This window comes from Petromyzon marinus, chromosome 26 (assembly GCF_048934315.1).
Source record: "Petromyzon marinus isolate PM22_M1 ecotype Great Lakes invasive population chromosome 26, UKy_Petmar_22M1.pri1.0, whole genome shotgun sequence".
Classification (NCBI taxonomy): Eukaryota; Metazoa; Chordata; class Hyperoartia; order Petromyzontiformes; family Petromyzontidae; genus Petromyzon; species Petromyzon marinus.
Genome location: NC_133692.1, coordinates 9,667,520 through 9,739,608, shown reverse-complemented (window position 1 = coordinate 9,739,608; position 72,089 = coordinate 9,667,520). Strand labels below are relative to the sequence as shown.

The 72,089-nt window shown below is 49.0% G+C and overlaps 1 long non-coding RNA gene across 1 annotated transcript; it reads left to right on the top strand.

Moving 5' to 3' along the window:
* Positions 1–14,485: 14,485 nt before the first annotated feature.
* On the top strand, positions 14,486–45,973 carry LOC142929194 (uncharacterized). Its single transcript, XR_012945413.1, has 2 exons — positions 14,486–14,603; positions 44,594–45,973. It is a non-coding gene; the product is annotated as an uncharacterized LOC142929194 (long non-coding RNA).
* The last annotated feature ends 26,116 nt before the right edge of the window (positions 45,974–72,089 follow it).

Genomic DNA, 72,089 nt, shown 5'->3' with positions numbered 1-72,089 from the left:
AACCCAGCCCAGGAAGATGACGTCACAGAACCACTGACGTCACTTCAATACACGCGTATTTTTAGAATCTACATTAGTGGCACACCTGCTCACGTCCTATACGCAGATTTATTTTTTGCCCCATATTAATCAAACCAAAATTATGAACTTAAAGCTGGACTTTGTGCCCAATAAGTGAAAAATTCTAATTCGAGAAACCGGATTAGCCATGGGTTTCACACCCACGATGTAGCATAGATGCACACTTGCACCGCGTGGGCCAGCGAACACAAGCATAGCTCCGTAGCAGCAGCGTCAAACATCTGTTGTGCATCGTGGTCACGTATCCGGACCCAATCCCGGCTCAACCCTGTATGTATCAACCCAGGATGCATTTATGTATGAACCCAGAGTACCAAAGATACATCACATCCTGGGTGTCTCCGCTCCCTGAGTCACCTGGCCACCGCGTATGAGTCAACATGGAAATGCCTTGAATAACTAATCATGAATCGCACGACCATTCTACCCACATATTTGTCCGTTTCTGCTTCCGTTATGGTTACTTTTAACACATCATGTGCATCCTGGTGGTTACAAGTTGAAATAACTGGGCCAGAATACAGAACCATGTTATAACGTCGTAACGATGTCTTAAGTTCAGTTTACGAAACGATTTCTCGTCGTAGAAGTTTATTTAGAGGTGCCCTGTGAGCCAAGAAGCCCTTCAATCGGGTTTCATCAACAAACACAACACCGCCGCTTCCCCGACACACGCAACAAGTCAGAGTAAAAATAAATAATAAACACTAACAACATTTTTAAAAAAAAAAATTTCAAGAAAGAATAAGTTAAATATAGGTTATTATCAAATAGCACGCTGTATCTCTAAAAAAAAGTACTCATTTAAATCGACCACATTAATTGTAAATGCAGATACGACCTCAAAACACGACGACATTGAATGTAGGAATACAAAGCGCAGCAACCATTACAAAAAAAAGTAACGTAAGGAAACGCAAATACAGTGGTCGCTTGCAAGCAACTGATGTGTATATGTTGCCTAACTCTTTATGCATTGACAGCTCGGCCTAAATGTATTGAAATCGGTGATTTGAAGTGAGTGGTGTACGTCAACGACTGCAGACGCAGGTTTTGTGGCAATTGTGCCACAGTCGATAGGCAGCGACCGGAAGCGCTCGTTCACCAAAACTTGTCACACGCTTTCATTTAACTCACTCTGTCTGTTGTCGTTGTTGTCGTTGTTGTTGTATCCCCAAATCTTGTAACTCAATTTTAACCCACTTCCCAATGTGGTATCGACTGCAAACTTGGTATGCTTATGGCATACTAATGACAATACTATATTATATCATACAAAATAAATAAATCTATATTTTCAAACATTATTTTTTATATGTTATGTTTCGGCTTGGGTCGAATTGTCCACGCTCAACTGACGTTGGCTGTAACTGGCCACGGTCCCCTTACGTTGTGGCAAGCTTCGGGGCCACTTCCTGGAGTCGTGGAGTTCTTCCATTACTATTACATTTCATAAAAGCGTGTTTTTTAAAAAAAGTTCTTTTAAACATTGCTTATTTTATATCTGGGGACGTTCAACGTCAGGGATTATTGAACTCCCAGGGTGAGCTCTGTCCTCCCGTCGTGTGTCAACAGGTTCAATAAATATTCAGAAGAATCACCGCCAAGGATATTGTAGATAAACAAAGCCTGGTGAATCGTTCTGCGATGTAAGGGGGCAATCCAGAGCACATCTCAGAGCGCGATGATGAGTGTGAATGAGCTTATTCAGCGTTGTATTGGAGGCGGTTTTAGCACACAACGTCACGGCAATCAAATAACGGTAACAAGGTGGCCCCAACTCGTTACTGTGAGTACATGCGGGAGATACGACGTTGAGTATGCGCAACGTGGTCAAGATTGGTTCAGATAATCGTGACCGGTCTTGACCGTGAGCGGGAATCTAACTCGGATGGCCTGGCTTGCAGTGCAGTGCGCTAACTACTGCGCCACCGCTCCCCCCCCATGCATTGTGCACGCGCGCGTCACGTGCGCGCGTACCATTAGCGACATCTCGTGGTGGAATTTAAAAGTGATCAACTTTGTATATTACATTACTTATGGCTTGACTTAAAGCTTTCGTGACTTGCAAGAATTAATTTTCTTTGGGTCTTTCGGTAAAGTTACGTAGATGGGTTCAAATAAGATTACAAATTGTTATTTAATAACAAATTGTTTGTTTTTTATCTTCTTTGAACCTATCTACCTGACTTGACCGAAAGACCCAAATAATATTACTTATCGTTGTTTCCAGAAGCCTCCTGTGCTGAATCCAGGGCATTATCATCAAGGCGGTGGTTGTTTGTTGAGCATACGATTTATTTGAGTCATAGTTCTTATTCGATCACAACCTGTGCAACTACACCCAAGCGGATTGCATGGAGTGATTCTCTGAGCCCAGCCGGCGGCCAACAACTACTTCCCACAACAGGCAACCACCAACCTTGTTGCCGCCACTGTGTCGACTGCATCCGTCTCGTGCACACACTTGATGACTCCATCTTCCCATGGTCCACCAACCCCGCTTCCACCAGACGTACTAGAAGAGGTGGGAGTAGCCACACTTTCCCCCACTTATAATGGAGCCGTTTGAACTGCTGGGTGGACGGGGGCGGATGGATTTTTAGACGCTCGCTATCTGTTTCAACTGCCGCGTCTGGAGATCGAACGACGTCATTATCTTACGGTACGAGTCGAGGTTAGATGAGTGCCCAGCTCGCAATCGGAAGGTCGTGGGTTCAAGTTCCAGTCAGGGCTGGGGGTGTGTCACCTCAGCCCATTCGGATCAATAAACTAATCAGCGCATCGCGATAAGTCAACAGTTGTTGACAACTATGGACAGACTGGCTCCTGCCATGATAACGTGCCATTTCCATCACTGGCTTAACGCTTCCAGTGGAGGTGAGCGGTGCCAAGCTACGCGCAAGAAGAGGCGCTTTGGCAGCGGCGTTTCAACCGTAGCAAAGAAGCACCCAAGGGCGACTGATTCCACGTACTCGATACTTTCCAAGGACGTCGTGTGATCTGTTTGCACGTGCACCTTTTTAACGATTAAGCAGCCGAGGCAAAGCATCCGATCTGGTCAAATGGGCACAGAGAGGCGGTTCCCACCACGAACGGTGACCTCCGCCCGGGACGGGCTGTGGTAATTCTACATCCCTATGGCGGCACCGAGTCCATCCATTGGACAACCACAGCGAGGCACTGGATCTGCTGTTGTTGGTTGCTGGGCCGCACTGTGAGTCATATTTATACAAGTGAGACCTTTCGTCTGAATAAGCGTAGCGCGTGACTATGTATTATTATTAATAAATCTGGCTCTTCTTCATTCGTTCCATGCCCTGCCACTCGTGGCAAAAAAAAACATTTGAAAAAATATCGGGGCAAAGCTGTTTAGCTGGTTTACGAAGGTCGCCGATTTTTCTCTCACCAATAAATGTGACAAATACTCGCGAAGCAAGCCCCCGGGGTTTTATGTAGCTTTTGAATGACACATTGATTAAATTTTAGCAAGTGCGGTGCATAAACTCGGTTTTTAAAAAATATATATCCCGGAGTTAATATCTCCCGTAGCTTTGATGTGGCATCATGTTGGGGGGGGGGGGGGGGTTAAACCCAAACACACGTGACACCGAGCGTCTGTATATTTCATTGAGTATGGACATTGACAGATGAATTAAAGCTTCGGCGTGTATCCTACACCGATAGTAATACACCCGCAGAAATGTTACCTTGATATGAAATCTAACCTCATGTATAAAAAAGTAATGTTTAGAGTTGCGCAGCGTATGATTAAAATTATTGGTACGTCTTTTGGAAGTTGTAGGTGTGGCAAAGGCGAGAGATGAAAGGTGCAGTCTTGAGCCGACAACACTGCTGGTGGAAAGGAGTCCACTAGAGGCCACTATTCAGCGCCCCCTCTCAGAGGATATTTGGCCTACTCATTCACACTGGCCAAACGCCTTGGAAGAGTTTAGAGCACCCACACTTTAGCCCCGCCACACGTAACCTGTCGATTGACTAACTGCGGTGCACCCATTCATGTTGCTGGGTGGATAGAAGTGGCCAGGTTGAAATTTTGATTTAAAGCTTTCGTGACTGCAGGGATTCATATTCTTGGTTCTTTCGGTAAAGTCACGGAGAAGGCCAGGTTGAATTAACGTGATTTAACGTCTCACCTGCCACGCCCGGAGAACGAACCAGTGACCTATGGCGTAGCTGGAGGCATGACACCCATATCATTTAGGGCTGAAAATTAACAGCTGATGAACTTAAACATTGATTATTAGTAACACATGTGTAACATAGTATGTCATTTCAGCCATTGACAATCCACTGCTGGATGAAGGCCTTCCCCGCCGTGCCAGTCATGGGGGTTTGTTTGACCATACTTCACCACGCCGGCTATTGTGGTGCTGGGTATTAAACCTGGGTGGCTGCGTTGAAAGTGCAGTGCCACAATCCACTGGGTCACTCTCCACCCAAGCAGCAACAGCGACAACAGCGGCCTTGGTTTACCCAGGGAAGCCTCACTCAGTCTCCACATCATTTCAGAACAACCCTACGTTCGGATATTTGGACAGTAATTTATAATTTAAACGCAACTGTCTGATTAGGACCTTGTCTTCTTACTTATTCATTCCATGTGTATTATTTATATTATTTGACAGGCGCTGCATAATACATTTTGTACCACGCCGTTGTCACGTGCTCAATGCGTCCACTGGTGACGTGCTCTTGGCTGTTAACGTCAGGCGAGCGTTTGAACAACAGGCCTGACGATGCCGACGAGACTCGAAGCAGTCACAGCCGACATGCTCAAACACACACCGATGTAAACTTCGCTCCAGAAGACCCATCGGCGGATGGACCTCAGCTATTTAGTTTTTGCTACTGAATAGATAATCCCCGTTGTTGTGTGTTTTTTTTCTTTCAGAACGAACATCTATTAGCACTTCGATAGTGCTGTTTGTTGCTGGCCGCTTGACGATCTTGAGCCGTTGGGCCCCTGTGCTCAGCACCTGTGTTTAAAAAAAATAACAATGTGTACGAGAGTAAGGCACCACGGTGGCGAGATGTTAACGATCTCGCCTGGTATGCAGGAAGTCTTGGATTCGACCCCGACCCTGACGCCTGTTATGTATTTGGAGTTTGCCTGGCTATCTTTCTGCTCTGGGGTTTGCCTCCACATTTAGGAAGGTGCGTTTAGAGTATTTGGCTGCTATGCATTTCCACGTGATGAGCCACTTCGTTGAGCTATAATTTGTGGCCAGGTCGCTTCTGAAAAAGAGCGAAATAGCTCAATGGGCCTTAACTGGTCAAATAAACATAGTTTATGAGAATAGGTTTTCCCCTTTTTTCTGGCAACAAAACAGGTGTTAAGATATATATTCTTAGCTCTTTCGGTAAAGTCACGTTGAAGGGAAACAATAAAATAATAAAATATATATAAAACAATAAAAATTCTCACGACGTTTCGACCATAACACAAACGGTCGTCATCAGGTGTGTGGGTTTGCATAAATTTATTTATTTTTAAACGGTGTATTTATTTATTTATAAAAACGTCAGCGCCACGCGCAGCGATTTGGCAGTTTATTTAGAAGGACGAGTCCATCTATGTTCTGAAAAGAGGAGGGGGGAGACGAAAAATTAATGTATGCTGTCTGAAAGCCACTGTAAGCGTGAACAATCAATTAAGACCTGAAATGGTTTATCAAATCTTTCCAATGATTACTAAGCCAGAATCCATCTTCTCGGTTGAAATTGTCTCTGTGCTTGTATATGTGGATAGCCTCATGAACGAATCTCTCATGGTAGCAAACCGACACACCTGATGACGACCGTTTGTGTTGTGGTCGAAACGTCGTGAGAATTTTTATTGTTTTATATATATTTTATTATTTTATTGTTTCCCTTCAACGTGACTTTACCGAAAGAGCTAAGAATATGAATTACTGCAGTCACGAAAGCTTTAAATCAGGTGTTAAGATTTTTAAACACCATACTGAAACCTTTTACAAGGAATCATATCTGCAATAACCACAATACTTGTGGTCAGAATGCAAGCAAAAAACAAACTTTGATAACATATGATGCATTGTCTTTGAAACTCATTGGTCCACACCAGAGATAGCTTTCTTTTGAGCCTAGTCTAAGACGGTGTTAGACCAGAGGACGCCAAAAGGCGTCAATGATGAAGTTTATAGTTTAGTTTAAGCTGTCAGAGAGTGGACCGCCCATCGGCCATACAGCTTTCCTCAAGATCTTATATTTTTCATATCTCATCTCTTGTCTTCATCCCCACGAAGCTCGGGTTAAGTTTGCACGAGGCTGATTGTAAACTTTGGAGTGGGGAGCCCCTCCCTCCCCCCCCAATATAGAGTAGTGAGCGAGCTTTCTACCCCCCCCCCCCCTAAATTTTGCCTCACGTGAACCTCATTTCTACTGCAGAGGTATAACGGGAAGGAGGGGGAAGTGAATGAGAATGTAAGGACGTGTGGAGATGAAGGGAGTGGTGAAGGTCAAGGGTCAGGGTCAGGTCAAATGAAGCTCGGGAGGACGAATCCCGAATCAACATTGCCCGCCCCCCCCCCCCCCCATCATTGAGTGTATTTGTAAAAATGAACAACTAAACGACTTCTACATTTTTTTATTTTACCAGGTTGAGGCCGACTGAGCTATACAGCTTGTTTTCAGCAGCTACCTGGTCACGAATGAGAGCTCAACGATGTGGCTCATCGTGTGGATAATTATAGCAGAAGCCAAATACTCGAAACGCGTGGTGATGTCGATTCGAAATGTGGAGGGGGAAACCCTTGACCCGGAGATAAGTTCACGCGACCACGGGGAGAGAGACACGCAAACTCCAAATATACAGCAGAAGGCGTCAGGGTCGGGATCTAACCCACGACCTCCTGTACACCGGGCGAGGTAGTTAACATCTCACCACGGAGAGAGAGAGAGAGAGACACGCAAACTCCAAATATACAGCAGAAGGCGTCAGGGTCGGGATCTAACCCACGACCTCCTGTACACCGGGCGAGGTAGTTAACATCTCACCACGGAGAGAGAGAGAGAGACACGCAAACTCCAAATATACAGCAGAAGGCGTCAGGGTCGGGATCGAACCCACGAACTCCTGTACACCAGGCGAGGTAGTTAACATCTCCTAGCCACCGGTGTGTCCGAGACAGCATCGCAACAAACGTGACGACGGTGAGTACAATTATGTTATTATTTTATCATTATTTGTGAAATCAATATCATTTGTGCGTATTGCTCTTCATTTATTTATTTTTCTTTCACATAAATCACTTGCGGGTAATTTGAAAAAATGTGGCACATTTTTTGGGCCATTCCCCGCCGGCACACACAGTGGCTTCACTCGACTTCGAGAACGGAAATTTTAACGTCAAACGCCGTGGTCGCGACTTTGCCGGCTAACGCACCAGCGGTATTGCCCATCAAAAAGGCTTTGCCCACCACCACCGCATCGGCCTGGGTCTTCTTTGACCTCGTCGTGTCAAATTTATCTCATTGAGACGAGCACACAAAGGTCGCAGATCACGTTACCGCGATCGCTGTTGGCAAGCACCTGTAAAGGTCAGCGTGGCTCGTGTGTCAGCGGGTGATGTGACCAGCATCACAAAGACAAAGACCCCCCCCCCCCCCACCGTGTAGCTTTTAACAGACTGTTGGGGCAAGGGCTGCGAACGAGCAATACACGACGACGGGCTGGCACGGCGCACGAGACGGGTGGGTGAGCAGCTCCACGCCCGGCCGCCTTTGTGTCCCTCCTCGTGGCGATGAGTACACATCGCACCGGGTACTCATTTGAGGTTGAGTCGACCTAGGGGAGGCCCAGGACTGCTTGATATAATCATCACCGGTGTTGGCCGTGAGCGGGAATCGAACTCCGACCGCCGGGTTCGTAGCTGGTGACAACACAGCGGGGAGCGGCCAACTGCAGAATTTGAATCTGAGTCGACCCCGAGTCCAGATGATCCCATATGTTCACTTCCCACTCGCGGTTATGTGAGTGGTGACCCAGGAATCGAACCTAAGCTACAGGGGGTATATAGCGCGACGAGGGATTAGGGTTACCGCGATTTAAATTTCCACGATTTAAATTGTCCCGATATGGCGATTATCGCTATGTCAGTTTCCCATTGAATTGCCATTAGTATTGAGCGTGTTTGTCGAAATGTGTTTATGCTTTACTGTGCTTCCAAGTAAGAGTCTAGGTGAGTGCAGATCGCTCAACTTAAGCTGTCGTGTCTTATTCTTTGGGTCTTTCGGTAAAGTCACGTCGAGAGGTTCAAAGAAAATCACAAAAACTACGACGTTTCTGCCGAGTCTTCTCATCATTGACTCCGCCTCTCTGGCCTGCCATTATGAGTGCTATGCAAAAGAACCATTTCCCGAAACGTCGCCTGTTATAGGTTTCCTTTAAAGCCATTGTTATTGACGAACGCGTTGAATGCGTTCACGTAAGTCTGATGAGTTAACATATCCAGTAGGGGGCGGTAGTGAAACGTCTATCTTAATTCATTAATAACAGCCCTTTTGTCAATCAATCCACTGCTGGATGATAGCCTCCCCACGCCGTGGGGGGGAGGGAGGTGTTTAACCATACTTCACCACGCGGGGTCAATATAGGTTTGCAAAGATGTAAACGTCCGGGCCCGCCGATCAAGTGACCACTCGCCATTGATGTAAGCCGTGTCCGGGAATCAAACTCCGGTAGCTGGGTTCGGAGCGCAGCGCTGTAACAATCTGCACCAATGCCTGCTGCCGCTGCTGCTGTTTCTGCATCAGTCGATGACGATTCGTCGATTCATACATATAGCTGTGCATAAGAATACCACTGATAAAATTGGGTGTATGGGAATACTGTATGTGTCATTTATTTAGTTATTTATCGGTGGTGGCTCTGGCACGTGGCAGTCTGCAATCCAGCACTGTGGAGGCGGCGAGGATTGGTGGATCACACAAACATAATAATAGGGTCCATGCTCTTTGGTTCTATTCGGTAAAGTCACGTAGGTAAAAAATAAAATAACAAAAAATCACGACGTTTCGGCCACAACACAAGTGGCCTTCATCAGGTGAAGGGACTGGACTGTCCAGAGCACAGCGTTGGAGTGAAGACAGCAAGCCCAGGTCGCGTCCTTTAAGCTTGTTGTCGAGGAATCTTTTGAGGAAGGTCAGCGCGTCTCGATGAGCTTTGACTTCTTGTCCCGTTGTCTGTTGAAAGCTCTAACAGATAGGTGAAAGCCCTCCCCGTAGAGGTTATCAATTCTAGATTTGAAGCTTTCGTGACTGCAAGGATCCATACTCTTTGGTTCTATTCGGTAAAGTCACGTAGGTAAAAAATAAAATAACAAAAATCACGACGTTTCGGCCACAACACAAGGCCGAAACGTCGTGATTTTTTTGTTATTTTATTTTTTACCTACGTGACTTTACCGAATAGAACCAAAGAGTATGGATCCTTGCAGTCACGAAAGCTTCAAATCTGGAAATAATAATAGGGTTTTCCCCCTTTTTTTCTGGCAACAAAACTGAAACCTTTTAACAAGGAATCATGTGTGCATTAACCACAATACTTTGATAGTGCATTGAGCTGTACGCCTTTTGGCGTCCTCTGGTCTAGCACCAATTGAGACGAGGCTCAAAAGAAAGCCGTCTCTGGTGTGGACCAATCAGTTTCAAGGACAATGCATATAGTATCATAATGCGTTTTTTGTTTGCATTTTGACCACAAGTATTGTGGTTAATGCACACATGATTCCTTGTTAAAAGGTTTCAGTTTTGTTGCCAGATAAAAAAAAGGGGGAAAATCCTATTATTATATTTTGGTACTGGCAAAGGAGGTCTAATGATGGATCACACAAACGTTGCTGAACTCCTTTTAACTGGCACAAAAACTGACACCTTTATTCAAGGCATCATGTTTGCAATAACCACAACACAAGCAGTCAAAATGCAAACAAAAAAGACAACTCTGAGTTGTCTTTTTGCAAACATGATGCCTTGAATAAAGGTGTCAGTTTTTGTGCCAGTTAAAAGGGTAAAGCCTATTCCTATATCTTGCTTCTGGCAAAGGAGGTCTCATAATGTTTGCTGAACTCCCTTCCCGTGTACGTCGATGAGGTGTCGTGCCCTGGCTCGCCAGGAGAACAGTGCTCCAGCAATATTCCCAACTGAAAACTCGTTTCTTTAGAACTGCTGCTGCTGTTGTTGTGTGTTTAGTTTGTTGTCCCCCCCCCCCGCACCTCCGACGAGCACGGTTGTCCACGTGCGGTGCGAAAGATGCTCAACATCCGGTACATACGTGTGGACTCATTTCCATTTGCTCCGTCTGCATTGCAGAGAGTCTAGAAAGTGAGACCTGATGCTGCTGCCTAGGTTTTTCAACGTAATGTTGAGCCTGCCAGATATGACTTGGCTGGTTGGTGTGAGGTATGGTGTGGTGTGATCAGGTGGACCCCTAGCACAGGGGAAGACTGCATTGCTGTTACGTCACTTTGCTTGCCACCTCGGGGTTTGTTACCGGAGGCTCAACATCAACCGCAGCTGTCCAAGGTTGAGCTCCGGAAAATTATGTAGATACTTATTCTCTGGGTCTTTCGGTAAAGCCACGTAGATATATATATTTTTTTCTGTAGTCACGAAAGCTTTAAGTCAAGATTTAATGTGGATACAGTATATGAATTTGTGAATTATAGCGAATCGGGGTCATGCTTAGATTCATTAGGTTGGGGTCATTTGAAGCATCAATCAACATTTGACCAAAGCACCCAAAAATGCACCTGGTTTATTGAGAGCGCGCGAATGTCAGCCGCGTCAAGTTGTGGACCGTGCACCACCAGCAGGTCGCCCTCGTGCCGGCGGAGTCACGTGGTGGGCATCAGAGGGCAGTGCAGCAAATCCCATCGCTTGTGCTCACCTTCATGCAATTCCATGCCTCCTATTCGATGGCCGGCGTGGTGAGGTATGGTCAAATAACCAAGAACATCAATCCAGTAATTTGATTTGCTAAGAAAATGTTTTTTGTACGTTACCATTATATTCACGAATCGATGTTGTTTTTTGTTTATTTGCTTTTGTAGCCGTTAGCGGTTGCGGGGCTCACTTGAAACTCTTACGTGCGACATATGCGAATCGCAAAGATTTGACTCTTACGCAATTCGAGGCGCCTGTCGTGACGCTCAATGATAAAGGAGTCCCAATCGTCCCAACGCCGAATTGTCACAAACCCAGTGGGGCCGGAACGACGCCACAGAGTCACGCACCACGAACGGGGTGCAGACATCGCACCGCACCGACGCGAGTTGGAGCCGGGAATCCAACTCGGCTTTGCCGGGCACGGTGGCGTCGTGCGGCGCTAGCCCGCCCGTGCACGTGACTTGTTTCTTGGATGATCGACACCACGAGTTTGTAACGACATCGACAAGGTGGGGAGAGGGTGGGTGGGGGTGGCGAGAGTCGGGGTGGTGGTGGTGGTGGTGATGATGACATTATTCTCCCTTGTTTAGCCCAAAGGCTTGCCATCGCTGGAGCCACATTAGCACGCACCATTAACAAAGTGGATCTTAATTGATGACAGCTTAACTCTCGCTAAGTGGGGCCGAAGGAATGCGATTCATTAATTAATATTACATGCATTGGCTTCGGGTGGTTAGAGGGGTTAAGGCAAGCGAGCGGTTGCGTTGCCGTTAGCGAGCTGCGCTCTCGACCCAACGAACCGAGCTTGATTCTCCGCCACAGGCAGCGAGAATGGAATGATCTTGCAAGTGACTTCTTAGAGGCATATCGTTAAAGATCGATTTGTGATCGTGGGCCACTATGGACATTTGCATCAGCTCGTCGAGTTGTAGGCTGTGACCACCACGCATCCTCCCTGGAGCACTGCTCATTACTTATTTAGGAATTACGTGGCAACGTGGCCTCCTATTTGGCAGATTGATTCCCGCATGCGGGCAAGGCAGTGCTGGTGATTACAAGCCCATGGGCGGCACAGAAATCTCGCAGCCTCCTACCAAATTATTATCTGGCCCACGCCTTGGAATCACCCTTGCCCAAGTGCTTCGGCACTAACGTCACATTCAAAAGATGCCGCTCTAGAAGGGCCACTTTAGCCAACACTTGGGTAATCAGGCAACTCACTCATCAGCCTTTTGTCCATCCCTACGTAGACGTTCATCTATAGTAGAGGCATCGACAGCCACCACCAACAACGCAATTCCATGCCTCCTATTGATGGATCGGTTAGCAATAGCCTAGCAAACAGCCTTCCACACCGCACTGCTATGCTCCCCCCTCCCCCCAACCCATTTCGTAATTTGATTCATAAAACATTTGATGTTATCCTACCTCGAGTCGAGGACTAGTAATGACAGGAGCACCTATGAAGGCCGGCACTGTGGCACACGCGGGGGTGGGTGGACCAGCACCACGCCCGGTCGCCTTTCTCTCCCCAGTGGCGATGTTGTTACACATCGCACCAGGTACTCATTTGAGGCTGAGTGGACCTAGGGGAGACCCTGGACCGAATCAGATAACCGCCACTTGTGTTGGCCGTGAGCAGGAATCATACTCGGGTCGCCAGGTTCAGAGAGCAGCGCGCTAACCACTCTTCCTTCCGATATGAGGAAGCAACTGGAGCTCGGCACTTTTAAATACAGATTGAAAACTCGTTTCTCTCGAACTGTTTTTTTTGTGTGTGTTTAGTTTGTTGCCATTCCCCCGCAATTTCGATTAGCACGGTTGGCTCTAAAGGAAGTTGAACACACGTACATATTACCGCTCCCCACACCAGACGAAACACACAAGCACACACGTACAGCTGTCGGCAAACACCTCTACCCCTCAGACACATTCCGTCTTACGTAGCTAATTGTCCTAAAATAATCCATCCGCAGCCACCACTTTTCATCACCTAATTCGCACTAACAATAGCCACTCTTCCCTAACAAATTGCTGATTATTAATCGTCATGCAATTACCTGATGGCACTTTCCATCCACACCTCTAATTGCGTTAATTACAAGAGCACCATTATTAATTGCGCTCTATTCACGTAGAGATTCCGTGCAAGTTCCGGAGTGTCGTCGTGTCCGTGTCGCATGTTGACGCACGAAGAACAAATGAGAAATCCGGGCAGTCCCTGTGTGGTGTGAAAGCGGAGGGGGCTGCGGTGCTGACCGGGCAACGCTTGTGATGGTCACCGAATGCTTGGCAGCTTCCGAGAGTTTCTAACGCAGTGCGTGACGTGCGGTGACCCCGTGTTAAAAAATGATCACAACAGGCTGCATCTCATCAGTGGAGATTGTATCATGCTGCGCGTATAATGAATGCACTAATGCGTGTGTGGGCGTGTGTGTGTAGTAGGTCGACTCAGCCTCAAATTTGTATCTGGTGCGGTGTGAAAAACGTCGCCGCTCGGGAGACAAAGGTGGTTCGGGCGTGGTGCTGGCCACCTACCCCCTCGTGTGCCGTGCCGGCCTTCATAGGTGCTCGCTAACAGCACTTGCCCCAACAGTCTGTTAAGGCTATACGGGGGATCTGTGTCTTTGTGTATTTACGGGGAGCGGCGGTGCATTGGTTAGAACACTGCGTTACGAACCCGGTGACCTCGGTTCGATTCCCGGCCATGGATGACATCGGTCGTGAGTTATCTATCTGAACCGGTCCTGGGCCTCCCCTAAGTCGACCCATTATTGAATGAGTACCTGGGCCGTGATGTGAAACATCAGCACTGGGAAAACAAAGGCAGCCAGACATGGCTTTGGCCCCACAACCAACCTCATGCACTATGTCAACCTTAATATAGTTGAGCAAACTAAACAGGAATATGATTCTTAAAGTTCGGCAGTGACGTAGCGATCTGGAGGCAAGGGCTTGTAGATAGCGTGGATAAATGTCAACTCCCGGACCCACTGACTTGAACATTATTAGTTTCCAGATGACATTCCCCATTAAACTGGAGAATCAAACCGTTAACTAAATCACCTCGAAGACTCCCGGTGCCATCATACCTCGGAAGCTCAGCCGAGTTGAGCCTTGACGGCGCTGGGTTGGGCGACCACCAAGAACGTCATCGGATGTAGTGGGCAGCGGAGTGCAGTGCAACAAAATCTGTTTTTGTTCTACACCCTCCAACCTTCACCAGCCTGCACTGAGCAGCGTGGTGAAGTATCGCCAAATAGCCCTGCACAGCGGCGGGGATGGGGGCTATCATCCAAATCAAGGAGCGTGAGGGTTCGGTAGGCACGCTGGGCTGGGCGCTGAGCTGGGCGCTGAGCGGGGCGCTGGGCGCTGAGCTGGGCGCTGAGCGGGGCGCTGGGCTGGGCGCTGGGCGGGGCGCTGAGCGGGGAACTGAGCGGGGCGCTGGGCTGGGCCCGCCCTTCGACACGAACGGTCGCATTGCTCCGCGAGAGTTTAAAATGAAGCGGCATCGTCCCCGCTTGTGTCGTGCCCACGGCCGATACAAATCGGGACGAAACTGGGAGTGAGACGAAAACAAAAACACAAAGGTGAGAGACGAATTAAAGCCAACGACGTGGGAGAAACCTCCCCAGGCAGCCTATAAGGCTACTTTGTTACGGACGTCGCATTAGACTTGCAGAGCGATTGCCTCGTGCGGTGAAGCTCATTCATGGGCAATGCCCCTGTTGCCTTGCGGTGAGCGGAAGCATACACATTAGCAGGATCGGTGGCACGCGCTCGATCCACACGCGGCGCCTCCTCTCGCCCCGTTCAACCGGCCGGTGGATCACGCACGGATGGGAGATGAGCGGTTTTTAATGATGACGCGCTCGAGCTGGTTATATCCGATGATTTCAGTGGTTGATTACCGTACCGATCATCGGGTTTCAATCACGTGACCCATCGGAACGTCGTTTTGTGAGCGGCTGTGATGGGAGGTTATGGGTCGGGTGCCTCTTGTCGGGTGGTGGAGGTTTATCGGTGAGATGTCTTGCCGCAAAACTCCTGCCACGTTTGGTAGATACGAAGGAAAGTAATCCGGTGACCTGTTTACGATGCAGAACTCAAGTCAAAGTGTTTCCCAGCTCACAAGAGCAATGGGGCGAAGCGCCTTGAGCCAGTGGTAGAAATTGCCCATCCCATGACGACGGCAGGTCTATCCACAACACAAACACTTGTCCAGTTCTCAGACAGAGGTTCTCCTTTTAACTACTCCTCCGACAACATCGCCCGACATGCATCCGATCTCGTTAGAGCTCGGAGGATAAGCAGGAGGGCGCCTGGTTCGTAGCTCCGCTGGTTCGTCAATGGGTGACCACCGGTCCTCGTTCGGTGTTGGTGAGCAGGAGATGTGGGGAGCGGTGGTGTAGCGGTTAGCGCTACGCTGCGCTATGAGCCCGGCGACCCTAATTCGCTTCCCGCTCACGGCCAACATCGGTGACGAATATCTGAACCGGTTCTGGGCCTCCCGTAGGTCGACTCAGCCTCAAATGAGTACCTGGTGCAGTGTGTAAACATCGCCACTGGGGAGCCGAAAGCGGTCGGGCGTGGTGCTGGCCACCCACCCCCTGATGTGTCGTATCGGCCTTCATAGGTGCTCGCTAACAGCACTTGCCCCTACAGTCTAAGGTCACACGGGGGATCTTTGTCTTTGTTAGGTGTTGTGGCCAGGAGATGGCAGTGCCGAGTGTCGGCCCGTCGTATGCGTGGTGGGTTTTCCCCGGCTTCTCCCACCTCCAAACACAAAGAGCCCCCGCATAGCCTTAACAGATTGTTTTTGGGGCAAGTGCTGTCAGCAAGCACCCATGAAGGTACACGAGGGAGTGGGTGGCCAGCATCACCACCTGACGCTTTTGGCTCCTCAGTGGCGATGTTAACACTGCACCAGGTACTCGTTTGAGGATGAGTCGACCTAGGGGAGGCCCAGAACCGGTTCAGATATTCGTCACCGATGTTGCCCGTGAGCTGGAAGCGACACAGGGTCGCCGGGTTCATAGCACAGTGCGCTAACCACTGCGCCATCGCTCTCCCATTTGCTCCCTTATAAACACAAAGCATTCTTCAACGGAATTGGCCAATCATTCCAACGTAGTAAGACCCTGTTGAAACTGAGTCTTGAGACATAAAGTGAAGCTTTTCTCAATAAATCAAACGGCAAAATATGTCCACTCCCATCCTCAATGGCAGTCCTTAGGCAAGTGATAGAAATTCCACATTATCGTGGCAGGGCCTATTTTAAGACTCAGCGATTACTGAATGTGTGGAATACAAGCGATGCATAGGTGGTGGGGTTGGAGCCATTTCAGCCAGGAGGGAGGAGGGAATCCTTTTCCTTTCATATGACGGGGAGTTGATTAGCAACGTGAATATTATAAACTATGTTTTTTCATTTACCAGGTAAGGCCCACTGAGCTATATAGCTCTTTTTCAGAAGAGACCTGGCCACAAATGTGGAAATGTATACCAGCCAATTACTCTCAACGCGTGTTTCTAAATGTGGAGGGGAAACCCGGATAAAAAAAACCCCACACGACTACGGGGAGAGAGAACATGCCAACTGCAAATATACAGCCGACGTCAGGGTCGGGATCGATCCCAGGACCCCTGTATACCAGGCGAGGTAGTTAACATCTAGCCACCGCGGCGCCCCTATAATATAATGTTCGTATGCGGTCTCGTGGCAGGCAAGCGGGATTCTGATGCAGATCTGGGGCACGGGGAGCGGGGCAGGGCACGGAGCCGCGGATCAATGTGGCAATCTCACCCAGAGGCGAGACCACGCGGTTGTCGATAAAGCGGAACTGAAGCCTCGCCCGAAACCCCCAGCACCCACCCTGCCAACCCCTTCCCCCAACCCACAGCCTAGCTCATTACATGCAGGCGGCGTCAATTATCAAAAATTAATCACGCTGATGAATATTTCTCGAACGACTTGGAGCAAGGCTAACAGCGGTCGATTTTGGGTTGGGGTTTTGTTTTTGCTCGGCCTTGCATTTATGACCCCCCCCCCTCCCCCCCGCCAGCAGCCTTATTTTTGTTGTTGTCTGGGTCGATCAGCAATGCCCTGTGCCTCGGTCGGCAACAGCCACCGGCCGAGAGCATCACTTAACCCTCCTCTTCCTCCACCCCCCCCCCCACCACCACCACCACCATCGCTTTAGCGTCGCGCGTCTCTCAGCTGAACATCGCCGGCGGCGTTCGATAGCCGACGACCCCGAGAGCCTCCGGTGAATGCGGTCCGAGCTCGTCCGGATGTTACCGCGGCAGCGAAAATCTGTGCAATGTTGAGGCTGGTTCCTTGCCCAGCCAGAATTCGTGCGCTCGTGTTGATGAAGCAATTACTGCTGGATATAATAATAATAATAACAACAACGATAATACGCACTCCCGTAAATGTGTGCGGCCGATGGGATGTGCACAAAATAAACAAATGCTTGTATTACATTTTTATTTAAAGCTTTCGTGACTGCAGTAATTCATATTCTTGGTTCTTTCGGTAAAGTCACGTTGAAGGGAAACAACAAAATAATAATATATATATATATAACAATTAAATTCTCACGGCGTTTCGACTGTACCACAAACAGTCGAAACGTTGTGAGATTTTAGTGGTGGTCGCTCTACACCTTGCATGGGTAACCGCCACCAATGCAGGAATGAGGCTGCTGCATGGCTACGTTGTCAAAAGAGCGCAGCGCAGCGAATCTCCCCCGCCGCGCAGTGACGCTGCTCCGACACCTCCGCTCCCCGCACCTCGCCACCCCGCGCCGAGCAGGGCGGCGAGGTGCTGGGCGGCGTGGGGAGGTCCTCATCCGGCAGTCGATCGCGGAAAGGACCGTGCAGCTGCGTGCGGTGTTTGCCGAGTTCCTTCGCGTCATCTTCGTGTCGCTGGTGTGATTTCGTAAATGTTGTTGTTGTTGTTGCTTTAGTTCAGCTTTTGTTTTAGGCCTTTGCTCAGAGCTTAGTTGACTGCGTCAATTCCCGCTGTTTCTGGTACCGCAAGCCTAGTCAATGGCATTTGATTTGAGTGTTCTGCGGGATCTGATTAATCGTGAGTAAGGAACGTTTTCTAAACCCGAATTGCGCATGTGGTCGGTTGTCCTCTAAATATTTCCGTATTCTGTTCACAGTGAGCTGCGCGAGTGATGTATGTGCTTTAATTGCGATGAGGCGAATGCTTGTCATTATTCAAATGAGCTATATCGCCATTTTATGGAATAGAGGAATTTATCGAGGCATCATTACACGATCGAGGTATTTTTATTTACGGTTAAATATCCGAGTAAATAGTTCCACTAACTTTGGTCAATCACGTCGTCAAATGTATTTGATGCTGTCCACAGTTATACTTTCTGGGCTAGCAGCTTCCCTGTTTTCATATTGTGAAGATCAGTGTTCACTTCTGAACCTTTCTCCGCTTCATCTGACAATTATTTAATTCCCTGGATATATTGCTAATCGACAGTTCACCATCATTGATGCAAACAGGCCTGACTGCTGATGAGACACTGCATGTCGAAACCGGTCCAGAGATTGAGTCAATGCTGCTTAGGTTATGCACTTCCAGAGAGCCATGCGGCTGATGGTTTGTTTGAAACATACTTAAAAAATATATATATATATCTGAACCAAGCTTACACCCCCAAAGACAAAGATCCCTCTAATAGCCTTAACAGACAGTTGGGGCTGTTAGCGACCACTTATGAACGTCGGCACAGCATACTAGGGGGTGGGTGGGTGGGTGTCCAGCACCACGGCCGGTCGACCCTTCCCCCCCACGACGCCTCCCACCACCACTTCACCAACGTGCTGTGAAGTATGGTCAAGCAACCCCCATGACAGACTCAGCCTCGGGAGTCATTCGACCAGCAGTGGATTGACAAAGGCTGTAAATTATTCTTATTGAATCAACTCGCTCCCTTATTAAACACGCATAAGTGGCTTCATCAATGCCTGCTCTGATGGACGTGCAGACAGACAAATAGCCCGACGGAGTCGATGGAGTCAGTGATGTATTGGGCTTCTTCATATTCAATGCTCTGTCAGTGCAGCTGGAAGGGGGAGGGGTGGAGTGTTCAGAAATACTTTATATTGATCCAAACCGATCAACAGATCCTTCTCCCGCTGACTGCCGACTCCAGCATCCACACGACTGCGTTCTAGCGGGTAAAGGTGCAGTCCTGCAATAGCTTGCTCATGTCCCTGCTGCCGGGAAGGGTCTCCACTAGAGGTAGCTCTAAAGATCCCTTCTAGATCTCCTATCTAGAGTTCTAGAGATTCCCTCTAGATCTCTTCTCTAGAGCTGTAGAGATCCCCCAAACATCTCCTATCTAGAGTTCTAGAGATCCCCTCTAGATCTCCTAACTAGAGCTCTAGAGATCCTCTCTACATCTCCTATTTAGAGCTCTAGAGATCCCCTCTACATCTCCTATCTAGAGTTCTAGAGATCCGCTCTACATCTCCTATCTAGAGTTCTAGAGATCCCCTCTACATCTCCTATCTAGAGTTCTAGAGATCCCTTCTAGATCTCATATCTAGAGTTCTAGAGATCCCCTCTACATCTCCTATCTAGAATTCTGGAGATCCCCTCTACATCTCCTATCTAGAGCTCTAGAGATCCCCTCTAGATCTCCTATCTAGAGCTATAGAGATCCCCTCTACATCTCCTATCTAGAGTTCTAGAGATCCCCTCTAGATCTCCTATCTAGAGTTCTAGAGATCCCCTCTACATCTCCTATCTAGGGTTCTAGAGATCCACTCTAGATCTCCTATCTAGAGTTCTAGAGATCCCCTCTACATCTCCTTTTAGAGCTCTAGAGATCCCCTCTACATCTCCTATCTAGAGTTCTAGAGATCCCCTCTACATCTCCTATCTAGAGTTCTAGAGATCCCCTCTAGATCTCCTATCTAGAGTTCTAGAGATCCCCTCTACATCTCCTATCTAGAGTTCTAGAGATCCCCTCTACATCTCCTATCTAGAGTTCTAGAGATCCGCTCTACATCTCCTATCTAGAGTTCTAGAGATCCCCTCTACATCTCCTATCTAGAGTTCTAGAGATCCCCTCTACATCTCCTATCTAGAGTTCTAGAGATCCCCTCCTGATCTCCTATCTAGAGTTCTAGAGAGCCCCTCTACATCTCCTATCTAGAGTTCTAGAGATCCCCTCTACATCTCATATCTAGAGTTATAGAGATCCCCTCTAGTTCTCCTATCTAGAGTTCTAGAGTTCCCCTCTATATTTCCTATCTAGAGCTCTAGAGATCCCCTCTACATCTATCTAGAGTTCTAGAGATCCCCTCCTGATCTCCTATCTAGAGTTCTAAAGATCCCCTCTACATCTCCTATATAGAGCTCTAGAGATCCCCTCTACATCTCCTATCTAGAGTTCTAGAGATCCCCTCTAGATCTCCTATCTAGAGTTCTAGAGATCCCCTTTAGATCTCCTATCTAGAGTTCTAGAGATCCCCTCTAGATCTCCTAACTAGAGCTCTAGAGATCCCCTCTACATCTCCTATTTAGAGCTCTAGAGATCCCCTCTACATCTCCTATCTAGAGTTCTAGAGATCCCCTCTAGATCTCCTATCTAGAGTTCTAGAGATCCCCTCTACATCTCCTATCTAGAATTCTGGAGATCCCCTCTACATCTCCTATCTAGAGCTCTAGAGATCCCCTCTAGATCTCCTATCTAGAGCTATAGAGATCCCCTCTACATATCCTATATAGAGTTCTAGAGATCCCCTCTACATCTCCTATCTAGAGTTCTAGAGATCCCCTCTACATCTCCTATCTAGGGTTCTAGAGATCCCCTTTAGATCTCCTATCTAGAGCTCTAGAGATCCCCTCTACATCTCCTATCTAGAGTTCTAGAGATCCCCTCTACATCTCCTATCTAGAGCTCTAGAGATCCCCTCTACATCTCCTATCTAGAGTTCTAGAGATCCCCTCTAGTTCTCATATCTAGAGTTCTAGAGATCCCCTCTACGTCTCCTATATAAAGCTCTAGAGATCCCCTCTACATCTCCTATCTAGAGTTCTAGAGATCCCCTCTAGATCTCCTATCTAGAGTTCTAGAGATCCCCTTTAGATCTCCTATCTAGAGCTCTAGAGATCCCCTCTACATCTCCTATCTAGAGTTCTAGAGATCCCCTCTACATCTCCTATCTAGAGTTCTAGAGATCCCCTCTACATCTCATATCTAGAGTTATAGAGATCCCCTCAAATTCTCCTATCTAGAGTTCTAGAGTTCCCCTCTACATTTCCTATCTAGAGCTCTAGAGATCCCCTCTACATCTATCTAGAGTTCTAGAGATCCCCTCCTGATCTCCTATCTAGAGTTCTAGAGATCCCCTCTACATCTCCTATATAGAGCTCTAGAGATCCCCTCTACATCTCCTATCTAGAGTTCTAGAGATCCCCTCTAGATCTCCTATCTAGAGTTCTAGAGATCCCCTTTAGATCTCCTATCTAGAGCTCTAGAGATCCCCTCTACATCTCCTATCTAGAGTTCTAGAGATCCCCTCTACATCTCCTATCTAGAGCTCTAGAGATCCCCTCTACATCTCCTATCTAGAGTTCTAGAGATCCCCTCTAGTTCTCATATCTAGAGTTCTAGAGATCCCCTCTACGTCTCCTATATAAAGCTCTAGAGATCCCCTCTACATCTCCTATCTAGAGTTCTAGAGATCCCCTCTAGATCTCCTATCTAGAGTTCTAGAGATCCCCTTTAGATCTCCTATCTAGAGCTCTAGAGATCCCCTCTACATCTCCTATCTAGAGTTCTAGAGATCCCCTCTACATCTCCTATCTAGAGCTCTAGAGATCCTCTCTACATCTCCTATCTAGATTTCTAGAGATCCCCTCTAGTTCTCCTATCTAGAGTTCTAGAGATCCCCTCTACATCTCCTATCTAGAGCTCTAGAGATCCCCTCTACATCTATCTAGAGTTCTAGAGATCCCCTCCTGATCTCCTATCTAGAGTTCTAGAGATCCCCTCTACATATCCTATATAGAGCTCTCGAGATCCCCTCTACATCTCCTATCTAGAGTTCTAGAGATCCCCTCTAGATCTCCTATCTAGAGTTCTAGAGATCCCCTTTAGATCTCCTATCTAGAGTTCTAGAGATCCCCTCTAGATCTCCTATCTAGAGCTCTAGAGATCCCCTCTAGATCTCCTATCTAGAGCTTTAGAGATCCCCTCTAGATCTCCTATCTAGAGTTCTAGAGATCCCCTTTAGATCTCCTATCTAGAGCTCTAGAGATCCCCTCTACATCTCCTGTCTAGAGCCCCCTCTGGCCAGACATCTGGGACGAGGTGGGAGTATCCCGCACGTTACCCCACCACACGTAAACGTGCCGTTCGACGAACTATGGCGAACCCGTTTACTGCACACTGCAGAGTGGACCGAGGCGGGAGTATTAAAAATTTAAAAAAATAAACTTGCCCTATTGTTTCAACTGCCACGCAGAGAGCTCGAACCGGCGACCTCTGGATTGCAAGCCCCGATGTGAATGTCCACACCACGCCAGCACCTCGCTCTGCTGGGTGCTATCCCCTCGTCCGTCATGTGGGGTGTTCTACGGGTGCTCTGTCATTGATGGAATTGGCCAAACATCTGAATGCGCATGGCTCTTGTGAAAGAAGAGCCTTGAGACTCAATGAGGCTTTACTGGATAAAGGCTAATGACCATTATGAAGATAATTAATTTTGATTGATTGCAATGGGACTGGATACACCCTGACCGATTTAAACTAATGATCGGGAGCTTTGCTGATCTATGTAGGGATAATGATCTCTGTCTATTGATCATACGCAACAGTACCGTATCTTATATCAACTGAGGGATCATCGGCATCATCATCATTAACAAATAACTCAGTCACTGTCTTTGTATCCCTCCTGAGCAGTCTGTGGCCTGTGAATCTGTATCGCTCCTTGACCGCTTGCCTACTCCGTTGTGTCGCTCCTTCTCGACTCATCCGCCCGTGTCTCGCTCTTCTTGCCTGTCCATCTCGAGGTGCATCTCGTCACCTGCTTTTGTCTCTGCCTTGTCACATCTGCCTGGAGGTGTTTCTCTTTCCCCGTCTGTCTCTCCGTGTACATCTCCCACGTGACTGTGTTTCTCCTTCAGTGCCTTTCGCCACCCTGTCTCTCTGTATGTCTCTCTTATCGTCTCTTTGTCTCCCTGTGTCTGCGTTCCTCCTATTATCTTTCTATCCTCTGCACTCCCTGTCCACCCTTGCCTATACCCACATATCCTCATATGCCTCTGTCTGCATGTGCATCTCCTTGTCTCTATCCCCTATATCTGAGTCTGCCCGTGCTCCTACTCGTATAAGTTCCATCTCCATCGATATTCTTCTCGTCGCGTCCCTCCTTCGCTGTCCACCCGAGCCGTGGTGTGGACTCGCCTCTATTTGCAGTGCTCGATGCTAGACACAAGGCGGCGAAGCACCGCTCACGGGATCAGTGCAGCCACTGCAGTCACGGAAACCAGACCGAGGGAACCGATTGACCGAACACTCGCGTTTGTGAGATAATAACCGCCAAACCGGTAACCGTTTAAAGAGTCGATTACCGAACGGCACAACGGCCTACGGCACCCACCGCGTTCTACATCTTTGCAGCAATGCAATTTCTCGCTCACGCCACTGCTGGTGGAAGGGCCATAAAGAGGCCCCCCGCTGAAGGCAAGTTTAGCCTGCTCCTCGATGTTGGCGAGATGCCTGGGATAGGCGACGAAGCTACGGTCCGAGCGCCGGTCACGACCCACGACCTCAAACTATAAGCGACTTCATGGGACCTCCAGTACCAAAATGTGATAATAGGTTTTTCCCCTTTTTTCTGGCAACAAAGCAGGTGTTAAGATGTTAAAACACCAAACTGAAACCTTTTACAAGGTATCATGTCTGCATTAACCACAATGCTTGTGGTCAGAACGCAAACGGAAAACATACTCTTGCCTTTTGGCGTCCTCTGGTCTAACGCCGTTTGAGACGAGGCTCAAAAGAAAGCTGTCTCTGGAGTGGACCAATCAGTTTCAAGGACAATGCATCATATATTATCAAAGTATGCTTTTTTCTTTGCATTCTGACCACAAGTATTGTGGTTAATGCAGACATGATTCCTTGTTAAAGGTTTCAGTTTGGCGTTTTAACATCTTAACACCTGTTTTGTTGCCAGAAAAAAGGGAGAAAACCCTATTATCATTTTAAACTATTTATTTTCATTTTACCAGGTAAGGCCACACTGAGCTGCATATCACTTTTTCACGATCGACCTGGCCACAAATGATAGCCCAACGAAGTGGCGAATCGCGTGGAAATGTACAGCAGCCAAATACTCTGAACGCGTGGCGTTGTTTGTAAATGTGGAGGGAACAACCGGAGGACACAGAGAAACAAAATCCACGCGACCACGGGAAGAGAGAGACACGCAAACTCCAAATATACAGCAGCATGCGTCAGGGTCGCCATCGGACCCACGACCTCCTGTACACCAGGAGAGGTAGCTAACATCGCTCACCAACAACCACACGAGTCCTACCGCTTGAGACATCTCGTCCATGCCATCGGCCTCCCCCCCTCCCCCCGCCAGCATCTTAGCCGCACTGATCAGGCACTGTGCGTGCCAAGCGATTTGCTGAAACCGGGACACAACGTTGTGGGGGCGAAGGCTGCGGGGTGCGTCAATAGTGCACACGCAGTTACTTTATTTCGCAGCGCGCTCCTTCCAATCCTGAAAAGAAGAAAAAAAACCCCTTCCTCTGAAACGTAACCACCTCCCCCCACTACCCGCACCGCGTCCTTCCAAGTTGGTCAAACTTCTATGGCGCCGTGCGTTGCCCGGCGCTCGCGTGATGGAATCGAATGAGACAATTTGCCTCTCGCCGAGGGGCTGATTTCAAGTCGCTGCGCCAATCGTCATTAACCGACGCTCGCGTCCAGTGACCGCCCGACTGTTTTACCCGGTCAAGTCAAATAACAAATTGCGTTGTCGATGCCATGGCCCCATGCAGATCAGCGTTCTGAACACAGATCGCTGCCTATAATTATGATGCGCATGGACATCACGCGTGTTAGGTCAATCCACCGCTGGACGATTGACCACCCCCGCCCCCTCGTGGGGGTGTGGGGTTGTTTGACCATACTTCACCATGCTAGGTTAGTGCGGGCTGGTGAAGAGGGGAAAACCTAGGACAATTGTAGGTGTCACTCGCTCGCCGCGACAGAATGTAGCTCGTCGCAACCAACTGTGAAGCAAATTGCGGGATTACGTTCCAGTAAGTCCTCGTTTAATGCGGTAGATGCTTTCCTGAAACGTTGTAATGATGAAGTTCAATCTAGATTTGAAGTTTGCGGGAATTCTTCTGCTACTAGACCACCCAGATTATATGGTCTTCCTAAGATACGTAAAAAAGGTACTCCACTTTGGCCCATCGTTTCCACTATCAACTCACCTACCTACTAGCTGGCCCCTTTTCTGTCTGACACCTTGCTTCCATTCACGGGCAAGACTACCTCAGCAGTACGTAACTCAGCTCACTTGGTCTCTCTAATCAAGGGCATTTCACTGTCCCCAGATGATTTTATCGTCAGCTTTGATGTAGTTTATCTGTTCACCAAGGTTCCTGTGCCTGACACCTTAGCAATAATTGAAGGTTTAGTCCAACATGGACTGAATCCTGATGGTCCTACTCTGGTTAAGCACTGCCTTACCAACACTTACTTCACCTGGAATGGTACTTTCTACAAACAAAATGAAGGTACCCCCATGGGTTCCCCCTTATCATCAGTGATAGTGAATGTTTTCATGGAGAAATTTGAAACAAATGCCATCCAGACATCCACCCTACGTCCTTCCTTGTGGAAGAGATATGTAGATGACACTTTCATCATTTGGCCACATGGCCTGCCAGCAATGAACCAATTTCTCAACCACATTAATTCCATACACCCATCCATCAAATTCACCATGGAAGTGGAGAAGGATGGTGAGCTCCCATTCCTGGATGTCTTGTTTGAGAAGAGACCTGACGGCTCGTTGGGACACTGTCTACAGGAAACCTACCCACACAGATTCCTATCTGAAACCTGATTCCCACCACCATCCGGCACAGAAGAATTCCCTCATCAAAACACTACACCATAGGGCCCACTGCATTTCTGACCAACACCACCTAGCCAGTGAACTGGAACACGTACACCAGGCCCTCAAGATGAATGGGTACTCGGATCGCATTATTCGCAAAGCTGTTTCTCCAACCATAGAGAAACAACCCCCCGAGGTGCTGATCAAAACGATCACCTTGCCATACATAGCAGGTGTTACCAAAAAGATTTCCAAAATCTTAAACAAACACAAGATCCAGGTCCGATTCAATACAGTACACAAAATCCGTAATCTAATCCCATCTGTGAAGGATGTCATTCCTGGCATGCAATACCCTGGAGTCTACAAACTGAGCTGTACCTGCGGTAGCAGTTACATTGGGGAAACGAAACGATATATCTCGGTCCGTGTTCACGAACACAAGGCAGATCAGAAACACGGCAGAACCAATTCCTCAGCCGTAGATGACCATTGTTATAACGCTGTGGGCTCGCATGATATTGTTTTTTTCCGAGACCAAGGTACTCTGCAAACTATCGGGCTACTATCAAAGGTTTGTTCATTAAGCCATCCAGATATATAAACATAGACATAACTTCAACCGAGAAGATGGATACAAATTGAGCAATCATTGGAAGGATGCTATTATCCAGGTTAAACCTTAACTGCTTTATGGTGTTGCCTTCATATCCGCATCTCCAGTTTCTTCAGCCTCCCACTCCCAGCCACCCCCCCCTCCCCGGCATTTTGTCTGCTCGTCCTCTAAACGCTCTGGCAGCGCTCCCCTCTCCCTACCCCACACCCCCCCCCCCCTCTCTATCTCTCCCCCCTCGCTCCTCCCCCCTCTCTTACCTATACGGCCTATTGTCACGCCAGCCGTTTTGCCCACTTCAGCAATTGTTTCTTGCTGTGGTTGTCCCACCTGATAACGGACGCTTGCGTTGCGCCCGACACGTCGTGATTTATTTTATTTTATACTTACGTGACTTTACCGAAATAACCAAAGAGTGACGATGAAGTTGCATGCAAAATACAGTGGGATGGCAGGACTAACATCTGAGGGTACACCGGCGCGTTAGCGACTCATACCGCATACCGTATCATGCAGTGCAGCTCAAGAAAGTAGTTCGCAGTCGACCGCTCAAAAAACCGCGTTATCACTGGACGCGTTCCACATTATAATGATGAGCGTTATCACTGGGCGAGTTCCACATTATAATGATGAGCGTTATAACTGGGCGCGTTCCACATTATAATGATGAGCGTTGTAACTGGGCATGTTCCACATTATAATGATGAGCGTTATAACTGGGCGCGTTCCACATTATAATGATGAGCGTTATAACTGGGCATGTTCCACATTATAATGATGAGCGTTATAACTGGGCATGTTCCACATTATAATGATGAGCGTTATAACTGGGCATGTTCCACATTATAATGATGAGCGTTATAACTGGGCGCGTTCCACATTATAATGATGAGCGTTGTAACTGGGCATGTTCCACATTATAATGATGAGCGTTATCACTGGGCACGTTACACATTATAATGATGAGCGTTATAACTGGGCATGTTCCACATTATAATGATGAGCGTTGTAACTGGGCGCGTTCCACATTATAATGATGAGCGTTATCACTGGGCACGTTACACATTATAATGATGAGCGTTATCACTGGGCATGTTACACATTATAATGATGAGCGTTATCACTGGGCATGTTCCACATTATAATGATGTGCGTTATAACTGGGCATGTTCCACATTATAATGATGAGCGTTATAACTGGGCATGTTACACATTATAATGATGAGCGTTATCACTGGGCATGTTACACATTATAATGATGAGCGTTATCACTGGGCATGTTCCACATTATAATGATGTGCGTTATCACTGGGCATGTTCCACATTATAATGATGAGCGTTATAACCGGGCACGTTCCACATTATAATGATGAGCGTTATCACTGGGCACGTTACACATTATAATGATGAGCGTTGTAACTGGGCATGTTCCACATTATAATGATGAGCGTTATCACTGGGCATGTTACACATTATAATGATGAGCGTTATAACTGGGCATGTTCCACATTATAATGATGAGCGTTATAACTGGGCATGTTCCACATTATAATGATGAGCGTTATAACTGGGCATGTTCCACATTATAATGATGAGCGTTATAACTGGGCGCGTTCCACATTATAATGATGAGCGTTGTAACTGGGCATGTTCCACATTATAATGATGAGCGTTATCACTGGGCACGTTACACATTATAATCATGAGCGTTATAACTGGGCATGTTCCACATTATAATGATGAGCGTTGTAACTGGGCGCGTTCCACATTATAATGATGAGCGTTATCACTGGGCACGTTACACATTATAATGATGAGCGTTATCACTGGGCATGTTCCACATTATAATGATGAGCGTTATAACTGGGCATGTTCCACATTATAATGATGAGCGTTGTAACTGGGCGCGTTCCACATTATAATGATGAGCGTTATAACTGGGCGCGTTCCACATTATAATGATGAGCGTTGTAACTGGGCATGTTCCACATTATAATGATGAGCGTTATAACTGGGCATGTTCCACATTATAATGATGAGCGTTATCACTGGGCATGTTCCACATTATAATGATGAGCGTTGTAACTGGGCATGTTCCACATTATAATGATGAGCGTTGTAACTGGGCGCGTTCCACATTATAATGATGAGCGTTATAACTGGGCATGTTCCACATTATAATGATGAGCGTTATCACTGGGCATGTTCCACATTATAATGATGAGCGTTATAACTGGGCATGTTCCACATTATAATGATGAGCGTTATAACTGGGCATGTTCCACATTATAATGATGAGCGTTATCACTGAGCGCGTTCCACATTATAATGATGTGTGTTATCACTGGGCATGTTCCACATTATAATGATGAGCGTTATAACTGGGCATGTTCCACATTATAATGATGAGCATTGTAACTGGGCGCGTTCCACATTATAATGATGAGCGTTATCACTGGGCACGTTCCACATTATAATGATGAGCGTTATCACTGGGCGCGTTCCACATTATAATGATGAGCGTTATCACTGGGCGCGTTCCACATTATAATGATGAGCGTTATCACTGGGCGCGTTCCACATTATAATGATGAGCATTATAACTGGGCGCGTTCCACATAATGATGAGCGTTATCACTGGGCATGTTCCACATTATAATGATGAGCGTTGTAACTGGGCATGTTCCACATTATAATGATGAGCGTTATAACTGGGCACGTTCCGCATTATAATAATGTGCGTTATAACTGGGCATGTTCCACATTATAATGATGAGCGTTATCACTGGGCGCGTTCCACATTATAATGATGGGCGTTATAACTGGGCACGTTCCACATTATAATGATGTGCGTTATCACTGGGCGCGTTCCACATTATAATGATGAGCGTTATAACTGGGCACATTACACATTATAATGATGAGCGTTATAACTGGGCGCGTTCCACATTATAATGATGAGCGTTATAACTGGGCACATTCCACATTATAATGATGAGCGTTATCACTGGGCATGTTCCACATTATAATGATGAGCGTTGTAACTGGGCATGTTCCACATTATAATGATGAGCGTTATAACTGGGCACGTTCCGCATTATAATAATGTGCGTTATAACTGGGCATGTTCCACATTATAATGATGAGCGTTATCACTGGGCGCGTTCCACATTATAATGATGGGCGTTATAACTGGGCACGTTCCACATTATAATGATGTGCGTTATCACTGGGCGCGTTCCACATTATAATGATGAGCGTTATAACTGGGCACATTACACATTATAATGATGAGCGTTATAACTGGGCGCGTTCCACATTATAATGATGAGCGTTATAACTGGGCACATTCCACATTATAATGATGAGCGTTATCACTGGGCATGTTCCACATTATAATGATGAGCGTTGTAACTGGGCATGTTCCACATTATAATGATGAGCGTTATAACTGGGCACGTTCCGCATTATAATAATGTGCGTTATAACTGGGCATGTTCCACATTATAATGATGAGCGTTATCACTGGGCGCGTTCCACATTATAATGATGGGCGTTATAACTGGGCACGTTCCACATTATAATGATGTGCGTTATCACTGGGCGCGTTCCACATTATAATGATGAGCGTTATAACTGGGCACATTACACATTATAATGATGAGCGTTATAACTGGGCGCGTTCCACATTATAATGATGAGCGTTATAACTGGGCACATTCCACATTATAATGATGAGCGTTATCACTGGGCATGTTCCACATTATAATGATGAGCGTTATCACTGGGCATGTTCCACATTATAATGATGAGCGTTATCACTGGGCGCGTTTCGCGTTGTTCCGAAACCCTTCCCAAATGGGAGAAACTGCGTTATAGCAAAACCGCGTTGTGTCAACACGCGTTCAGCGAGGACCGACCGTACTTGTAAAACCGCCGGGTAGTTCGTAACTTAAACTAAGTCTCAAAAGTCACCTCTCCACCACGGCCCACTTCCTCTCTCGCTCCCTCTCCGCACGTCTCTCCGGGCCCGCTATAAATAGCGGCGCGTGGGTGCCGTGGCGCGAGAGGGAATCATACGAAGCCTTGCAGCTGGAGGCGACGGGCAGGGAGGGAGTTGAGGAATAGGGGTGGGCGGTGTGCGAGGTTGAACATAACCCCCCCTCCCCTCGCTTCCTCGCCGTGACAGCGCGGCAGTCGGATCGCGTGGGCCCAACGCGGGCCAACGACTCCCGCTGCCTTTCAAGGTCGCTGGAGCGTCCGTCGCTCCCGTCGCTCCGGCGATCCACAAACTCCGCCACGCAGCCCCTGCCTCCCTCCCTCCCTGCCTCCCTCCCTCTGCGGTTGCGCACCCCGCGAGGAGGAGTGGTGGCGCTGCGGTTCGGCCGTCGCACAACTGACGCGCTATAAATCGACAGCATGTTACAACGATAACAAAAAGGACATTCCTGGGCTATGGAACGTTCTGCCCGAGCGCATAGATGCGAAGGAGGGCCATTGCTCGAAACGTCGCCTGTTCTATGTTTTGCCGTTTTAAGGCCACTGTTTGTTGTTGTTGTTTGCGCTTGTGCGGAGCTGCCAACGCCTTAATGCACGTGTACACGCGCATTATGCACGTGTACACGCGCATTAAGGCTGAGTGATGTGAATTACAACGATGCTCCAGAAGGGCTAACAGACGTCTGAAAAATGTGGCACGGACATAGCTGAGCCCGTTGCTCTGACTTGTGTGCCCCCCCCCCCCACACAAAACATGTTCTCCGCACGCAGGGCGACGGCTGGCTTTCACTCGCGGGGGCAGAGCCTGGAGTTCTGCATCGCATTAGGGTCCCGCGATAGACACAACGCACCTCTGAATATCACGGTGGGCTACGTACGGCGCGAAGGAAGTTCAACCGTGCGGCCATTCACAGCCGTTTGCTCAAACTATGCCGAAAGGGCAGCACCGCTAACCGCTACACTACTCATATAGACATGTACACAAAGATCCCCCCTATAGCCTTAACATACTGTAGGGGCAAGTGCTGTTAGCGAGCACCTATGAAGGCCGGAACGGTACACGAGGGAGTGGGTGGCCAGCACCACGCCTGACCGCCTTTGTCTCCCTAGTGGCGATGTTTACACACCGCACCAGGTACTCACTTGAGGCTGAGTCGATCTAGGGGAGGCCCGGGACCGGTTCAGATAATCGTCACTGGTGTTGGCCGTGAGCGGGAATCGAACCCGGGTCGCCAGGTTCGTAGCGCAGCGCGCTAACCGCTACACTACCGCTCACACACACACGCGCGCGCGCGCACTCCTTGCATACTACGAGGTGAAGTGCTGTCCGTGAGTACATATTAGCATCAACAACAACCGCCGTTTGCCTCTTAAGTGGCGCCTACATGCTGACGGCGCTCGTACCAAGCTAGGTGCGCGCACCTCAAGGTGGACCTATTAAGAGACGCACATACACACACGCGCGCGCTTGCGCGACCAGGCGCGTGTGTGTGAAAATAAAAACCTTGAACGCCTGGAGTACACAGGGGCAAGGATGTGGGTTAATTGATTAAGCCTCTTAAAATATGAATCCCCTTCCTCTCCGTGAGCCCCCCCCTTCCCCCGCTGCCCCTCCCCTCCACCCCACCCCGCCCCCCGAGGCCACAGCTGCAACCTCTTTCCGGCTCCTCCTGTGAGCACAAGCATTCGCCCCACATTCTCGCCCTCTCATCGGTAATATATACATGCGTCGCACTATGTAACACGATGTTTTGTTCCTGGGTAGTAAGTGTTGTTTTATAATTACTTATGCCTCAAATGTATAGAAAATGGCTATTATATACACACAAACTTTGCTTTTGTGACCAGGACTTTACGTGAAGGAATGACACACATGCACACCACGTGTTCTCGTTGACAATAGGTACGTTTCAAAATATCAATGTCCTCGTCACAAAAGCAAAGTTTTTGGGGAATAATAGCCATTTTCTGTACTTTTGAGCCATAATCAATTAGGAAATAATACTTACTACCCAGGAACAAAGAAAAAATAAACAATTTTCTTACACAGTATAATCTACGCAGCTTTAAGGAGGAACACAGGCTGGCAAACCGAGCATGGCGCGGGGTGCCACGGTAGCTGTGAGATATCAACCACCTCGCCTGGTCGACAGGAGATCGTGCTTTCGATCCAGACCCTGACGCCTTGCTGTATATTTGGAGTTTGCGCGTCTCGCTCGCTCTCTCTCTCCATCCCCGTGGTCGCGTGGATTTTTCCTCCGGGTCCTCGGCTTTTCCCCTCCACATTTATTAACGTGCGTTGAGATTTTTTTGACTGATGTACATTACCACGTGATGATGATGATGAGCCACTTCCATGAGCTATCACTTGTTGGACAGGTCGCTTATGAAAAAGAGCTACATGGCTCAGTGGGCCTTACCTAGTAAAATGTAAAATAAAAAAAATAGAAAATAGTTGTGGTTACCTTTGAAAATCCATGCACGTAAAAAAAACATTATCTTTCGTGATGCGTAAACCCTTGCACAGCACACCGATCATATAACAACATATAAATTGGCGGTGTTAGCTGTGGGAATGGTTACGTCTTAATCGGGTTGAGAAAATCGCATCCTATGGCTTAAATCGGAATGGTTGGTAACTATGGAGGCTTTATTTTGCGTGTGGCTGGGACTCAGTGGAATAGCAGTTTAAATATTTAGGTTTGGAGTGACGCGCCACTGTCATCATACCGTAATTAGTTCCCTTTGGGTTCGATGATCGTGTAGGTATGATGTTAAAATTTTAATACAATCCTCCACCACCCGACAGAGCTAATCAAATCAAGTTGTCACGAGGTCATGGGCAAATGTGTACGAGTGTGTGTTTAAATATGTTGTATGACTATTTTAAGTGTTTTGTAAAGATAGCTTATTTCCATCTGTGTATCCACATATATCACTCTGTATGTATATTAACCATCCATCCGTTAATTAATCAACCTACCCATCCGTTCGTTCATCTATGTATCTGTATGTCTGTCATCCATCCCCCCACGCAACCACTTTTCCATCCATCTGTCTGTCTGTATGTCATCCAACCACTCAGCCTTCTGTCTATCATACATCCACCCATCCACCCCTTCATCCACCCCTTCATCCACCCATCCTTCTATCCATTCAACCACCCATCCGTCTTATCGATTCACTCATCCATTCATCTACCTGCCCTGCCCCACTCCTTTGTCTCTTTGTCAGTGTGTCTCTGTAGCTCTGTGTCACTGTATCAGTCTCGCTGTCATTGAACTTGAGGCGTCAATTGCATCACGGGCGACAGTGGTCTGTCGCCTCCATCCGCCTCACCGCTCCCCCTCCTCCCGCCACCCGTGACACTCACAGCGACACGCGCGACACACACGCACACCTCTAAACCCCCATCCGTCCCCATCACCGATCGCCCATCAGCCGTCACCTCACCCTGCCCCCCTCCTTCACTTCCCAGAGCCTCCACTCCCCACACCAAATGTGGAATAACGGTGAAACGTGACTCCTCGAGTCGATGCGAGTCTGTCACCCTCCTCCCCCCCCCCCACCATCTCCGCCGCCGCACCCTTGGCTCCAGGACCCACTTCGTGACCTTTAACAGACAGCAATAATGAAGATAACTTTTGTTTTATTTAATAATCCCCGGGCTTGGGAAGGACACGTCATCGCGAGAAGGGGCCACGGACGATGGCTAAGCAAGAAATAACGGAGTGGGCAGACAAGGACCCCGACGCGTCCCAGGGTTACGTCCCGCGATGGGAGATGGAGCGATGAAATCGGTTTGTGTGCAGGTGCTGGGTGGATTGTTGCATCGCGGGAGCTTGAGGGGTGGCGACTGCCGTGGGTGGCCTTAATCCAGCAGTGGATAGGCCAAGGCTGATGATGTTAATGGGAATAGAACTACTATACTGCATTTTAACATATATCCTCCAATTGCTAAATCTCTTGCAAGTCTGGTATTGCCGTCATGCTACGAGACAACGCCATCTGCGTTCAGAACTCTGTATCCACACTTGAGTCACGCCAACTCATGATGCCGTGCATGCCAAGAGTGACTTTCTTCACGTGGCAGTAAAATCTACATTTTAATCATTGGAGCCAGAACGTCTATATCGAAATTGCGAGAATGTTTACAGCGAAAGTGAAAGCCGCGTGTTGATGGGGTGACCGGGCTGAGACTGTGAACTGGCTCCATTTGAGAACCCTGTTGAGCCACGGGCAGCTGAGATTCTGATTCTGTATAACCAGCATGTCACTAGTGCCGATTACGTGGCTCTGACTCCTGAGCAATTCGGCCACGTCAGATATATAATTTGCTAGTTTAGGACGTAATCGCACAATGAGCGGCTACGTTTCCAACAGAGGACATTACAAAAAAAAATCCACTTGTTCTGTACTGTGCTCGAACATCCGGCATGGTGAAGTATAGTAAAAGACTAAAATCCGCCATATAGCCTTGAACAGACTGATGGTGCAAGTGCTGCTAGCGAGCACTTATTAAGGCCGGCACGGCACACGAGTTGGTGGGTGGCCAGCACCACCACGCCCCCAATGCTGATGTCTGCACACCTCACCAGGTACTCGTTTCAGGCCGAGTCGACCTAGTGGAGACCCAAGGCCGGTTAAGATAAATCGTCACCCATGTTGGCTCTAAGCAGGAATCGAAATCGGGTCGGCCGGGTTCATAGCGTAGTGCGCTAACCACTGTGCCACCACTCCCCGCACATAACCTGTATGACTTGCATGTTGTGGGCAGGAGGCCGTCATTGTCCAGCTGTGGATGGACTTGCACAATGTGTGTGTTTAACACGTAGCAGGCTTTCGCGACCAATATTCATAATAGAGGGGGGGGGGGGGTTTGTTGGGGTTAGATCGCGTAAATATATAAATGTGTCGTTAACACCGCCACCACCCGACACAGCCAATTAGTAAGGTTTGTCACGTAAACAGTACAGCACACCGGTATGTTGGAGAGCCAAGCCACAACATTCACAATGTGTGCTATGTAGGGTGGCCGTGAAATGTTTCACGATATGGCAATTATCGCGGTATTAGTTTCCCATGTCTGTGTAATTGTATTGCGTTTTTCCCGTTATGCTTTGCTTCCAGTATGAATACAGATGACTGAGAAGCTCTTAAACTGCAATTTACTCAACGTAAGCCTGTCAGATTTAATCTGTTCGTCGCAACTTTAAAATCCAAAACGCAAAATCCCAGTGCTGGCAGTTACGCAATAAATAATGAAACAATAAAATGGACTGCGAAAATGTATCAAGTCCGATAATTAACCGCCAATGCAGTCGAGTAGACCGCACAGATTTCGATAAAAGGAGTAAATTAATTGATAATAGTTTTTTTTAATGGGAACGTTCATTAATGTGGCTCTTCTTTCATAAATATTGTCAGCAAATCAGATAGACTGCCGGAGTAAAGAAACGTATTAATGAGCAACAGTAATCGCTATTGAACGATAATTTGCTAAACGGACCGCACGACTAACGATATTAGTGATGCAGCGTTAGCTCCGCTAATGAGGCTGCACCGCCCGGTGCGGATACGTTCACAGCGGGTGTCCTGTGGGTATGCTTCTCCTGCCATAGGAATGTGGAATTGTCACTACAAGGAATGTGGAATTGTCACTACCCTACAGGGACGGCTGTGGGTACAAGTAATGTACCTGTGTTGGGTTTGAAAAATCAGAGCTTTCAATCTCCTCTTTGACGATGCTCAAGATCAATGATGCACGCGCCTCATCTCGCTGTCCTCTCTGCCACGTGCCCCCTGCTCCAACATAACCCAGGCCTCCTGCAAAAGCTCGATTCAACCTCTCTGTTCGTTGGGAACACACCGCTTGGTGATACTGGCAGTCGTGCACAAATAACAAAGAGCAAAATATACCTAGAAATTAACCACTTCAATTGTGAGTTATGCAGGCGGGCCATTACCCACAGCATTTTACCTATTAATTATACTGTACATATTTTTACTTTTAAGGCCACACAGTGTTATTGACGAATAGAGTTTTCTGTTCAATGGGAGGTCATTCCTATACTGCTGAGAGGATGGGTATTGTGTGTGTGTTATTGAGAGGCTAGGAACTGTGCTGGTGTGTGTGTGGTATAGAGTCAACCCATGGCACCTGAGTCTGTTCCGTGACCTCCTGCCAGCGGGCCTTCGAGACTTCACGTTGCCTCAAAGTGCACCTGGCCTGGCACAAGCTCCGTGGTGACGTCACCGCCACGTAGTGGTGAACGGCGGTTGTTGTGGTTGTTATGGAGGGGCTAAGAATTGTGCGTGTTATGACTATGCTAGGTATTGTGTGTGTGTGTTATGACTATGCTAGGTACGGTGTGTGTGTGTGTTATGACTATGCTAGGTACGGTGTATGTGTGTTATGACTATGCTAGGTACGGTGTGTGTGTGTTATGACTATGCTAGGTATTGTGTGTGTGTGTTATGACTATGCTAGGTACGGTGTGTGTGTGTGTGTGGTATGACTATGCTAAGTACGGTGTGTGTGTGTGTTATGACTATGCTAGGTACGGTGTGTGTGTGTTATGACTATGCTAGGTACGGTGTGTGTGTGTTATGACTATGCTAGGTACGGTGTGTGTGTGTTATGACTATGCTAGGTACGGTGTGTGTGTGTTATGACTATGCTAGGTACGGTGTGTGTGTGTGTGGTATGACTATGCAAGGTAAGGTGTGTGTGTGGTATGACTATGCTAGGTACGGTGTGTGTGTGTGGTATGACTATGCTAGGTACGGTGTGTGTGTGTTATGACTATGCTAGGTACGGTGTGTGTGTGTGTCGTGAAGAAGCTAGGAATCCCTAAGGCACAGTCGACGGCAACGTCGCAGTCTTCTCTCTGCGCTTGGCTCATGGACTCCCCGACCCCGCCGCCTCGCGCCTGCGTTGCGGAGGTGCTGTGAATGTGGAGATAATCACGTATGCAGCGTGGTGTGGAAGAGAGGCAATTACTCAATACGTGGCCCCCTTCTTGACAACAAATAGATAATTCGTCAGCCACTTACTCACGCGCCGGGCCTCGCCAGAGCCTCATGGCCCTCTTCCTTTCGCGTCTCGTGTTGTCCCGTGCCGTGGCGACTTTGTGGTGCCCCGCGACTTACGAGAGGAACGCGCACACAAAGGTTGACGCGCGGCACAGACGCATTGAAGCGAAATTAGAATTCCGTTGCATATGACGAGGTTAAAAAAAACCGCATTATTAGTCCACCGGCCTATGTGTGGTTGTTTTTTTTGGACGAATGTCTTCACCAAGTCTTCACCAAGTGTTCCACTGTGTGCGTGCGCGGAGCTGTAGTGCAGCGGAATGAACCCGGAGACTCGAGTTCGATTCCTGCTCACGGCGACCAATATCTGAACCGGTCCTGGGCCTCCCCTAGTTCGACTCAGCCTCAAATCAGTACCTGGTGCGGTGTGTCAAAGTGAGACAAAGGCGGCTGGGCGTGGTGCTGGCCACCTACCCCCTCGTGTGCCTTTCCGACCTTCATAGGTGGTCACTGATAGCAATTGCCCCAGGCGGGGATCTTTGTCTTTGGGTGCATATGTGGGTGCACATCTGTTTCTTTGTCTATCCGTTTCTCTCGGGTATCGGTCTACCGCTGGGTCTGCAGCAGTGATGTCTAAGTCGATGTCTATGCGGACGGGTCTCTGTTTACACTTCTATGGATTGACACGACGTCTATGGCTGGGTCTGGGTCTTGGTCAGGGCTGTGTGCGTGCATCACGTATCGAGCCACTCCTGCCCACCCCCCCCCCCCCACTCTGCCCCCCACCCCTTCACCTCGCACTCTTTCATGCATCACGGATGGAGATCGCGGAGCTCCGTGCGTGGATGCGCGCTCACTCTCTACGTGCATAAAAAACACATCAGGATCAAAATCTGTATTTATACCGGAGGAATCCGATGAGCTATGAAGCTCTTTTTCACAGATGTCCAGTAGGGGCGGGTCAGAACGTTGCAACAACAAACAGAACAACAACACGATAGGAATGCAAAGTATAGGAAAGGTAAGAAAATAATACAAATAAAACGAAACTATTTTTTTATTTTACCAGGTAAGGCCTACTGGGCTATTAGCTTCTTTTTCAGAAGCGACCTGGCCACAAATGACAGCCCAACGAAGTGGCTTATCGTGCGGACATTTATAGCAGCCAAATACAGTCATCTAAATATAATCTGAACATGCATACGTACAGGGCTTAATTTATCACGGAATATTTTCCAGGGTTCTGCCACCAACTCCCCCCCCCCCCTGCGACCCCCCTCCCCCTGACCTCACAGTAGGGGGGGGAGTGGGACATGAGACACACTCCCAATTTTTGTATTTTTATAAGACGCAAAGAGCGTCTTCTAATCCAAGGGAGATGGTCTGTACCCTTCGTGTTTGCTCCACACGTTGTTCACACGTACAAAGGTTCACGGTCACACGGAAGCTCCTGATCACGCCTGGCTGATGTTTAATCGGTGGCATCGAATCAACTGCAGCCATCGGAGGTGCTATAATTCACCGCAGCGGCACAGACAAGACGATTTTACCCTTGGATTAGAACCGTGGCCGTGAATCACAATTCATTCAATCGCCGGTTGACGGGGCGTGGTTGCATTGAATGGTTCCAACCCGCGGTGACGCGGCAGAGATTCATCGATTAACGTTGAGATTTAAGCTCGCGATACGCGGGGAGCGAGGATCGAATCCCCACCTTGCGCGCACATCACGTGCTGCTGTTACGCTTAGGCCGATGCAGCCATAACGCTGTGCATACGAGAGAGAGGGAAAAGGAAAAACGATAAAACAATACAAACGAGATGGTTAAAACCGAGATCAAGAAGATTTGTATTCTTGATTCCAACTGCAACCCCTGAATAGTGACAACGAATCGAATGGCTGTCTGGGTGGTGCGTCATTCCACGTCTAATTCACATACGTAATACCAATACAACGTTCACAATGAGGTCAGCAGTCGTCATATGAGATGGGCCGGTGCTCGCCATGGGAATGTGGAATTTCCATCACCGGCTCAGGGCCACCAAATTGACGCAAGAACGGCTGAGTGCTCGGTTGAGCAGGAAGACACTCACCCCCCAGCGTGAGCAACAGACGGACACTGCAACTCGAACAGAGTAAAGTTGCTGCTGCGTTTTAAACATTTGACGTTAAACTCTCGAGTTCAAATAACCGACTCTCTGTTGGCACGCAGTTCGATGCGCTGCCCAGACGGTGAGACGAGTAGGTGTAGGCTTAAGGCAACGCTATTTTTATACCGAGTTTGTACAGCCTAATCCCTGTGGTTAAGGTGATTTCGCTATTTAATAGGCTGTGATCTGGCACGTGTGGGGGCACGCTTTGCACAAAGAATATTAAGAGTGAGGTCGTCTTCGCAGGGCTCGCGGAATCTCCCTCCTGTCTCCCCCTTCTTATCGCTACTTCTTGTGCCTCATAACACGGACGTCCAGAATAAACACCCCACACACCCAAAGATCATCATACCTCCTGGCTTTGGCACTGCTTCTCCTCCTCGAACACGCTGGCGGTGGCACAACCATCAACCGCCACATCAGAACATCGGCAGGCCTGATGCGCGCATCTTCTTCACGAGTGGAAAATTAGAGACTCCAGCCACGATAGCGCGACCGTGGCCATTCAACCCAAACTATGGACCATACGTACAACAAATCACTGCAAATCGGCGCTCCTTAAATTGAGGACGAATAGCAAAACTCCACGAACTCTCTGATGGAGCCCTCACGGCTTGGTCAGCAGCAGACATCGACAGTGACAGCTCCTGAACATATTGCTACCATACGCACGGCCGCAATTGTTTCTGGACTCGATCACTGAGTTTGCATCAATATGCTATGCAGATGCTTGACAAATCATTCAACTTGCTCATTTGCACGTGCAAGGATGTTATAGGCTGGATGACGATAGGCTGCGGCAGGGTTACACTGTTAAACAGACGGCAGTGAAAATTAACCATTGTGCGTCATAATGATCAAACATCTACGTTCCCTGCCTGGACCAACCTGATCAGCGGTGGTGAAGTATGGTCACCCCCCCCCCCCCCCCCCCACAACGCGCATGGCGGGGGGAGGGGCGCGGAGAAGGCCCTCATCCAGCAGTGGATTGACGAAGGGTTGTGCACACACACACGTGCATATTGTGGACAACCTGGCCCACATCATGGGAATGTGGAATTTGCCCGTGCGGCACGCAGCCAACAACAATGATCTGTGTCGCCCCTTCGATGCCTTGAGCAGAGTTGCATTGCGTGTGGTAGATTCAAAAGTAAAGGTTGGTAAAGGCGCAGGCCTGCGACAGCGCTATCACGCCACTGCTGGCAGAAGGGCTTCCTCTCGAGCGGTATTATTTGGCGGACCCTTCCACACTTGACCCCAATGGATTGCATGTCCAGCCGGCTTACCATTACACCACCACATGCACAGTAAACTGCGTTTTTGCAAGCACAATCAGGTCATTGTGAGTGAATGCAGCTTGATGCCGGTGATGATGATGATTATGGTGGTGGTGACAATGGTAGGTTGGTGGATGGGTCGTGGACATGATGGATGGGAGGAGGAGAAAGAAGGAGACATGCAGGTGAAGTTCACACCTGTTTGGCATCAGAGTGCTTGTGAAACCACAATGGTAACCGCAGGTGGTATGTTCTCCCCGTACATGCCAATTTGTCCATCACACCAACAGCGCAGGCGTGTGTGTGGATATGCGAGGAGCGGGAGTGTAGTGGTGAGCGCTGCGCTGCGCTACGAATCCGTTGACCCGAGTTCGATTCCCGCTCACGGCCACCAAAACCAGTGACGATTATCTGAACCGGTGATGGGCCTCCCCTAGGTTAACTCATCCTCAAATAAGTACCTGGAGCGATCTGTAAGCATCGCCACTGGGGAGACAAAGATGGTGGGGCGTGATTCTGGCCATCCACCCCCTCGTGCAGCGTTCTGGCCTTCGTAGGTGTTCGCTAACAGCACTTTCCCCAAAAGTCGGTTAAGGCTATACGGGGGGGGGGGGGGGGCTTTGTCTTTGGATACGAGGGGTAGTAGAACAGAATGAGTGTAGCTACAATGAAGGATTACCACATTCCAGCCGTGTGCAAAAAAGATCGTGTTTGCCTTTCAGCCTTACGTTTAAAGATTTCGAAACATTTCAGAGAAATCTGAGAAAACGCCGAGAGATATGGGCAACCCCCCCCCCACCCACGCTCACCCAGGCCTGGCCCCGAATGCCTCCCAAGTGCCTCCGCGTCTCAGAGAAGCTCCTCGTGGTGACCGCGCGTCCCTTGAGACACAGCGCAGTGATAATGAAGATAGGCACGAGCGTACTGCGCTTGGAAGGGTGACGGGAGATACAAATTTTTACGAGCTATCTTCACAGAGGGGCCCAACCCTCATACACATTTACAAATGATAGGCCACTTCGTTGAGTTATCATTTGTGGCCAGCTCGCTTCCGACCTGTGAAGGTCAGTGGGCCTTAGCTGGTAAAATAAAACATTGTTTAGTTTCAGTTTATTTATTTATGTTTGTGACTTGTTTACCTTTCCTAGACTTTGCACTCCAATCGTGTTGCCTTTGTTAAGTTTGTTGTCGTGACGTTCTGACGCGCCCCTAACTGGACATCTGTGGAAAAAAAGAGCTTCATAGCTCATCGGATTCCTTCAGTCTAAACAAAGATTCTGATTCCTCCTCCCAACGTTGTGCACCAGTGTGGAGGCGGTGCGAATGCACCGGGCCACGACTGCCTCGTCGTTTCTCTGGATTGCAAGCCCAGTGTGGCAACCATTACATCACGGTGAGCATCCCCCTTTGGGAGTATGTGTACGTATGTTGAATTTCATTCGCACCGTACGTCGCCAACCATGTTAATCGGAGGTGCCGACTGAGGTTGCCACTTGCTTGGGTTTACCCTCTGCGTTTGACCCAGAAAGTCCGAAAATTGGCATCCGTGTTTGGGAATCGGAATCTGTGTTCGGGAATCGGCATATCTGTTTGTGAATCGGCATTCGTATTTAGGAATCGGTATCCGTGTTCGGGAATCGGTATCCGTGTTCGGGAATCGGCATCTGTGTTCGGGAATCTGCATCTGTGTTCGGGAATCGGCATCCGTGTTTGGGTGGTAAGAATGTATTTGTACCGAGATCTGGTACCGGTCTCGTTTTGAACTCTATTCCAGTTAATGGCATGGGTTTGATAGACTCAGTCTGCCTGAGCACGATGTTTGGTCAACAGTGGATAAAGTGGCATCCGTACTTCGGATTAAAAAAAAAACTGTTAACCTTGAAGAAACCTTGTAATCGTCAAATGTGCAAGACTCCCAGCACAATATCGCTTGCTCTCACCATCGCCTTCCTTCCTTCCCTCCCCTTAAACAAAATATATTAAATCCTAATACGGCCCTTAAAGATCGCCCACAGGCATCAATATTATTCATGTTGAATATTTAATGCTGCTCTTGCCGGGAACTTATGAGCTCTTGCGATCTGCGCGAGGTTAATTTTCAAAATGCTTTATTTGCGTTGTTGAGTTGCTGCATATATACAAATACAATATACATAGACGCACATTTACATAATGTATACATATGTGATATATTTAGACTTTAGAGGATCATGACTGACTGACTGATGTAAATTCTAATAGTGTTCTGGTAAGGCGAGAAAGCTAAAATGTGGCACACCACGCACCCACAAGAGAGTGGAGTCTATACTTTCAAAATGTAAAACGGCAAAAATTCCAAATCTAATTAGAATTTGGGATCGCAAAAAGTATGGCCCGGAGGTTGGCTTTACACGTCGGGCTGTGTGTCAGCCTAAAGTTCTATGCGGTGGAGGTAACCGTGCAACCCCGCAAGTGCTTGCTCGAAGGCACTGCTGGTGGAAGGGAGTCCACTCGTGGGAGCGCTAATCTCCAACACGCCGGTGTGCTGAAGTAGTAACCACGTGGCAAGTTTTGTTTACGTAACAAACCTCACTAATTGATCGTGGGACCTCCCTTGCCAGTATCAAAATATAAGAATGGGTGTTACCCTTTCTGGCAATAAAAAACAGGTGTTAAGATGTTAAAACACCAAACTTAAACCTTTTTGCAAGGAATCATGTCTGCATTAACTGCGTGGTTAATGCAGACGTGATTCCTTGCAAAAAATTTGGTAAAACCTATTCTTATACCTACTAATTGGCTGTGTCGATCTAATCCAAAAAACCCTTGATTATGGATGATATTGGTAGCGAAAGCCCTACTACGTATTAAACAGCCGTATGAAGTTCTCAGTTCCTATATTTCTCCGTGTTTAAGTGTAGATTATAAAACAAATGTCTCCGTTATCGGTTAACCGAGTAATTTGCCTCCCATGGTGTCTTGTGCAAAAACTGATTGAAGGCAGGCAAAGCGTGATATCGGTTGGAGTATAACACGAGGTCTCTACGCTCAAAGTGATGGGTCAGATATAATCTCCAATGTCGGTCCCGGGGTATAATCACCAATGTTGCTTCCGGGCCAATTTGTAGAAATTACACATTCCTATGGTGGGGGGGGGGCGATCCGGAACGTTCATTGTCGAGCACAACCCCCACTGTGTCACCGCGTCCGACTGCAGGAACCATAATCAGCGACGCCGTTTTCCCGACAATGAATCGTGCATAAAGCACCCAAACAAATACGGAACAGATTTCGATTATTCCTAACACATGCGATCGCGCACGCATGGATTCCACCTCCAAGAAAAATCACATTCTGTTTGTCTCCATCGTGACACCAAACTTGCGTGCGAGCAGAGTTTAGAGAGCAAAAGGCCGAGGAGCGATGCGCCCTAAACAACGCGTAAGGAGGGTTGAGCAAAGCGCTGTGAGCTCGCCATCGGAGGGGAACGAGATCGAGAGCAAGTGAGTGGATTCCTTTCCCTGTAGCCGAGGGCAAAAACTAATAAGGAAGTGGGGGGCGGGCGATGTCGAGAGAAGCTTTAGAATGGCAAAGGCCGGCCGTGCTGGGTTACAGGGTGAACGCTCCACTTCGATTGTATCTTTGCTTTAGTTTTTCTTTTAATATATATACAGTATACATAAAGCACAGAGTGCTGACCACATGCCAAAACATCAAGCAGCCGGCGACAAACAGCACTTTTGGAGTTGTCATAGGTAAGAGCGTAACACTTTTTTTTTATTGAGCGAGGTTTAGTTATTATAAAAGATTGAGAATAAGAGATGACGATGATGATGATGAAGGGAGGAAATTACGAAGTCTCGCGATACCGACGGAACGAGAAGCGTAGAGAGGAGTGGTGTGGCCTGCAGTGTGGCGAGTGGGTGATGGGTTGAGTGATTGGTTGAGCGAGTGGGAGAGTGAGCGTCTTGTTGTGATATGCAGACGAAACGATCAACAAAGGGGTCGAGGAATCAACGTGTTAAGTTCACAGGGAACGGTAGCCACGGCAGTAGCGGTAACCGAGTGATAAGGAGGCGACTGTCGTCGATGGGACTGTCGTGATGCGAGACTTTGGACACCGCGACAGGAACCCATCTGAAAGAAAGAAGCATTTCAGGTTCGGTGTTTCGGGAGGATGTCGACGAGACGAAAAGATGTGGACGAAAGAAGCGTGAGAAATAATGGGATGTTGAAAGGGCGAGGCATAGCGAGGCCGCGTGAAGCTCACGGGGTGGCACCACCACCACCCCCTCCTCCTCGGGACAATCTAAGGCGGCAAGAGGAAGACAAAGGCGGATGCAGTCGTGGGAAGTGCTGGCACTCGGCTGGCGATCGACCTCTGGACCTGCTGCCGACGCCGACGGATGGATGGACGTGCCCGCAGCGAGTCTCCCGTTTGGCGCCTCTCTTCGCATTTTCCAAACGCACATTGCTGCGCGCTCGCTGTTATTCACTCGATATCGATTACTTTGAGATTCGCAGATGGCAGTGAGGCGGTGGTCAGTGAGCGTTTCTCGCCATCGAATGTTTCATGGCCACACTCCCGGTCAGGTTGCACTCTCTCAAAACAACAAAAAATGCTCACTTGGATTTTGGAAAGGGATATGTTGTTGTTGATGATGATGATGCTACTGGCATTTGGGAGAATTGCTCGTTCTTGTATTCCCTGTGTTTCCAGACGTGTAGCAAGAAAGACGGAAACATGAAAATAATTCAATAAATCTATAATTGTATCGTGACACAACGCGTGTGTTGTTCTGGGGGTCGCTGATGGCCGAATGGATATCGAGCGAACGCTCGACAGTTGTGTGCAACAGTCGCGGATTGGGGTATTAAATAGCAATGTTTGCCAAAATGCCATGTCAGGGATAACACGTGAGGTGCAGGGGGGCACGGACGCCTCCGTCTCGTCGATTTCACCGCTTTCCACCACCACCACCACCCGGCTCTCGTCTCGCCAGCCACATATCGAGCACCAGTCGAGATTATTGGGCCATTGCAAGTCAATCCCTTTGCGTCTATCCACCGCTGGATGAGTGCCTCTCCCATGGCGGACTGCTGTTGGTTTCGAATCGTGAAGCTGTGCAACAAGCGGCGAACGGAAGGCGCCATGCAGTGGCACTGCCCGCCACTTTGTTCGCCAGAGGGTGGTCCGTCGTGATTGTTTAGAAGTGAGTCTGTGAGAGTGTCCGTGTGCCTGTTCAGGAGTGTTTGGGGAAGTGAGTGAATGATCCTGTTTATATGTATTTGTGTGTGTGTATGTGAGCGAGTTAATTAGTGAGTGAATGACTGTGTATATATGTGTGAGTGTGTGTATGTGAGCGAGTTAATTAGTGAGTGAATGACCGTGTATATATGTATGTGAGTGTGTGTATGTGAGCGAGTGAATTAGTGAGTGAATGACCGTGTATATATGTATGTGTGTGTATGTGAGCGAGTGAATTAGTGAGTGAATGACCGTGTATATATGTATGTGAGTGTCTGTGTGAGCGAGTGAATTAGTGAGTGAATGACCGTGTATATATGTACGTGAGTGTGTGTGTGTGAGCGAGTGAATTAGTGAATGCACGTGGTTATGAGTGGACGAATTGGTGAGTTAATTAATAAGTGATTGAATCTGTGAATTAGTTAACGAGGGAATGGATTCATGAAAGCGTTAATTAGTGAAATAATGTATGATTGAGTGAACAAGAGAATGACTGAAATTGTACATTAATGAATGGGGCGAATTAATCTGAACGAGTAATTAAAAGAGTGAATTTATTTGTGAATGAGTCAGTGAATGAACGAGTGAATGAATGAGTGAACGGGTGAATCAGTGAGTGCATGAATGAGCGCTTTGTAGGTGATGGGGCTGGAGGCGCGACGTGCCCTGGGTGCCGAGTCTCTCTTGTCTGCCGTGCATTTTAATCACACTTAAGCGGTCACTTAATCACATTAAGTGAGGGGCTCTGTGCGCCTGCGTGTGTGTGCGTGTCGTGTGTGTCTGTAACTGTGTGTGTGACCTACATCTCTGCTTTATTGACCTGGTCAAGGCCTATGATACCATCAGTAGGCCTGGGCTCTGGGTCGTTCTTCGTGCTTTTGGAGTACCTGACCCTCTGCTCACGATCATTAAGGACCTTCATGATGGTGAGCGGGCCCGGGTAAAACTACGTGGCCGGGAGTCAGAGCCATTCCCTGTACACCTTGGGGTGCGACAGGGATGTCCTTTGGCTCCCACATTATTTAACATCTATTTTGACCACGTAGTTCGTGAAGCCTTCAATAGCTGTACCGGGGGAATCTCCATATGGTACAGATATAATGGGAGGCTAATCGATGCCCGGGTGCGGTCAAGGGATGGCTCCCTATTGCTCAACCACGTTATGTATGCTGATGACTTGGTAATAGCTGCTCAGTCAGAGGAGGAGTTGGAGACGCTGCTGCTGAGACTGGAGCATGCCACTAAGAGGTGGGGCCTTACCATCAGCCCCACCAAAACTAAGCACCTGCCTGGGTATTTTGTACCATCGGACACTCCACCACCACAACTCCCAATCGGTGATGGGGCAGTTGTGGAGAGAGTGGAGAGTTTCCCATACCTGGGCAGTGTGCTTATGACTGGCTCCAGTTTAACAGCAGAGGTCTCACTCCGAATCAGTCGAGCGGCAATATCTTTTCATCGGTTGCGTAACGCTGTGTGGAAGCTACCTGGTCTGTCGCTCCGCACTAAGCTTCAGGTCTTCTCGGCCACGGTCATTCCCTCCCTTCTCTATGCTTGCGAAACGTGGACCCCCCGAATGGAACATCTTCGCCGGTTAGAAACATTTAGGCTGGCCTGCCTACGATCCATCCTGGGTTTAACCAGACTGGATTGTGTGAGGAGCTCACAAATCCTTGAAAGATCTGGGCAGGGTCCCATCGGTGAGCTCCTCCGGCAGGCAAGGCTGCGATGTCTGGGTCATGTAGCCCGCATGCCCGGCCACCGCATGCCGAAACAGCTTTTGTTTGGCCGGATTGAGGGGGCTAGGCGGGCGCGGCACGGGCTAGAGAGGAGATGGAGTGATGTGGTACAGGAGGACGTGGAGCTGAGTGGACTTGCCGATGACTGGTACCAGCGGTGTCAAGATCGGCCTCTGTGGAGGAGGCTCGTGAAGGATGCTACTGGGCAGTTGGAGGCAGTCGCCCTCCAACAACAACGGAGGGCGGAGGAGCGACGCTCACAACAGCGAGCGGAGCGCCGGGTGGCTAAAGCACAGCAGGTTGGCACAGTAGGGGGCACAGGTGGTGCATCAGCCAGTCATCTCAGTCAGTCGACCCGTGGCACCTGGGTCTGCCCCGTGACCTCCTGCCAGCGGGCGTTCGACACTTCACGTGGCCTCAGGGTGCACATAGCCTGGCACAAGCGTCGTGGTGACGTCACCGCCACTTAGTGGCGAATGGCGGTTGTTGTTGTTGTTGTTGTTGTGTGTCAGTGCGTGTGGGGGGGGCGTGGTGCAGGCCACCCACCCCCTCGTGTGCAGTCCCGACCTTCCATAGGTGCTCGCTAACAGCACTTGCCCCAACAGTCTGCTAAGGCTATACGGGCAATCTTTGTATTTGTATCTGTGTCTATGTGTCTGTGTTTATTTGTCTGTATGTGTGTCTGTCTGCGTGTACGTGTCTGTATGTACCTATGTATCTGTCTGTATGTATGTGTGTCTGCGTGTATGAGTGTGTGTCTGTATGTGTCCATGTATGAGTGCTTGTATGGGTGTATGTATGTCTGTACTAAGGAGACGAAGGCGGCTGGGCGTGGTGTTGGCCACCCACCCCCTCGTGTGCCATGCCGGCCTTCATAGGTGCTCGCTAACAGCACTTGCCCCAACAGTCTGTTAAGGCTATATGGGGGGGTCTTTGTATGTGTGTATGTCTGTATGTAGCGTATGTATGTGTCTGTGTGTGTATGTGTGTGTGTATCTGTGTGTGTCTGAGCTCACAAATCCTTGAAAGATCTGGGCAAGGTCCCATCGGTGAGCCCCTCTAGCGGGCAAGGCTGCGATGGCTGGGTCATGTAGCCCGCATGCTCAGCCACCGTATGCCGAAACAGCTTTTGTTCAGCTGGATCGAGGGGGCTAAACGGGCGTAGCACGGGCTAGAGAAGAGATGGAGTGATGTGGTACAGGAGGACGTGGAGCTGGGTGGACTTGCCGATGACTGATACCAGCGGTGTCAAGATCGGCCTCTGTGGAGGAGGCTCGTGAAGGACGCTACTGGGCAGTTGGAGGTAGTCGCCCTCCAACAACAACGGAGGGCGGAGGAGCGACGCTCACAACAACGAGCGGAGCGCCGGGTGGCTAAAGCACAGCAGGTTGGCACAGTAGGGGGCACAGGTGGTGCATCAGCCAGTCATCTCAGTCAGTCGACCCGTGGCACCTGGGTCTGCCCCGTGACCTCCTTCCAGCGGGCGTTCGACACTCCACGTGGCCTCAAGGTGCACATGTCCTGGCACAAGCGTCGTGGTGACGTCACCGCCACTTAGTGGCGAATGGCGGTTGTTGTTGTCTGTATGTATGTGTGTCTGTATGTTTCCGTCTGTATGAGTGTTTGTATGCGTGTCTGTGTGTGTGTCTCTATGTGTGTGTGTCTGTATGGTGGGGAGCGGTAGTGTAGCGGTTAGCGCACTGCCAACACCAGTGACGATTATCTGAACCGGTCCTGGGCCTCCCTTAGGTCGACTCAGCCTCAAATGAGTACCTGGTGCGGTGGATAAAAACATTGCCCCTGGGGAGACAAAGGCGGTCGGGCGTGGTGCTGGCCACCCACCCCCTCGTGTACCGTTCCGGCCTTCATAGGTGCTCGCTAACAGCACTTGCCCCTACAGTCTGTTAAGGCTATACGGGGGATCTTTGTCTGTATGAGTGTCTGTATGAGTGTCTGTATAAGTGTCTGTGTGTGTGTCTGTCTCCCTGCGTGTTTGTTTATGAGAACTCGCCCTGTTGCCTTGTTTGTAGCGATGGCGACGGCGTTCCACTTTAAACGCTCGCAACAGTCGATGCGATTCACTCAATTAGGCTGCGGACAGCTCGTTAACAACCGCGATACCGCATTAGAGAGATTTTGCTCAGCAGCCTATTCATAGCGAGCCGTTTAATGTATGTAGGGAGTGCTGCGCGCGCGTGCGAACACTGCTGGCTGGCCGCTTCAGCACGTGGCCTTGTGAGTGTGTCAGTGTGCATATGCACGTGAAGAGTGCGCGTTCTATGGTGCAGCGCGCCGTGCCACGAATCACGATTCTCTGAGCCGGTCCTCCCCTAGGTCGACTCGGCCTCAAATGAGAGGGACCTGGTGCGGCCGGGCGTGGTTCTTGCCCCAACAATCTGTTAACGCCACACGGCGTTTGTACCTCCCCTCCACCCCCCCCACCTCTCCTCCCCTACTCCTCTTCTCCCACTTTCTGCCCCGCCTCACCCCATCGACCCCTCTCCCCTGTCCCATCATCATCATCATCCTCCTCCTCTCTTAGAGTGGGGATAATAATCCATCGTCTGTTGTTGCTGAGTAATTTTTATTGTAAGCACTGCTGCGTTTCCTGAAATCTGCAGGTTAATGGCTTGGCGAGTGACACCCGACACAGTGAAGTAGTTGTTACTATTACAATGATTATTATCATCACGCTTGTTTAGCCAGGAAAACCTCGCTCAAGTATTTGGGCTTGAGCGAGGTTCTTGCATTTGGGAGCAACGATTGTTACTGCTGCTGCTGTGCAGATAATTTTTCAGCATGGGAATATTTGCCCAAACAATACAGTACCTGCAATTGTTTGGTCAGGGAACGGTAGACACACCTGTGCAGGACCCGAGGGAGACGTACAGAGAAGAGCAACGTGGTTTGGTTTGTGAAGGGAATCTCACTTCTGCGAGACTCAGGGTGGATCATCGGGACACGTGGAACATCACCTCCACAATATCCCATACCTGTCAACCCCTTATCAGTGCCTACATTATTAGATCAAATTAACACCTTATTTTATGAGACCTCCTTTGCCAGTAACAAGATATAATAATAGGTTTTACCCTATTTTGTGCCAGTTAAAAGGGTAAAACCTATTACTATAACACGAATAGACAAAAACATGTTTGCCCGTATTGAAACGGCTGTACGCCGTATGGACCTGAAAACTCAATTTCCTTGTACACGACTATGGGTTGATAGGCATGTAGTAGTGTAGTGTATAGTAGTGTATAGTAGTGTAGTGTATCGTGTAGTTGATAGTAAAGTGTAGTTGCAAACCTGTCAGCTCTTTATCAGTGCCCTACATTATTACAGACCAATTCAGATCTTATTGGTCACCCCTTGCCCCTTATAAATTTCAACGTTCATCCTACAAAGTCCCATCACAAGGGAGAAACACAAACAAATAGACAAAAAAATATGTTTTGCCAGTATTGAAACAGCTGTACACCATGTGGATCTGAAAACTAAATTTCCCTCTACAACAATACGGGTAAACCGTATGGGTTGACAGCGATGATATCCCTATCCTCTGCAATTGTTCATCCGTCCGTTCGGTTTTTTGCTCTCTCCGTCTTCCCGGAGATCGGAGGCGGAGGTAAAGTGGCTTTGTGAAGGCCGCAGCTGTCCCAGAAGACACAAACAAGGTGGATCAATAAGGATGCGTGGAAGATAATTTAAAACATGATCTTCCTTCGGTGAGTTATCCTCCTTCCGCGCGTGGGCGTGTGTGTGGTGCATCGGCCAGTCGTCTCAGTTAGTTGACTCACGGCACCTTCTGGGTCTGACCCGTGACCTCCTGCACCTAGCCTGGCACAGTAGGGGGCACAGGTGGTGCATCGGCCAGTCATCTGAGTCAGTCGACTCATGGCACCTGCAGGGTCTGTCCCGTGACCTCTTGCACCTAGCCTGGCACAGTATGGGGCACAGGTGGTGCATCGGCCACTCATCTCAGTCAGTCGACTCATGGCACCTGCAGGGTCTGTCCCGTGACCTCCTGCACCTAGCCTGGCACAGTAGGGGGCACAGGTGGTGCATTGGCCAGTCATCTCAGTCAGTCGACTCACGGCACCTGCTGGTTCTGCCCCGTGACCTCCTACCAGCGGGCGTTCGACACTTCACGTGGCCTCAACGTGCACCTAGCCTGGCACAAGCGCCGTGGTGACGTCACCGCCACTTAGTGGCGAATGGCGCTTGTTGTTGTTGATGCTCACTTTGCCTTGCAGAAGATCTGACTTCGGTGTACGGAGCAGTTTGTGAAGAGCAACGGTGATCGAGGAGACGTGCGGGGGGCGGGACCGATACACCCTGTGGAAGACACTCTCAGAATGTTGCTTCCTGTCAAGGTTATCGTCGGCTCGCTCGCTCGCTCGCTCGCTCCGTCTTGCAGGGGGGGGGGGGTTAGGTGTGCGCGGGAGGCTCTTCCAGAAGGGAGACTTGATGTGGATCAAGGCGACCTGTGAAAAGCAACGTCCACAATAAGTCCTTGAAGATACATTTCTCTCTTCCCCGGTTCGCATGATCTCTCCGTGCTCTAGAAGATGTTTTTTTTGTGTTTCACCTTGGGTGACCTTTTCTCTGGTTCTGGAAGACGCCTCCAGATTTTTTTTTACTTCATTCTTCTCCTTCCGGAAGCTGCGCAATTACGTGTTTTAATTATCTCTCTTTTGTTAATTAGTTTCTTGACAAACTGTTATTTTTCGCAGATTCCGCAGGTCGTGAGCTGTCGATTGACACCTAACGCAGCGGTCTGTCGTCTGTCCGTCATGCCGAACAGACGGTCTGCTCCTGCAGAATGTATCTTTAGATGTGCGTGTGCGTGCACGTGTGCGTGTGTGCTTTTGACCACCTCCGGTTTGACAGCAGAGGTCTCATTCCGAATCAGTCGAGGGGCATTATCTTTTCATCGGAGGCGTAACGCTGTGTGGAAGCTATCTCGTCTGTCGCTCCACACGAAGCTTCGGGTATTCCCGGCCACTGTCATACCCTCCCTTCTCTATCCTTGCGAAACGTGGACCCCCCCCCCCATGGAAGATCTTTACCAATTAGAAGAATTTAGGCTGGCCCTGCCGGTGATCCATCCTAAGTTTAACTCGGCTGGATTGTGTGAGGAGAGCAGAGGAGGGACGCTCACAACAACGAGCAGAGCACCGGGCGGCTAAAACAGAGCAAGTTTGAGCAGTAGGCGACACAGGTGGTGCATCGGCCAGTCATCTCAGTCAGTCAACCCATGGCACCACCTGAGTTTGTCCCGTGACCTGCCAGCGGGCGATCGACATTTCACGTGGCCTTAAAGTGCACTTAGCCTGGCACAAACGTCACTGTCACCGAGTGGGGAATGGCGGTAGTTGCTGGGTGTACCTGGAGCGGTGGTGCAGCGGTTAGCGTGCTGCGCTACGAATCCGGTGATCCAGGTTCGACTCCCAATGAAGGCCAACACCAGTGGCGATTATCTGAACCGGTCCTGGGCCTCTCCTAGTTCGACTCAGGCTCAAATGAATACCTTGTGCGGTGTGTAAACATCGCCACTGGGGAGACAAAGGCGGCTGGGCCTGGTGCTGGCCACCCATCCCCTCGTGTGCCGTGCCGGCCTTCATAGATGCTGCTCGCTAGCAGCGCTTACCCAAAAAAATATTTAAACGCTATACAGGATACCATGTCTCTGTGTCTGTACTAAGGACCAGGATACCGGGTCCTCCAGGAGCCATATCTGTCTGTTCACATGAACAAATGCTGTGTTTTGTTTACACAAATCATAGGCCTTCACGGCCTTCTGGGAGTGCGTAGACTCATCAGCATTGATTGTGTGCTAGCAAACCTTGTACCGGCTTCAGTGTGCAGCGTCTCATCAGTGTCTGTCTGCTCACATTGATGATACACCGCATGTCGAAATCGGCCCCCGTAGTTTGCTTACACCCTTCCAGTCCAATTTGGTGATTCTAAGCCGCAGATTACTGCCAATTTACATACCCCAGTTTTCCCATTACAGCATCTTGATGATTATTAAAGAGGCGTCTGTGATTAACGCCTCTGTGTGTCGGTGGCCCGTGACTCGCATACTTGAAATTGTCGACGAAAGATTTAAGTCTATACGTATACCCGATATACACGTACCGACTATTCTGCTATTGCGAATGGCTGCTTGTTCAGGAGATCAATGCTAATGTTGAGGTCTGCTCGACATGGGAGGGCTTCAATAGAGAGAGTTCGTAGAGTTTTGCTATTCGTCCTCATTTGAAAGAGCGCAGACCACAATGTTTTACAATAACACTTGTTATTACAATAACACTTGTTATTGTAAAACACAAGCAACACAGATATACATGAAAACACAGGTCCCCTTTAGAGCCTTGACAGACTATTCGGGGAAGGGTAGTGAGCAACCACCTAGTGGCAAGCACCATGCCCGGCCGCCTTGATCATTCCAAGGCTTATTCGACCTAGGGGAGGCCCATAGCCGGTTCAGCTAATCGGCACTGGTGTTGGCCATGAGAGGAAATCGAACGTTGGTCAACGGGTTCGGAGGGCAGCGTGCTAACCGCTACACCACGACCGCTCCCTACTGGCAACAACAAAGACAAAGATCCCCCGTATAGCCTAAACAGACTCGCAGACACGCAGACACACAGATACGCAGACACACAGACACGCATACACGCAGACTCGCAGACACACAGACACGCAGGCACACAGACACGCAGACACGCAGATTCGCAGACACACAGACACGCAGACTCGCATACAGACACGCAGGCACACAGACACGCAGACACGCAGACTCGCAGACTCGCAGACACACAGACACACAGACTCGCAGACTCGCAGGCACACAGACACGCAGACACACAGACACGCAGACTCGCAGACACACAGACACACAGACACGCAGACTCGCATACACACAGACACGCAGACACACACACAGACACGCAGACTCGCATACACACAGACACACAGATACGCAGACACAGACACGCAGACACGCAGACACACAGACACGCAGACACACACGCAGACACCCAGACTAACAGACTCGCAGACACGCACACACATACACACAGACACGCAGACACACAGACACGCAGACACACAGACTCGCAGACACACAGACACGCAGACTCGCAGACACACAGACACGCAGACACACACAGACACACAGACACGCAGACACACAGACACACAGATACGTAGACTCGCAGACACACAGACACGCAGACACACAGACTCACAGACACGCAGACTCGCAGACACGCAGACTCGCAGACACGCAGACACACAGACACGCAGACACACAGACTCACAGACACGCAGACACACTGACACGCAGACTCGCAGACACACAGACACGCAGACACACAGACACGCAGACACACAGACACGCAGACACACAGACACGCAGACACACTGACACGCAGACTCGCAGACACACAGACACGCAGACACACAGGTACGCAGACACGCAGACACACAGACACAGACACGCAGACACACAGACACGCAGACACGCAGACTCGCAGACACACACAGACACACAGACACGCAGACACGCAGACTCGCAGACACAGACACGCAGACACACACAGACACAGACACGCAGACACACAGACACAGACACGCAGACGCGCAGACTCGCAGACACAGACACGCAGACACAGACTCGCAGACACACACAGACACACAGACACGCAGACTCGCGGACACACAGATACGTAGACTCGCAGACACACAAACACGCAGACACAGACTCGCAGACACACACAGACACGCAGACACACAGACACGCAGACTCGCAGACACACAGACACGCAGACACAGACTCGCAGACACACACAGACACGCAGACTCGCGGACACAGACACGCAGACGCGCGCATGCACTCAAGGCGCGCAGCAGCAGCATCAGCAGCACACTGCTGCAAGGCGGTAACTCTTAATTAACCAACATCAGCCCGGAATAATGAAAAACCCGTAGCGGAACGGGGTTGGGAGCCGTCACACGGCTGGCAGTCGTGATCGCGCGCCTGAGTCACTGAGCGCGCAGCGCTCGCCACCTTTCAACTGCGCGCAATTCCATCGCGCGTCCATATTTCATCGCGTTGCTTATTCCGTTCAATGCAAATCCCAACGCTTATTACATATGGTTTTTTTTTATTTTAGAAATCCCAGCCAGCTACGGTGGTGTTTACCTCGTGATATTTGCAGGAGCAGTTACATCGCAGGATCGCTAAGAGGCGGCGGCGACGGCGGCGGCTGCTGTGAGAAGAGGCATTCGTCCAGCAGTGGATTAACCGTGGCTGATGATGCACGTTGAACCTCTTTCGCGCCGTACGTAGCCAACCTTGCCAATCGGAGGTGCGCGGGGAAGGACAACAAACTAGGCGAACAAAAATTGCCACAAAGTAAATATCCTCATTGGTGACATGTCCCTGAGTTCGACGAGATGTCCGTTCGCCATCGTCGCAGCTCGCATTGCGCCGAATCGCGCGGACGGACGTCCCCCGGGTTGGTGACGAGAGAAATTGTCGCTCGAAGTCTCTGCCGAGCGAATGACGGAAACGCCACGTTTATAGCGTGCGGGCCATTTCTATTAACAAGCCATCAACTGCTCGACTTTCCCACAGAGTGATTCTCGCCTCCGATGTTTCCCGAAACCTCCGATTAGCACGGTTGGCTCCGTACGTTGCGAAAGAAGTCCAACATGCAGACACACACACGCGCACATTTTATTGACCCCTGAATGCACGATGGGCCGAGTCGACCAAGATTTGAACTCGCAATAATCCCCGCCGTGATTCCCGATATGAAAATCCGGGTGACCGCGCACAGAGGGAGGTCACGTGGCGTGGCTGTCAAACAGATGCGTGTCAATTCTCGGAGCTCATGGAATTCGTGCGAATTAAAGTGAAGAAGCAATCAATCATATTCCAAACTCTCCACCATGGCCAAGACCAAAGAGCTCTCCAAGGATGTCTGGGACAAGATTGTAGACCTACACAAGGTCGGAATGGGCTACAAGACTATTGCCAAGCAGCTTGGTGAGAAGGTGACAACAGTTGGTGCGATTATTCGCAAATGGAAGAAACACAAAAGAACTGTCAATCTCCCTCGGCCTGGGGCTCCATGCAAGATCTCACGTCGTGGAGTTGCAATGATCATGAGAACGGTGAGGAATCAGCCCAGAACTACACGGGAGGATCTTGTCAATGATCTCAAGGCAGCTGGGACCATAGTCACCAAGAAAACAATTGGCAACACACTACATCGAGAAGGACTAAAATCCTGCAGCGCCCGCAAGGTCCCCATGCTCAAGAAAGCACATATACATGACCATCTGAAGTTTGCCAATGAACATTTGAATGATTCAGAGGACAACTGGGTGAAAGTATTGTGGTCAGATGAGACCAAAATGGAGCTCTTTGGCATCAACTCAACTCGCCGTGTTTAGAGGAGGAGGAATGCTGCCTATGACCCCAAGAACACCATCACCACCGTCAAACATGGAGGTGGAAACATTATGCTTTGGGGGTGTTTTTCTGCTAAGGGGATAGGACAACTTCACCGCATCAAAGGGACGATGGACGGGGCCATGTACCGTCAAATCTTGGGTGAGAACCTCCTTCCCTCAGCCAGGGCATTGAAAATGGGTCGTGGATGAGTATTCCAGCATGACAATGACCCAAAACACACAGCCAAGGCAACACAGGAGTGGCTCAAGAAGAAGCACATTAAGGTCCTGGAGTGGCCTAGCCAGTCTCCAGACCTTAGTCCCATAGAAACTCTGTGGAGGGAGCTGAAGGTTCGAGTTGCCAAACGTCAGCCTCGAAACCTTAATGACTTGGAGAAGATCTGCAAAGAAGAGTGGGACAAAATCCCTCCTGAGATGTGTGCAAACCTGGTGGCCAACTACAAGAAACGTCTGACCTCTGTGATTGCCAACAAGGTTTTGCCACCAAGTACTAAGTCATGTTTTGCAGAGGGATCAAATACTTATTTCCCTCATTAAAATGCCAATCAATTAATAACATTTTTGACATGCGTTTTTCTGGATTTTTTTTATTCTGTCTCTCACTGTGCAAATAAACCTACCATTAAAATTATAGACTGATCATTTCTTCGTCAGTGGGTAAACTTACAAAATCAGCAGGGGATCAAATACTTTTTTTCCCTCACTGTAGCTACGTACGGTGTGAAAGAAGTTCAACATACATGCATTATGAGCCTCCAAGACATTATTACATCTCACGTGATGCATCAAATAAAGGCCACTCGACTCACAGATCGGAATATTACAAATGTAAGTCCGATTCGGAGGTCGACTCAGCCCACCGTACATCCAGGGTCGATAAAATAGCCTAACACTTTGTTGGAGAGGTGAGGGGGCGGGGTGGAAATGTCCTGCGCCATATGAATGTGGAATTTGCGACGAACATGACGAAGGATCGCCATCGAGTGAGATGCGAGTTCTGTATGAGCGTAGAGCTCTGCGTGTGGATGTTTGACAGAAATCGGATTTTAGAAACTTTCACACAAACCCACGGGACTCACAGCAACCTGTAACCGCCCGGACCTTCAAGGGGACGAGTGTCGGACATGGCCAACGGCTTTTGAGATCTGGCAAAGGGAGAGAAGCGATGGCCATGAGTGGGCGGCATCAACGGCAATGGCCTTGATAGCATCACGTCCTTGAGCATGAGGAAGTCACACGTGCGATGAACTCGACAATGTGGGGTGCCATCTTTAATTAAATACGTGTTGTATGCGGCTCACGTGAAGCCGTGAGTCATTTGTGGGAAGAAAAAAAAATACGGCTTTAAGCCTTCTTTTATTAATATTTTTATTATTATTATTATTATTTTGCACTAAAAGCCACGAGATAAAGAATGTGTTCGTGTCCGACCTCATAAGGAAATCTAATTTTCAAGATGTTTTATGGCATCTTTTAGCCTTGCCATACAGTACTGCGCGACACGCTTTCGCCTGTGTGTGTGTGTGTGCATGTGTCTGTGTGCGTGTGTATGCATCTGCCTCTGTGCGTCTGCGTGCACATGTCTGCGTAGAGGTGTATTTTGCTTTTGAATGTGCCAGCCTTTATAGGTCATCGCTAACAGCACTTGGCCCAACAGTCTGTTAAAACTATACGGTGTGTATTTGTCTTTTTCAGTGTACATGTGTACGTGGCGAGTAGTAGTGCAGCACCAGTAACGATTATCTTAATCTTTCCTGGGCCTCCCCTAGGTCGACTCCATCTCAAATGAGTACCTGGTGCGGTGTGTAAAATCCCGTGAAGTGCTGCTCGTTGTATCCGTGGAATATGGAATCCGGGCAGTGGTGGTGGTGGTGGTGGTCGGTTCGCTGATGAGGTCTGTGTAGTGGAAGATGTAAGCCAGGCAGCCAGGCAGTGATATTACCCCAACAATTACCAGAGCTCTGGATTCCTATATATATCAAGATAGTCCAGCCCATTAATTAGTGTCTATACATGTGTAGTGAGCGACGTCCGAGACACGTCGCGAAGAAGGCTCCTTATTTATTCTCACACTTTAAGCACAACACTGGGCTATACATCTATGTGACATTCTACGTAGCTACACATAGCCGACCCTTCCACACAACCCCATCGCCACCAGCGTCCAACTACACAGCTGTCCGACTAGCGCAGCGACGATGACGATGAGAGACTTGTAGAAGATCGGCCACGCGGCCTGACGACGAAGAGAGATGACGGCGAGCGGCGACGTAGCCAGGACCCGCAACAGCACCGAACCTCTGGTCCGGTCCCCCTTATATACACCCCGGCGTGGCCAAGCCCCGCCTCCGGCCACGCCCCCTTCCAGAACCTTCTAGCAGGTTCCCGGAGCTTCCCGACTGACTCCGCCTCTCACCTTTACCCCAGACACGCCCCCCTCATAATTAGACATTACGTAACATACCCATAACCCCTTCAGGCCGACAGGTGGCATCCTGCCATTACACACGTGCCTAAAGAAGATAGTTTTCAATACGTGCATACGAGCTGCTATAACGTATAGATTAGAACCATGGACATTGACGAATTATATAGAACAGACGTTAAAAAGTACACAGAGAAGCGTGCAGAGATGCATACTAGGAGAACAAAAACAATTAGAGACATGACGCTGACTTGAGAGAAACAAGTCGGCATGGGCCGGACGTGTCCACTGGAAGGTATTGTGGGTAATGGACGAGACGGGTGATGGAATGGCTAGCCATCTGCATCGTGCACTGCATCGCGCGCTTGCAGATGCACTTCTGCGGCCGTCTGGAACGCTCTTCCTTCCGATATTAAGAAGCCACTGGAGCTATGTACTTTTAAATCTAGATTCAAAACTCATTTCTTCAGAACTGCTTTTTGCGCTTAGTTTGTTGCCCTGCCCCCGCACCTCCGATTATCACGATTGGCTACGTGCAGTGCGAAATAAGTAAAAATACACACACGCACACAGGAGGTGAGACGCCTCGCCTGGACCTCAACTGATGCGGAGATGGAACGATTAGATCAGCTCGTGCAGGAGCAATGGCATGGGTAGGAGGCCCGGTCCATCATCACGATCAGCAGTACATAGATCATGATGATCGTCCGATGGAGGGAAACAATCCCAACAGATATCCTTAAAACAAACATGAGTTTTGATTTAAAGCTATCGTGATTGCAGGGATTCATATTCTTGGTTCTTTCGGTAAAGTCACGTAGAAGGGAAACAATAAACTAATAATAAAAATATAAAACAATAAAATTATCACGACGTTTTGACTGCAACACAAGCAATCATCATCAGATGTGAAAACCACAGCAAGAAAATTTGAAAAAGTGGCGTTTTTTAACGTTAGCACCACGGAGAGCGAATTGGCAGTTATTCAGATGGACGAGTCCATCTATGTTCGGAAAAGAGGAGGGGGGAGACGAAAATAATGGATGCGGTCTGAAAGCTACCGTAAGCGTGAACAATCAATTAAGACCTGAAATGGTTTATTAAATCCTTCCAATGATTTCTAAGCCAGAATCCATCTTCTCGGTTGAAATTGTATCTGTGTTTGTATATGTGGATAGCCTCATGAACGAATCTCTCATGGTAGCCAGATGGCTTGCAAAGAACCTCTGTCTTGGAGAAGTCAATGTCATGTGAGCCTACTGAATTAAAACAGTGATCTGCCACGGCCGAGGTGTTGGTCCTACCGTGTTTTAGGTCTGCTTTGTGTTCACGAATGCGGTCCAAGACATGTCGTTTGGTTTCTCCAATGTAACTAATTTGCCTCTGTGGAAGTTACTTTGGAGAAACCAAACGACATGTCTCGGACCGCATTCGTGAACACAAAGCAGACCTAAAACACGGTAGGACCAACACCTCGGCCGTGGCAGATCACTGTTATAATTCAGTAGGCTCACATGACATTGACTTCTCCAAGACAGAGGTTATTTGCAAGCCATCTGGCTACCATGAGAGATTCGTTCATGAGGCTATCCACATATACTAATAGAGATAATATCAACCGAGAAGATGGATTCTGGCTTAACAATCATTGGAAGGATTTGATAAACCATTTCGGGTCTTAATTGATTGTTCACGCTTACGGTGGCTTTCAGACCGCATCCATTATTTTTCGTCTCCCCCCTCCTCTTTTACGAACATAGATGGACTTGTCCATCTGAATAACTGCCAAATCGCTCTCCGTGGTGTTAACGTTAAAAAACCGCCACTTTTTTCAAATTTTCTTGCTGTGGGTTTCACACCTGATGATGATTGCTTGTGTTGCAGTCGAAACGTCGTGAGAATTTTATCGTTTTATATTTTTATTATTTTATTGTTTCCCTTCTACGTGACTTTACCGAAAGAACCAAGAATGCAAACATAAGTGTTTGTGATTTTTGGTTTATCGGCCAGCGAACATTGAGGGTGGCGGGAGCTGTTCGACTGTCTACGATGCGTGGAGGCCTTCATCCAGCAGTGGCGGGTGATGATGACGACGATGACTATCATGATGGCGCCGTGAAAGTGAAAACTACAACAGGTTTCCTTTCAACACATTCATCAGCATTGTAATATATTTGTTTGATCCGTCCGCAAATGCGAGAGCGTGTTTGTGAGCGAGCGGTTTCGATGGATTTCACGGCGGTGCCGGCGTCTCGGCACGATTGGTTTCAAGGGAGCGATGCGAGTAAGCCCCCGGGATGAACACTTAATTTCGCTACGAGTGAAAAAAACAAACAAAATTTAGCAGACCGACCGGGCGAGGGTTTAGCGATGATGAATAGCGAGGAGCTTTCGCCGTCGAATCACCACGTGGCTGACGACTGTTGTTTGTTTGTTTATGTCTATCCGGTGGTGTGTGTGTGTGTGTTTGTGTGTTTGTGTCTGTGGTCTCGTGTGTGCGGGGAGCGGTAAGGGCAGTGGTTAGCGCCGCTTTCCCACGATGCCTCGGATAGCCGAGTTCGATTCCTGCTCACGGCTGAGTCGACCCAGGGCCTCCTCCCTTGGCCACCCACCGCCTCGTGTGCCGTGCCGGACTTTATAGGTGCTCGCTATAAGCACTTGCCCCTGCAGTCTGTTCCGGCTATACAGGGATGTGTGTGTTGTGAGTGTGTTGTGAGTGTGTTGTGTGTGTGTGTGAGTGTGTGTGTGAGTGTTGGTGTTGTGTGTGTGAGAGTGTGTTGTGAGTGTGTTGTGTGTGTGTGAGAGTGTGTTGTGAGTGTGTGTTGGTGTGTTGTGTGTGTGTTGTAAGTGTTGGTGTGTGTTGTGAGTGTTGGTGTGTGTTGTGAGTGTGTGTGTGGTGTAAGTGTTGGTGTGTGTCTGTGTGAGTGTGTGTGTGAGTGTTGGTGTGTTGTGTGTGTGTTGTGAGTATTGGTGTGTTGTGAGTGTGAGAGTGTGTTGTGAGTGTGTGTGAGTGTGTGTGTGAGTGTTGGTGTGTGTGAGTGTGTGTGTGTTTGTGAGTGTGTGTGAGTGTGTTTGAGTGTGTGAGTGTGTGTGTGAGTGTGTGTGAGTGTGTGTGTGAGTGTGTGTGAGTGTGTGTGTGAGTGTGTGTGTGTGAGTGTGTGTGAGTGTGTGTGAGTGTGTGTGAGTGTGTGAGTGAGTGTGTGTGTTGTGAGTGTGTGTGTGTGGGGAGTGATATTGTAGCGGTTAGCGCGCTGCGCTATGAACCCGGCGAGACGGGTTCGATTCCTGCTCACGGCCAACACCAGTGACGATTTTCTGAACCTGTCCCGGGCCTCCCCTAGGTCGACTCAGCCTCAAATTAGTACCTGGTGCGGTGTATAAACATTGCCACTAAGGAGACAAAGGCGCTCGGGCGTGGTGCTGGCCACCCACCCCCTCGTGTACCGTTACCGGCCTTCATAGGTGCTCGCTAACAGCACTTGCCCCTACAGTCTGTCAAGGCTATAGGGGGATCTTTGTTAAGATTTGTGGTTCTAGCGGTTATTGCGATAGGCCACAAACCCGGCGACCCGAGTTCATTTCCCGCTCACGGCTAACGTCAGAAACGAAAATCTGAACCGGTCCTTGGCCTCTCCTAGGTCAATTCTGCCTGAAATTAGTACCTGGTGCGTTGTATAAACATTGTCACTGGGGAGACACAGGTGGGCGAGCGTGGTTCTGGCCACCCACCACTTTATGTGCCTTAATAGGTGCTCGCTAACAGAACTCCCCCCACCAATCTGTAAAAGGCTACACGGGGGGTGTGTGTCTTTGTTGCACAAGTAGGTGACACAGTGGCAGAGATGGTGCATCTGCTGATCATCTCGGTCAGTTCATCTACAGCACCTGCGACGAAGGCAATGTCTGATTTCATGTTTGGCTTCAACACCCTTCAAAGCCGAGAGAAACAAACTCTCCTAGGTTAGGAGTCAAAAGTTAAAAAAACGGTGCCGAAATACAATTTTAGACAAAATTGAGCTCTTCTATCCAAACGAGATTTTCGTGAGACTTTGCATCACTCACGCACAATCAACTGCGTCAGCGGTGTGACAGCTTCGTCCTCGTGGGCTGCAACCAACCCGAGGCTTCATTTCGCATGGCCCCGTAAATGACGTTCATCCGTCGCTCGCAAGCAACTTCGCCGCACTAATCAGGCTCTCGAGCGGGGTATGTTGACAATGGCAGCAAACGCGGTTTCTGCTGTCACTGCCATAGATCTCTGGAGTGGCAGCCGAGACCGAGGTGTCTTGTTGGTGCGTGGTTGTCCTCCGAACCGGCGGCGATGGCGACCTCCGCGATCCAGCGAGAACCCCATACGCATCAACGCGCCACATAGCCATGCCTCGCCAGCAGGCAGCACAGCAAGACGTGTGGACCCACAACCGGCTCTGTCTTTACAAAATAAAGTGTCGCACCCTCGAACGCGTGGGTTTCCTCCGGGTCCTCAGCATTCCTCCCACGTCCATAAACACTCATTAATTGACCAATAACACCTTAATATGTAGAGGACCGCAGAGCTCAGGGAGGGATTTAGCGCCCTCTCACGGCTGCTTGGGGCCTCCTTCTCGCGCCTTTTAGTCACCCCCCTCTCTCTCTCTATCTCGGCGAGTGGGAGCGTCGCGTTGCAAGTTGACACTGTGAATGTGTTTATTTGAAAGTCGAATCCCGTCCCTCAGTAAGAGAAGGTTTCCCCGTCTCTGCTGAGTTAATTAGTGGATGCGTGCGCGCGTGTGATCTTTGCCTTTGATCTTTTAGAATGGTGGTGTCACGGCCGCAGGTCCTGGTTGTTCCCGAAACCTGGTCTGGATCTCCCCTGGGTCGACTCAGCCGTAAACGAGTGCGGTGTGTAAACAGCAGCAACTGGGAAGACAAAGGCGGCCACCTGCCTCTCCCAATCACGTGTCTGTTCGCGTTAATATGTGCTCGCCAACAACGCTTACAACAAGTCTTTAATGTTATTACGGTGGCTAGGAGATGTTCGCGACCTCGCCTGGTATACAGGAAATCGTGGGTTCGATCCCGACCCTGACGCCTGCTGTACATTTGGAGTTTGCGTGTCTCTCTCCCCGTGGTCACGTAGATTTTTCTCCGGGGTCCTCCGGGTTTTCCCTCCACGTTTAGAATCAACTCTGAGTTCAAGAGTAATCGGCTGCTATAAAGCCACTGCTTTGAGTGCTCATTTGTGGCCAGATCGCTTCTAAAAAGAAGAAAAAAGCTTAGTGGTCCTTAGCTGGTAAAATAAAATAAATATTTGACACTACTGCAGTTAAGTTTATAGTTTAAGGCGTTAAGAAAAAAAACCAAGTGGGATCGTTTACGTATCAAGTCTTAAAAAAATGCACGCGCAAAACGAATTTTAATTAAACGTATGTGTGAAGGAACACAACATGCCAGCAGGGCCTGATAAGTAATTAAGAATGCAAGATTGTAGATTGCTCAATTAGATGGGATGTTTGTGGAAGGGGTGGGGAGGAAGAGGGGGAGGGAGACAGATTCATTTCAAATGGTCTTTGAAGTTTGTTTTGATGCGCGCGTCTTGTTCTCGAGGCATTTCCCGTGTTGCTCTTTGTGCCCGTTCTTCGCGGCTGCCCGGAATAGCGATCGCGAGTCGCGCTTTGACAAAACATTACCGGGTGACAACTTTCCTCGCAGTTGGAAGGCGAATGAGAGCAAACTCTTTGCGCGAATCTCACTTCGCTGCAATGAACAAAGATGCATCAAGACACAATTGTAGCCGGGGCAAGTGCTCTCCGCGAGCACCTGTTAAGACCGACGCGACGTCTGGTGTGAGAGGATGGCGCGGCCAACGTTACACTCGGCCGTCTTTGTCTCCCCAGTGCTTATGTTTACACACCGCAGCCGGTTCTCGTTTAAGGCCGTGTCGACTTGAGTAGAGGCCCTGAGCCGGTAAGGACATTGCTCGCATATGCGACAAAAATCCAATGGCATGCAACGACCTGCACGTTGCAGTTAGCGTGCTCATATTAATGCAAACAATGACGAGTTGCACGTGTCAGGGAGGTGGTGGGGTGAACACTTCTACCCGACCGTCTTTGTCTCTCCAGTGTAGCAGGGAATTGTTCCCGGCTGAGTCGACCTATGGGTGATTCAGGACGTGTTCTGAGACCACTTGCGACTGCTGGTAGCCGTGTCCGAGAATCGAACCCAGATGTAAGGGTTCGTAACGCAGTGCGCTAACCACTACGCCACTGCTCCTTGACACACACACAAATACACGTCCACACACAAATACACGTCCACACACACTCAAATACACGTCCACACACACACAAATACACGTACACACACAAATACACGTCCACACACACAAATACACGTAGACACACACAAATACACGTCCACACACACACACAAATACACGTAGACACACACAAATACACGTCCACACACACAAATACACGTCCACACACACACATACACGTCCACACATACAAATACACGTCCACACACACACGTACACACACAAATACACGTACACACACGCATACACGTCCAAACACACACAAATATACACACACAAACACACGTCCACAAACACACACACGTACACACACACCAAAATACACGTCCACACACACACACGTGCACACACATACACGTCCACACACACATACACGCCCACACACATACACGTACACACACACAAATACACATACACACACATACACGTACACACACAAATACACGTACACACACAAATACACACACACAAATACACGCACACACACACAAATACACGTACACACACAAATACACACACACATACACGTACACACACACAAATACACGTACAGACACACGTACACACACGCGCGCGCGCGCCACGTGCATACACAGCCCGTGTGCACTCATTATTACCTCGCCTAAAGGTTCCAGCGACCTAGTTGTGAATTCATGTCATTTATCAAACAGATAAATAGCAAAGCACAACAAATACATACGCACGTGCGTACAATTACGTGCACGTATCAACAAAACAAACACACGCACGCACACCGAGAAGTGGGGCAGTGTTCGGGCTGAGTGGACGCACGGGAAGTCCACAAGCAAAGGTTCGGTAACGGCTGCGCGTGTGGAACACGACCAGGAAACTGAACCGTGGTTTCTGGTGATTGTGGTCAGGCAAGGAGACGAAGATGCCCCCGTAGAGCTTCGACAGACGTTTGTGTGTAAGTGCTACGAGCACCTCCGGGCGCCGTGTCGCTGGGTAGCCAGCGACACGGCGCCCGGACGCCTTTGTTTTCACGGCGGCGATGCCTTTAAACATCGTCACCGGTTACCCCCGGGCGAGGCTGAGTCGGCCTCACCCCCCCCCCCCCCCCGGGGAGACCCGGGACAAGTTCAGATAATCGTCACTGGTCTCGGTAGCCGTGAGCGGGAATCGAACTCGGGTGTCCGGCTTGGTAGCTCTGCAGCACTGCACTACCGATCCACACCAATGCGTTCACGAAGGCACACACAGAGACATGGACACATGGGCCGTGTGCTGTATACGCTTACGGACTGGTCGGACATTCAACAAGAGCCGCACGTTTGCCCACGAAGTGGCGGTGAGGACACCACAGCGCTTGTGCCAGGCTAGGTGGACTTTAAGGCCACGTGAAGTGCCGCCGGAATGCTGACAGGAGGTCACGGGACACACCCCAGGTGCCACGGGTTGACTGACAGGTTCACTTGGCAGATGCACCAGCTGTGACCCCCAACTGTGCCAAATCGCTGCGTTTTATTCACCACGCGCTCCGCTCGTTGTTGTGAGCGTCGCTCCTCTGCCCTCCGTTGTCGTTGGAGGGCGACTGCCTCCAAATGCCCAGGAGCAGCAGCGTCCTTCGCGACAAACAAAGACAACAATCCCCCATACAGCCTTTACCAGACTGTAGGGGCAAGTGTTGTTCGCGAGCACCTCACGACACGAGTACCGATTAGCACGATTGACTGCGTACGGTGTGACAGAAGTTCAATGTATGATCATAGGTTTTTCCATTTTTATTTGGCAACAAAACAAGAGTTAAGATGTTAAAACACCAAACTGAAACCTTTTACAAGGAATCATGTCTGCATTAACCACAATGCTTGTGGTCAGAATGCAAACGAAAAACATACTCTGATAATATATACATTGCCCTTGAAACTGATTGGTCCACACCAGAGACAGCTTTCTTTTGAGCCTCGTCGAAAAACGGTGTTAGACCAGAGGACGCCTAAAGGCGTACCTTTGTTCAACGTATTCAACGTATATACATATACGCACGTATGCACACATGTGCACATTTACATTCCACACACACACACACACGATACTCTTCATCGGACAAATCAAGCAAAGGGAGAAACATTTAAATTGCGGTTAATTTTCCGCTCAGGGGAAATCTGAATTTCGCGTTGAGCTCTGTCATCCAAAACGTTGAGAATCATTCCGTGATGACCGTGATGACCGAGCTGGCGGGGGAAAAAAAATCGTCTCGTAGCCAAATCTTTGTGATGTGGCATTGTTCGATTTGTTTACGAAATGACCCGCCGCCCGTCTGGACATGTGTGAAAAAATGTAGCTTCACAAATAAATAAATAAAAAGATTCTGATTCTGAAATTGGCGCGTAGCTTACAGAGACTGGCGGGGGCAGTTTGCTTTTAACGATCCACATTACACACGCACACACACACATATCCCTCTTATAGCTTTCACAGACTGTTAGGACAAGTGTTTCTAGAGGACACTTATGAAGGCCGGCACGGCACACGAGGGGGTGGGGTGGCCGACACCACGCCCGGCCGCCTTTGTCTCCTCAATGTTGATGTTTGCATCCCGTGGCCAGGTCGCTTCGAGGTTGAGTAGGCCTAGGGGAGGTCCAGAACCGGTTCAGATAGTTTTAGCTGGTGTTGGTCTTGAGCGGGATTCGAACTCGGGTGGCCGAGGTTTTAGCTACCAGCGCGCTAACTGCTGGCAGCTTTACATCGGCCCATCATTCCTCCGGGGTTTATCAAATACGTACCAAATTTTGATTTAAAGCTTTCGTGACCGCAGGGATTCATATTCTTGGTTCTTTCGGTAAAGTCACGTAGAAGGGAAACAATAAAATAATATGAAAAAAATAATAAAAATATAAAACAATAAAATTCTCACGACGTTTCGACTGCAACACAATCAATCATCATCAGGTGTGAAAACCCACAGCAATTTAAAAAAAAATTCTTACAGTGGTTTTCACATCTGATGATGATTGCTTGTGTTGCAGTCGAAACGTCGTGAGAATTTTATTGTTTTATAATTGTATTCTTTTTTATTATTTTATTGTTTCCCTTCTACGTGACTTTACCGAAAGAACCAAGAATATAAATACGTACCACTTTAGATTTGAAGCTTTCGTGACTGCAAGGATTCATACTCTTTGGTTTTTTCGGTAAAGTCACGTAGGTAAAATAAAATTTTAAATAAAAAAAATAACTAAAAACTAATTTAAATCACGACGTTTCGGAGGCAACACAAGCTTCCGTCTTCAGGTGGAACAGCCACAGCAAGATAGCATCAAGTGATGCATCAAGTGATGCAGCTATCTTGCTGTGACTGTTCCACCTGAAGACGGAAGCTTGTGTTGCCTCCGAAACGTCGTGACTTCATTTAGTTGTTTTTAGTTTTTTCTTTCATTTGAAATTTTATTTTACCTACGTGACTTTACCGAAATAACCAAGAATATGAATACCACTTTGTGTGCAAGTCACTTTATGTGCAAGTCACTTTGTGTGCAAGTCACGGGTCGTCGTCCTATGAAGAAACTCGCCCCCGCCATAGTAACATGGAATATCCACCACTGACTCAGGGCTGTAAACGGAAGATGGCCATTGGCCACTGACCCAATGCTCACGTGAGCAGGAAATCCCTCCGACTGTTGGACGCACACACACACGCACACAGAGGCAGACACGAAACAAGGACTGCGAGCAAGAGTCTGACTTGCGGATAATAATTTCCCACTCGGGAGAAATCTGAATTGGTGATGAAAGCGTTTCGATGGGTCAAGCAGACTTTGATCATTCGAATCATCGTGTCACGATCAAGCTGGCAGGGGCGTCCGTCTCTCTGCTCGATGACGCTATTCCTCTCAAGGCGTGGAGTACATCTACAACACTACCGGTACTCATTTAAGGCTGAGTCGACCTAGGTGTGGCCCAAGACCGGTTTTGGTAACACTCGCCACTGATTGTTTTACCCGCGAGGGGGGATCGAACTTGGGTGGCTAGGTTCGTAGCACAAAGGGCGCGCGAGGAGACAGACACGGGGAGAGAGACAGACACTGGGAGAGAGACACGGGGAGACAGAGACGATTGAGACAGTGCCATGGAGATAAAGAGACACGGGGAGAGAGACAGACACTGGGAGACAGACAGGCATTGGGAGAGAGACACGGGGAGACAGAGACGATTGAGACAGTGCCATGGTGATAAAGAGACACGGGGAGAGAGACAGACACTGGGAGACAGACAGACATTGGGAGAGAGACAGACACTGGGAGAGAGACAGACACTGGGAGAGAGACACGGGGAGACAGAGACGAATGAGACAGTGCCATGGAGATAAAGAGACACGGGGAGAGAGACAGACACTGGGAGAGAGACACGGGGAGACAGAGACGAATGAGACAGTGCCATGGAGATAAAGAGACACGGTGAGAGAGACAGACACTGGGAGAGAGACACGGGGAGACAGAGACGAATGAGACAGTGCCTTGGAGATAAAGAGACACGGGGAGAGAGACAGACAAAGAGGGAGACAAACACGGGCAGAGGGACAGTGAGGAAGACACAGGCAGTGGGAGATAGACACTGGGAGAGAGACACGGGGAGAGAGACAGACACTGGGAAAGAGACACGGGGAGAGAGACAGACACTGGGAGAGAGACAGACACTGGGAGAGAGACACGGTGAGAGAGACAGACACTGAGAGAGAGACAGACACTGGGAGAGAGACAGACACTGGGAGAGAGACAAACACTGGGAGAGAGACAGACACTGGGAGAGAGACAGACACTGGGAGAGAGACAAACACTGGATAGAGACACTGGGAGAGAGACACTGGGAGAGAGACAGACACTGGGAGAGAGACACTGGGAGAGAGACAACTGGGAGAGAGACAGACACTGGGAGAGAGACAGACACTGGGAAAGAGACACTGGGAGAGAGACACGGGAAGAGAGACACTGGGAGATAGATAGACACTGGGAGAGAGACACGGGGAGAGACACAGACACTGGGAGAGAGACAGACACTGGGAGAGAGACAGACACTGGGAGAGAGACACGGGGAGAGAGACACGGGGAGAGAGACACTGGAAGAGAGACACGGGGAGAGAGACACGGGGAGAGAGACACTGGGAGAGAGACAGACAGTGGGAGACAGACACTGGGGATAGACACGGGGAGAGAGACAGACAGTGTGTGTGTGTGGTGGAGTTGCGTAACACTATGTGGAAGCTACCTGGTCTATCACTCCGTACGAAGCTTCAGGTCTTCTCGGCCACGGTCATTCCCTCCCTTCTCTACGCTTGCGAAACGTGGACCCCCGTAATGGAACATCTTCGCCGTTTAGAAACATTTAGGCTGGCCTGCCTACGATCAATCCTGGGTTTAACCAGACTGGATTGTGTGAGGAGCTCACAAATCCTTGAAAGATCTGGGCAAGGTCCCATCGGTGAGCTCCTCCGGCAGGCAAGGCTGCGATGGCTGGGTCATGTAGCCCGCATGCCCAGCTACCGCATGCCGAAACAGCTTTTGTTCGGCCGGATTGAGGGGGCTAAACGGGCGCGGCACGGGCTAGAGAAGAGATGGAGTGATGTGGTACAGAAGGACGTGGAGCTGAGTGGACTTGCCGATGACCGGTACCAGCGGTGTCAAGATCGGCCTCTGTGGAGGAGGCTCGTGAAGGACGCTACTGG